Here is a 72,089-nt window from a genome sequence, read left to right on the forward strand (position 1 = left end):
TTTCCTGGTTGAGTCAATCCATTAAATTTAATCCCAACGAACAAGGAAAATCCCATTTATGTTCAAAAGGTGAAATCCACGAATTCTTATCCCCACAAAATTGCCGTTTGGGCCAAAACCACGAAATTTCATGCCCACGAAATTAAAAGATTTTACAGTACTTACACCGTGCTGACCAGTCCTAGTCTATTGCATCATTTTAATGCCGAACGCCAAACGAGGAAAGTATTTGTACTAGTTTTCATGTCTTGATATGATGCGACCACGGAGGCGGTCAAACTTGGGTTAACTTAATTAGAAAGGAATTCGCGACAAATAATGATCCGAACTTTAAAATCTGTAATTTGAAACAAAAACTGTCTCAATCGTTATATTCTTCACAATCTGTCTAAAGATAATTAATTATATGTTAGTTGTTACGATTTCATGCTCCTTTGACATATGTTGAATAAGTATTCAAAATAAATTGTTGTTGTTGTTTTTTTACAGTTTTACAGTATCACCTTTCGACTTAGGTTCTGTCTTACAAAACCTTTATTAGCTTTGTAATATTAAGTTATTACATTTAACTTTTGTTTCGTCTTGAGATCAAACTAATTAGTGACCATAACTCTTACCCGGTATTCTGCTCATATTGTATCTCTGACATTCTATTTAGGTCATAACGAAATTGTCACTAAAATCGTCGGAAAACTCGTAACTATCTTTAATTGCTTCAAATGAGAGAAAACGCGGTAATTTAGAACTAGTATGCAAAATATATAAGAGAAACAATAATTGTAGGATTAAAAGCGAATGTGAGCTGAAAAGTGTGAAATCTCCATTTTTCCTCCAATTATTATTAAACATCTTTAATGAGTCACACATTTCAAACGAGGCCATGTTCAACAATTACACAAACGAAAACAAACCAAAAATTTAAAGGCCGCCTTGGAAACGCACGTGGTTTCATTAAAACAAAAATAAAGTATGCACCTTCAATTTTTACATCATGTTCCTAGTAAGCCTTAGGACAGTGCAAATACAGCTTATCCCACGATTATGTAATAAAGGTAAATTGCGCTATTATTATTCAGCCTTATATTGCAATTAATTAAAGAATTCTTCACATGTTAGATTAATTCCTCTATTACTTACATGTATTGTTCGTGAAACTCTACTTAAACTTCTTAACGATATTCAATAATCGTTAGTGAAACTCTTTTTCAGCGACATTAAGAAAATGAGCCTTTTCAGCAATTTAACGATCTCTGGGCCTATTTATAACTCCCTAAATGTTCACAGAAGCGAGTAATTTTTATATTTTTACGTAGTTCTAAATCAACAAAATACTATTTAAAGAATCATCGACGTCTTTTACGACCGTACGGACTATGAATTGTTTTAAATTACTTTAGTTGACAATTTTCAGGGAAACTTTGTAGTTTATGCAAATGTCACTGGTTGATGATTTAAATTTGCTGAGCTTTCAAATAGAGCACCCTTCCTTAAGAGGCTTATGAGACATAAACATCTATTAACAGCTATATTATCATTTTAAACGTTAATGTTTCCATTTGGTTAAAATGTGAAAACTGTCTATTATAAGACAGAAATCTTTTCACAGACCATACGCAATTATGCTTGTGCATGCCGATATTGACTACGCTTGTTTGACAATAAAAAGTTAAACCAGTTCACTATAATTATACATTCGATTCAGATAGCAATATTAACTACGTTTATTTATTGCATACATGTTAGTCTCCACTGCTTTCAAAAACCACATTGCATACTGCATAATGCAAACCTGAAACATTTACATATACGTATATGGTAAAATAATATCTTGCAGGTAATGTCTGACAATTTCAATTCTAACCATATAATTTTCGTGGTAATGGAATATTTACACACAGGAAGATAAGTGTCTAATATAGAGCCACCATAATTTATTACACTGAGACGTTGTATTCCATTTTAGTCCACATTTCTGGTTTAGAAAAGATCTGATATACTTCAGACTTTTACCGTTATTACTGTTTATCGGTATTTGCAGCATTTCTCCCTTGAAATTAACATATACTCACTATTTTAGTCCGTATGTTACTTCCATTTCGTCATTAATTCATATTTCTCAAATTTTGTTCAATTTATTCAAACTAAGATTTACCGTAGTACGTGTAATATACTTGCAGTGATCAATATATATTACGTGCCTGCTCAGTTTCAGCTTCAACAAGTTCGGGTTGCTTATTTCATAATCTTAAGATTCGAGCAAAGAAGAACAAAAGTAACATTATTATAACAAGTATGAATATGATAGGTGCAGCGATACTAAATATAGCCAAAGCAATGGTGTATGTCTGTGAAACACCAGGTGGCTCTTCCGTCAAATTCATTGTAACGTGAAAACATATATTTACATTTGTCACAAATTCAATGCTGTTCCAATATATCGTTTATCTAACATTGTATACTGGTTCATATTTACGTTTAAACCAGTAATGTGTTGAGATAAAGAATAAAACTTCGGGCAAATACAGAAGCCACCGGTACTTTAATCAAGTGCGCTCCTGACTTTCTTACGTTTGATCAATAATCGGTAGCTTAATCCAGTGCGCCTCTAACTTTCTTACGTTTGATCAATAATCGGTAGCTTAATGCAATGCGCTCCTGACTTTCTTACGTTTGATAAATAATCAGTAGCTTAATCCAGTGCGCCTCTGACTTTCTTACGTTTGATCTATAATCAGTAGCTTAATCCAGTGCGCTCCTGACTTTCTTACGTTTGATAAATAATCAGTAGCTTAATCCAGTGCGCTCCTGACTTTCTTACGTTTGATAAATAATCAGTAGCTTAATCAAGTGCACTTCTGACTTTCTTACGTTTGATCAATAATCGATAGCTTTATCCAGTGCGCTCCTGACTTTCTAATGTTTTATCAATAAGCAGTAGCTTAACCTTCTCATGTTTCAACAATCACCTGTAGCATTATCCAGTATGTAATCTCCTGACTTGCTTATATTTAAAAAATCATCTCAAGGATTATCCAGCATACTCTTGAATTACTTACGTTTGTACACTTATCTGTAGCATCTTACCCATCAAACGCTTGACTTTATTATCTTGAACAATCATCGGTAGCATAATTCAGTAAACTCATGACTGCCTTAAGCTAGGAATGTCAGTCATTTTTTGCAATTTTTGCAAGAAATGCTAGTCATTTTGTTAAATTACTGAATTAATTGCGATAAAGAAACAAATTTACATTTCGCTGAAATGCGATTGTAAACCCTTAAATTAACTCATCAAAATGCGTAAACCTTACATTAGGAAACGTTTATGGCTTTTAAACTGCGCTGTCGTCAGATGATTTCTACCTAACTGAATTTTCATTACATGCCATAAGAATTACGCCGAACGATTTTACTTTGTGCAATATCCTGTCTGGCAAGCGGTATGAAAAAAAGTTTCGTCTCAGCTAACACATCGCACAATCTCATATAACTATTAATAACATTTTCATATTGAAATAGATTGCTTTTCATATTATTTTACAAATCAACGAAGAATTTCATTGAACCCACCAATAGTGCACTATTCTCTTAGGTATCAAAATTCTCATGCGTAGTTCAAAGCGATTTAACAGAAAATTCTTTGAAACACAATTGGCTCCAGATTCTTGAAGTGGTGTCACGATCGGACATTAAAGTTGAGGAGTATTATTGATGTTTTTTTCACAAAACTTATCAATGGAAAAATGTCGCAAAATTAATCCAAGCTTATGGAATTATTTACGTCGCATCTCATTTTTGTACACGTCGAATGCCTGATTTCAATATAAATTTCTGTAAGATGGTAGAACAATGATATAATAATTGACAGAGTATGAAACTTGTATTGTAAATGTGCAAAATGCTGGCAAACAAAAATAATAGACGTGGGATAAATGCTTATCACATTGAAGATACAGAAATCCACACGAAGAAAATCAGGGTTGCTTTTAGTGAAACGCATTATTTTGCTAGACATTACTAAACCCATACGGTGCTTAATCCATTGTTTCCACAGCATAGATATGGCATTCTTCTCCATCTCAACAAAATTACTTCTAGTACCTAGAAAGTATTCTGATGTAGTTCATCTTGTCAATAATATTGTAATTAAGGAATTAAGAAAAAGTTTATATTGAACCTTTTGCAAATTAAAACAGACTGCGCCATTAGTTACATCATGCTCCACACGTGTCAATGTACGGCCATTGTTGTTGTTGAAACTAAAATAACAGAACATACATCCTGACAGTCACAGGCATTTTTATCGAATTTTACGACTTTCTCCACATGACATGATGCAGTTTTCATAACACAAACAATGCATTAAAATTTAAATGGGAAAGCATGACCAAAAGTAATGAGAGAGCTACGCATGGTTGTGACTGCAGTATTGAAAGAATCTATTGCAAAAGCTGGAACTGACATTGAGAGATTTCAGTCAAATTTACCTAAGACAGACCCATATGGGTCGCTTTTGGATAGATTGCCTTGTGACACCAGTTTTGATTGCTCTACTATTCTAACGTGCCGAGAAAGAGGCAAATTGGTTACTGCACTTGTATTGTGTTCATCATATGATTCCGTACATTTTTGCGGCTGCACATTTTAATTACGCAAAGTACTCAGTATGGTATTTGACAGAAATGAAGGCATGTCAGCTAGACAAAGTCCGCGAGATTTTCCATAAAGGCGATCATGTTTGTCGGCATGTTGAAGACCCTTGAAATGCATTTTTTTAGACCAGTTTGGAGAACAAGCATATAGCAGGTATGAAAAAGGACTATGTGGCTATTTCGGTATCACCCTGTCTTCAGATCAAGTTTCACGATGGATTTTATCGTATACTCTGTAACAGTGTTTCAAAATAATTGGATTCAATGTTCTGTAGCGAAGAAGATTCTGAGAATGGATCATCCTCTAGAAGGCATAAAGAGGAAGGAACTAAGAGAATATCTCTAGATACAGAAGATAGAAAGAAGATACAACACGAATTACAGAAATACAGAACACCTGGTGATAACCTTATAACTGTCGTAAATGGCCAAATCTCAAATGATAAAGACAATGTCAAAGATGCAGAAGCAATTGGCGATCATATGGCTGCAAACTTCAAGAACAAACTTCCAAAAGGTTTTTATGATCCACTTAAGAAAGAAATTATTACAATGGAAAGAATGAAAAAGGCGATCAGAGTAGGAGAAAAGACTGTTTATGACATCCAAAAATTATATGCTCGAATGTTAGTGACAAGCGCACATAGAAATTTTGATCTGCATGAAATACTCTGCTTTGAGTTAGCTCCACTACCATTTAGCTTGTTTGACGAGTATGGAGATCTAAGGAAAGGAAATAAATCATCAACCTTAAATAAGTTAGCAGTATTTACATCTCAGACAGATTCAGATAATAAACCTGATGTGGAAATAATTAATGGAAACGCAATGCTTTACCATGTATCATGGCCAAAGTCAGCAACAGTTAATGTCATTGCCACAAATGTTATAAAGACTGTAACGAGAGATCACAGTGTTTATATTGTGATTGACCGGTATTTCAAATGATCTATCAAATCTCATGAACGCACAATACAAGCATCTGGAACTGTCACATGTGATACGTAAATGTTATTTAATACACATTTGCCTTCAAGAAATATCATCATGAGAAACATCAGCAACAAGACGAAGTTCATACGATTATTGTGCACTGCTCAGCATGATGCATCTCTTATAATGATTGACGATAAGGATAAGGAATTTGAACATGAAGAAGCAGATATCAATATGATAAGCTACACTCTTCTTCTTTCAAACAAGTTTTAAGTGACGATACTGATATATTTGTCTTGCTAAGTGCACATTACATGGAAGCAACAACTCAAGAAGAAAATAACAATAAAAAAACTTGCATGTAGCTACAGGTTGTGACACTGTATCTTACCCTTTTAGCAAAGGAAAGATATCTGCAATAAACCGGATACTGAAGGTAATAGGTAAGGGTAGATTTCCCGGAAACACAGATCACCAAAAACACAGCACCAGACCCACGCATTTATATAGTAGGCCCACAACAAAAAGAAGCTGTAAAGGAAAACTATTTGAGACGGGTTTCTTATGGTTGTAAAGGTGAAGAAACAACAACCGAAGTTGAACTACAACAATATGATAACAAACTGTTTTGTTTACTATATGGTTCAAATACCACTTTAAGGAAGAATGAACTCTGTTTCCTGGTGTTTACCACAAAGAAGGACAACTGCTTTAACCTAAAGTCTTACTGATGACGCACTGACATGTCACATAACAAGGGCACATCTTCAAGCCATGCTGTGGAAAGCAGCTTATAAGAAAAGGTACCACTGGTGAATGTCGAAAAGCTTGAATGGTCTTTGAAGGATGGAGTTCCACACCCTAATACGACAGAAAAAAAACGCAGCTCCAACAAATCTTCTTAAATTTATAGCTTGTAGTTGTGCTCCGGAGCAGCCGTGTGATAGAAAACAATGTAGTTGCATAAGTGAAAAACTTTCGTGCGCATCATTTTGTAAATGTCACGCAGACATGTGCAAAACTGAATACAATGTAAGAGTAAAAGAAGACGATGATGAAATCATGAGTGATGAACACACTGAAAGTGATAGTGAAAATGAAGAAAGTGGTATTTAACTGCTGAATGCAAAAGCAATAAAAATAAAATTTGTAGGACACTGCAAAATATATTCTATAAAAGGCCGGTTCGTGAGTCGCGAGCTAGTTAAATGAATGGTTACCGACTTCTATCCGCCTGGCGCCTGGCATAGTGGTAGGAGTTAGGAGGTAATTGGTACGCTGAATAAAGGTGTCTGAAAATAGTGAATATAAAATGCAGAAAAGGAAAATAAAAAACAAAAATGTTTAGTAGCATTACCAACTTTTAGTAACATCTCTAAACCAATAAAGCGGGGCAGATCTACCTATCATAAAAATCAATAAAACCAATAATTCAATATCATCGCTACCGGACGGATTCGTTGATTTCCGTACTAATTGTTGTTGTTACAGTAACACGGGGGCAAAAATCGATAATTATCAGCTTTGGTCATTATCTGATGCATTTACAGGCGGGTGGTTTTCTATATGATATACCTGAATGAAGTTTTAATAATTATTAAAGTGAAAATCGGAACAAATCGAAAAATTATATAATACTTTATTAATTGTCAAATAAAAGTAATATTTAAGAATATGAATATGTTATCTGAAATATTTAGAAATGGTTACATTTTATACATCGAACACATAGATTTACTTTCTTTTTAATACATGAAACATCATGCTAACATATCTATTTACAGAAAAGAAATATTTACGCACAAGAAACTGTCTGTAAATAAAATAAATATTCATGAATATGTATATGTTATCTAAAATATTTAGAAAGCGTATATACTTCCTCTATACGCGCTTTCTTTCACATATTATGAACATTAGAGTAGGAGCTTTTGTTTCTAAAATATTTTCTAAATTCTAAATCACTAACGCTTTTCGATTTTTATCGTAAAAGGTAGTAAAACAGCAAATTCTCATGTATTTCCGTAACATAAAGTTTGTCAGTAATTAAGTTTTGAAGCCTTCATAAGAAATATGGGTTTTTTTTCAAGATATCAGCACTTTTGAACGTTTATTTTATAGATGAAAAGAGCGCTATAAAAATCTGGTAAATAATAATAATTTAAAGAAAAAGAAGTATAGAAATAAGACTTATACTTTTAAAAGGAAATACTTAACCCTTACCATGCTGGACACGATTTGTTCTTCCTTTGCGATCGGTGTAGATCATTATCAGTCTGCACGGATGTGCAGACTGATCATCATCTGCACTGTCTGCCATTCAGCCAGTAACTTTTTGGTATGCACCCTTTTCATAGTACTGTCCAAATTGAAAGATTGACAAGTTTATTATTTTAATTTAGCATGGTAAGGATTAAGCTTCTTATATCGTGCCTAAATAGAAATATCATATTTGCGTGACTTGAATAGGTACTGCTGACAAATACTGCTACCATAGTATACTTTAACTATAAATATATCGTTACAGGAAAAAATCAACATTAAACAACAATAACTTAATCAATATCTCAATTTTAGAATAGCAGACTTAACTAAATTATAATTTTAGAATAAATAAGTTTTTTCGTGAAATTTGGGCCAAGATCTTTACTCAGTAAATATTTACGGAACAACTCTATTAACGACGTGAATCCTAAATTTGTACTGTCATACGATTTATGAAATAAGTGTAAAAATCGTAAAAACAAAGTTGCTGAAAGAAAGGGAAAAGACTATATAAAGACAGAAGAAAGTGAAATAAATATATTAAAACGCAAAAACCATAAAACCATAAAAATACCTATCACTTGTAGTAAGTGGGGTAACATAATTTTATGACCCGGCCTGAAACAACACTGAACGGATACTGTTTAGCCTTAGGCAATATTGTAATACACAATAAAAGTCAAAGGGTAATTTTAAGATATTTGTTACAATTAAATTATTTCATGCTTGATGTGCACAATCTTGGGACTAAAACAAATAATAGATATCGCAATTTTTTAAACGAATGATTTAAGAATGTACCAAAAACATGCATTAATTTAAGAATACAGAATAATATATACAAAGGAGATTGGGAAAGAAGCACAAAATTATCAGTTCATCAAGGCTATCTTCCAAATTAAAGTTTGGTCATATTATGAATAATAGAAAATGATTTTTTTTTGTTTCAAAATTATTTGAAAAATCCCATATGAAGAAAAAAAGATGACCGCGTTGGAGATCGGACCCGGACCGCCGCGGTAATAAAAAAAGTCACCAGCGGCAAAAAATAATATAGGTAATATAGGTATCTGGAAATTAATTATCGCTATATTTCTTAAGAATGCTTTGAAACTCAATTACTGACATTATATTTTACGGAAACACATGAGAATTAGTTGCTTTAAGTATCTTTTTTGCGATGAAAATTAAAAGCATTTGTATACTTTATAAATGCGAATTGAACACTTAATCATCCATAGCGTTATTTTAAACGACAGCAGATCTAGGTTTCGGCGTTTCTGAGTTCAACAATTAATTTGTTTTAATTTGTCTTATTACAATCTCTTTTTTGTCAATGTGAAGTTGCCTACAATTCATAGGCTTGTATAACAACTTGAACCGACAAATTCAGGCTAGCAGACGACAATATTTTCCGTAACAGCTTCCGAGTACTTACGGATAACGGCGGAAAAAGCCGGATTTTTTAAGAAATGTTCACTGTACACACTAAAATGCAAAAAGGACCAAACAAACCATTATTAAATTTAAAACAAATTACACATAACGAAAATTGAATATTTTTTCTACATTTTTAGGGTTATCGAATTTTTGATTATTTGCGGAAAATATCTCATTTTATCTGTTATATTTGAAAAAGTCAATTTTTTAACTCGTTTCCTACAGAGTCTATATTAACTAAAGTGGGTCTATTTAAAGTAAAACAGGACCAACCAAATATTAAAATATTTTTTAAAATAAATATTCATAATATCCGGAATAAATTAAACTTTAATTTGTGGGGTATCGAATTTTTGATTTCCAAATAGAACTTTTTCTATTTAAGTTTTAGTGATTTTTCCCTTCTTTGTTTATATAGACAAATTTATCGTTTTCCGATAGATCGATGTTACTAAAAGTTGGTAATGGTGAAATTACGTTTATTTTACGTGTTTACACATCAATATGTATGCTAAGAGACAATAAAATAATGGACAATCTTCTTAGTTTATTGATACCTGTCAGAGAGACAGCATTGAATTTTGACGATGGAGGGCATTCATATGTTTTCCCAAAGATGACAAGATGTTATCCGCCAGATTTTCATTGACTGATCCCTAAAGAACAGGAAACTTAAAAAAACTCGTATATACCCAATTGCAAGGTTCAGCTTAGGTTCTACTGGACTAATTGTTTAAAGCGCTTTTGCAAGTTCCTATAACATCAGGCTAGTAAGATAATCTCGTGAAAATGATCGACCAAACTGAATATTACACTAATTATGATGTTTCAACCTTTCTATAATGATTAAGAAATAATAAGTTCCCAAACGTGGTTTATCGTAGAATAACCCGAGTTTTGAATTCTTATGCGTAAGAATATATCACGAAGGCCGTAGGCCTGAGTGATATATTGTTTCGCATAAGAACGAAAAACTCGGGTTATTCTACGATAAATAACACTTCGGAACCTATTATTTCAATTCTAACACGAAATACTAGTATCAACAATGTTAGAAAAAATGGTAACTACTTTTTACGACCGTGCTACGGACCTGGATCGGATGACGTCATTGCACGCGAGTGGTTTATTGCAGAATAACCCGAGATAGATTTTTCTCTACATGTATGTAGGTTATTTGCTGGTCTTGATAGAATTAATAATAAACTTCTGTTACAGTGTTTGGTAACAGGATTCAATTTGTAAAAAGAAAAAAACTAAAACTTAGGGCCCGTGCTTTAAATCTATATACAGTAATCTCTGTCTGATGAATAATCAATAAATTGCATTTTTTGTGTACATACTTAAGTATAATATGAAATAAGGCAAAGCCTCAAAGCGAGCTCAGAGAAATCGGATTTAGCTAAAAATATTATGCATCATTTATTTGTCACAAAGAAACTATTCACTAGTCACAAGAATTCGGGAGAACCTATTCACTTGAAAAAGTCTACATTTAGTGTCACCATACCTGTAACAGTGAATATCATACGTTGCAAAATTAATGGGAAGCCGGTGTTACGGTGACGTCATTACCGCGTTCCCGTTTCTTTCTGCTTATTAATGACATTTTTTCCATTTTCTGGCCGATGCTTGATCTTTTAAATGAAAAGAATATTTTTTTTCAAATAATTGGAAATCATTCTTTCATTATTGTTGAGTGATGAATATTTTTTAGCAACTGAATAAAGTTCTGTATTCACTCCGGAAAGAAGTACTTCCTGTGAGCACCTATCCGCTAGGGTGCGCTTTTTAAAAACTTCCGACTAAACTTTTCAAATCCATCACCAAGTGTGCAAGTATACTTGCGTTACCGTAAAGCTCGATTCTCGAGCAGGCCCTTCGGGCCTGCTCTTCGAGCTCGCTATAAAATTGAAAAAAATGTAAATAGTATACATAATTATGTCAGTGAAAAGAACATGAAAAATAACAAAAGGGTTATGAGAAAATATATTTTCAAACATTGTCAAAGTTCTAACATAATTCCGAGAAGTTCCTGCTTTTTAAACTTATCCTTTTAAAGGGTAACATAAAATTAAGACATTAATGGTGTATTTCTACCAATATACTTTAATATAGAAATGCTTCCCCTATCATATGTTTCTTACCTGCTGAATAGTGATTTATTATATGTCTAAGCCAATACAATATATTCATTCCATGCAGACATAATAAATTGGAAAATATATTAATGGAGATACGTATGAAGGTAATTACAATGTATTTATCAGTGAAGAAAAACTGTAGATCCATTTATCTTAATAGCGAGCATAAAACGATTTAATAAAGGAATGCACGTTAAGACCAATAAAATTGAAATAGAAGAAAAAATGTAGTATTAGTTTAGCAGACCATCATCATCATTTGCAATTCCCTTACTGTCTTATAACTTAATATTATTTTATACAACGATATAAATTTCTAAGGAGCTTATCATGTTTACAAAGTTTAATTTTCTTATTCTTGTTTTGTCAAAGTATTTTCCAATATAAAACTTCCACAATCCTTTTTGACGTACGCTATATGTCAAATATTACTCGCATATGAAACGTAATATTAATAATTTATTAAATTGTGTCTCAGATGAATACTGTCATTAAAAACATTTTTGGTCGCAATTAAACTAAATTTCGTAAGCGAAAGTGGAAACATAATCTATATTTTCTATTTTCTTACTGAGTACCATCCGATCTGATATTCCGGCGTAATCACGGGTGGACAAGTGAACAGGGCCATCGGCAGCCTGTAAGCCATCTTGAAGGCATTCTCACAGGAAACATTTGTAAACACTCATAGAGGGCAGGGGCAAGTGATTCTAAATCAATGAACTTAATCACTCTGCCTTAAGGGGCCACTTTCCGCTCTCTGTTCTATTTGCTACGCATTTAAAGACTAATCTGATTACAGTTGTAATAAAACGTTATTCTATCCAAATCTGCTTGATATAATTATCTAGATTTCTACTAATATATTCCCTCAGATCTATGAAATCTTGAAATCCCATTACGATCCGTGTTAAACATAGCCAGGAATGTTTTGCTGTTCAATGGTTTATAAAACGTTCACTTTATATACTTTACAGATATATTTGTTAAATGGTTTAGCAAAATAACTTTTTTTTTTCAGATGATTATATTGCCAAGAACTTTACATAATCTTGATGTAAAGAAACAAGGCCCATACGCGTTGAATATTATAACCAATGTTTAACAAAATAACAGAATATCTGTGGTATAATTCTGTTTTTAATGAGTGGGTCAATGTGGCGTCCTGCCCAGAGACAAAACAGATTTTGCATGGCTTTTTAACCGTACACCATGCATTGAAGTAAAAATTAAATTGTTATCTATAATACCGAATACAAACTTTAAATACTACGTTTTTTAATATACTCAGATATAAGATATTGATGCAAACACAAAAAAAAACAGATGCTATTTCAGTAGTTGTTGCAGCATTAAATCAAGTAATCGTGTTTTGTTTCGTCTGGAGAAGCCATAGATAGGAATCAATTCAATAACCACAACAACCGAACGCATACTTTTGAATTATGCTTTATTCCGATTTTCGTCAATGCTAAACTGACGCACTTACTTAATTTGATTTTTATAACAGACAACAATCCAATGTCCAGCAGAGAGATTAATGATTAAGATTCTGAAAAGTGATACAAATAGAATACATTTTTTAATCAAAATATAAGTATTATTAGGTCTCTCTGGTAATCGTTAATAAAGAAGCCTGGGTATTTTCCTTAAAGAGATTCATTCTTTACGAGTATATTACTCAGGAATATGGAACTTGTTGAACTGAATAAAATTTATTGACTATATCAATTATGACTCATTTCTTTTCTTCTAAAAATCTTTATTTTTGTCCGGTTTTAATATATATTCATTTGATGTAAAATCTGAAGCTTAAAACGCTGATATCTTTCTGCCTATAAACACATATGTTTGACTCCTAACTTCTGCAGACATAGCATTTTGTTCGATTTGTGCTGCGAACAGCAGTGCATGAAGGTACTGGCGTATTAGCGACATGATTTCTTTTGAAACTAGCCCAATCAATATATACAAAATTATAGAAGAGACAATGCAGTTAGATAGAAAGTCCAAATACAAATGCGCATCCAGCCACTTGACATATAGCGATAACTTAAAATAACAATAAGAATGGTAATTGAATAGAAATATACAAAACTAAATGCAAAGAAACTCCAGAGGTCTCCCAACACGACGAATATAAAAATGGTGCATGCTCTGCTTGACTGAGCCTGTCCACGGATGGTAGGTGATATTGCTGCTAACGTCCACGCATTCTAGCCTCGGGTTAAGCAGAACAACATTTAAACATTTTTGAGACAATAAGCTGTAAAGATTTCAAAATCGAGAGAATCTATATCAAAATTATATCTTTAGACAACAAAGTTTGTTTTAGATAATAATGATGGAGTCACAATACGCTATTCTATTTTCTTTATTCAGCTGAAGGAAATTGCTCTCTGTCCGTGATATACATGTAACTGCAAGACGTTGTAATCACGGCAAATGGGTTTTCTATGCACTTCTTTAATCAGGGTTAAAAGCTGCACATTTATCTTATTTCTCAGACAGCTCTCCACTGACATTAATCTGCATTTGATGGTAATTAACGTGATCCGTATTTATTTTGTTTTCCATTCCTCAATGCGCACAATGGGAGTAGATGTTACAGACTGTATAACTCAATTTTCACATCACTTTAATTACGCAGTTTGAGGAAGAAAAGAAAGCCGTATTCCAGCTTTGTAGCTTTTCAGACTCAAATAACGTTATTTCATTATATATATTATTTTAATGTTTTTATTTATATCTGTAATTAAAACACCGACATCCATAGTCTCTGAAGGCTATGATGGCTGATCTATGTCAGTCTATTAATATAATTATGTTCTGACGTGTTTGCACGTTTGAAAATCTACAACACGCCAACAGGCCAGAACGATAAACTAGCGTACAGGAAACTACAAAATAATGTTTCTTTAATAGCGGATAAAATACATGTATAGTCATATATGAGAAGTTTGTGCCGACTTTGTGCAACTTATGCACAATGCTGACAAATACAAAGAACAGAAAGTCTAAATATTTATTTCAAAAACCACGAGACGATGCCTTTGTTGAATTGTTCAGTGAAAGCAGAAGGACAAGTTTTGTTTCACAATGTAAGCATCTCGTCACCAAGATAGGCCGATAATTTAGCAGTAAAAGTACATAGATAAATGGAAGGTCAAACGAGAAAAAACATCGTTCGTAGTGTTTACTTACCTTCTTTCACTGTAAAACTGAATATAGATATTCGTTATATATTTGAACACGGCAGTAGTGTTCGTATGTTGCTTTCAATTTATTAGCATACCAACACACCTCCACATAACATTTGTTTTATAACCATGCTAAATTGTAATGATAAGCATTGTGTCAAAAGTATTATTATATGTCACTTTATAGTGCTGTCGGTAATATAACAGTTGACCATTTTGAAGTTAATTTAATGTACTAAGTTAACGTCTTTTTAGCTAGCAATTAAATAAACTTTAAATAAACATCATTTTTATTTCATGCCAAAAGGCAATAGCTACCAAATACATAAATTGTTTACAAACTTGCCAACGTGACGAAAGAAAAGATAAATATATAGCAAATGAGAAACGCAATAAATCCAGAAACAGCAAAGATTTTGCTGCCTATTTGTATTCGACTAGATTATACATACAAATGAAAATGAGTAGAGACCAATTTGTTTTCAACTTCATCTGTAGTTAATGATCACAGTCAAACCTGTGTTAAAGACCACCTCTGAACAGAGACCATCTGCTTCTAGAGACCACATGTTTTGTTTCCCATTTTAGCATTTTGCTTCCCATTTTTACATTTAAATGTATTTTAACCTGTGATTAAAGACCATCTCCCAACAAAGACCAAAATTTGGGTTTCCCAATGGTGGTCTTTATAGGCAGGTTGACTGTATACCATTTGATACATAGGCAAGTAAGACTTTCGAGGATTTACGTAATTGTGACGCAAAAGTATTCGTTCTTAAACATACTCGAATAAAACAACGTAAAACTTTACTTAGTTTCTTGAAAAACAACAAGATAAGAAATGTCAAACTCTGTCTGGTATATCCGTCTGGCATGTATCTAAGTTGACTGATATGTCAAGAAATCATTATTATCTACCACCTGCACATTTTGCATGGAGAGAACTCTGCTGCACAATACATTGATTTTGTGAAGATATTGTCTACGGTCTGTGCATTTCCTGAATGTTTACAGTAAACAGTTGTCAATGATAAGTTTACATCATGTGGTGCAATCAACTTAAAAACAATCAATCGGAAGCAGACATATTCTCGTATAATAGCAAATAGTTTGTTACTCTATTAAAGACATGTACCGTTTTACATTGTGTAAATATGGTGATAATCAAGTGTCATATGGTCTTGAGAGAATCAATTCAGCTCAAAAGTCTGGTATCAGCATAGTCCTGTCAAAGAGCGTGTACCTTCGTAGTTCGTTCTTGACAGGTTATAACGAATTCTTTACTAAATCCTGTCCTAATTGCTTCTTTTATGCATAAATATTTTTAAATTATGTAAAACATGCAGGAGGGAGGGGTTGGTCAAATGTTGTTTGAAATATTTTTGATATGTTCATTGCAAAACACAACTTAGAGTGTCTTTGGGGAGGCTGCGTTTTTTGAACGTGACTTTCCCTGTTGGATATTCTTCCTTGTTTTTTTAGATGCGTTCAGAGATTATTATGTTTGTGACGTACCCTCTGTCTCATCCCTATCCCAACCCAAACCCTACCCCACACCCCCTAAAACTGAAGCGTAATATTCCCAAAAACAATCGTGTTATACGTTCTATTTGGTTTGTTATATGTATCTAGGAACTACCCATATGAATGCAACGCAAATAACGATGATGAACAAACAACAGACACATTTCAGAAATCAAAGCTCTACAATAATGTATTCATAGATTTGTACATAATGAACAGGTACATAAAAATAAAAGTACAATGTCAAGAAAGAAAACACCAAACTTATTTAAGGAATTTAGATGGGAACGGTCAATGGCAAAACGTGGATAGTCGAAACCATTTTATTGTGCACAAATCCTATCGTTTAATCTTAATGTTTCAAAATTTCAGGAAAGTGGAAATAAATCCTATCACTGCCGCAACCAGTATGATATGATAGAGACATCCCAAAAACATGAGATCTGATAAATGACAAATTGATCAACGTTTACAAGTATTCGTTTAAAACAAGAAATATTTCATTTGTGAATAAATCATTGTAAGAAACCTAGTTTCTATTTTGTTGAATAGACAGTGACACTGTATTGCTTTACAGTACAGTTTTATTTAGCATCTAATTAAAGAATTCGTTTGTATGTTTTCTAATCGTGAAATCCATCAAATGTGAAAGAATTATATGTGACAATAATTTACTCTCATCTGACTGTCAAGTATACTAATTGTAAAAAAAAATGATTAGATATTCGATCAATGACCTTTTACAGTATGAAAGTAAAGCCCCTTTATAAAATGTTCTGCAACATGTCTTGCTAGATTCCTAGCTATACTATATGATGTCCTATACCGAATGAGGACAACTTCGGCCGGCGACCTAGTATATGTGGCATGATAAAGTGACAGGTTTCGTATTGAGGCTCTGGTACGTTTTATGAATAAAACAGGTAGATGTATTTAAAGCGCATTATATTTAACTGGTTATTTTTGTTGGATTCCTGCGGACGAGTGATCGTTTTGTAAAATAAGTAAATGCTTAAGGTAGCAGGGTGCATTTCGAATTTTGGCCCTGTCAATATTTGTAATTACAACTTCGTGATTTTCGATGTCTGTAAATCACATTGTGAGAAAGATTGTTAAACTAAGTTCTTTAGAAAATTTAAACAACTGATACATGTAAACTTCTGAAGTCAGTTGTAATACTAACTGCTGCTAGCTTTGTATGAATCTATGAGTCATCTTCCGTGCGGGTAATTCAAATTATTGAAAAGTTCCATGCTTTTTTATTGAAACTCAGGTACATTTTTGCTATTGTGTGAAAAAAAAACGTGATGGCTAGGCCGACATTCCATTATTATCCTGTAGCTCAGGATAAATGTAAAACAACTGGAGATCGTGACCTTTGCAGGCTGTTCAGAAAGTGCAAAATTTTGGTGTGTTTTTTTATGGGTGGGGTACAACTTTCGTTTTGATAACTTTCTGTATTCTTGTATGAGAGTCCTGATTTTGTCATTAAATAAAAGCACAAAACATGCACGCAATTTTTAAAACTGGCACCCTGATTCAGCACATAAGGGGTGTACAATATTACGACTCGCTACATGTAAGCCTGGTCGTGCCAAAAAATGTTCGAATCCAAGTATACCTGCTACCTTGAATCGATTTTCCTAGCTACGTGTAGACGGACGTGTCTAATAACTTAGCTGATGTAACGGAAGTCAGACGAAATGGAAACGGTCATCTACCCATCTAGATTTAGCTCAAATATGCGGAAAAAGTAAACGGTTATGAGACATTTTTCCTACTACCATTATTTCGTCTGGTCACATGTTTTAAAAATATACATATATTTAGGGTCCTTATGTTAGTCATTTGCAGATAATACGGTACAGGTCGAGCAAAGTGTGTATTTAGGGCCATTTTGCCTCAAAATCTAGTGTCCTGAAACCTTTTTCGTAGAAACAATGCAATTGACAGGCCGAAAATGTCACATGATGAAGTGCTAAATATAAGCAATACACTCGTCCTACCTTCCCTGCCATTTCTCACAATTGGATTTTTATGATTTTTTTCGCACTGGTATCAACGCAGACTTGTGGAATTTTCAAATTTGCTTAAGTTAAAGATGGAGTCGAATTAAGTTAATTTATTTTCAGTATTCTTTCCCTTGCAAAATAGCATATCACATTTTAAGACGTAATAATTACGGAAGATGATCTTTCTTTAACAATATATCACAGGCACTATGTTAATCAGAAAACATTTAATTTCTCATTAGTACGAAATGTTGTGACGTTATCTAATTTCTCAGGCAACGCTCCATTGACACTAATCAGCCGCTGATTCTAATGTGATCTATTTGCCTCCTCTGTGCCTCTGAATTGGAGTTACTATAGACTTACCCATCTGTTTGATAACGCAATTTGATAACAGTCGGCCAAAATCTAGTTTCTTATTTGTTTATCCAATACTGCGTATATACGTACCAAAGTTGTAAAACAGTTGGTAAGAACGCATGATATGTTTGCATCAGATATAATGATTAACATTTTGCAAAATCTGTTGGAAATGAATAAAGATTATTTAATTCCCTTATTTTCTTGTTAACGTAGTGTAATGACAACCAGTAGTTTCTGTGCGATTATTATATATATTGTTGTTGGGCAATCTCGCATTCGTCTGTTGTAATCAAAATCGGATAATGCCAAAATTGCATACGGGTCCCCTACATTAAAGCTTACCAGTATTATAACATACATTGCAAAACTTTTGTGCTGAAAGACATTTGCTACACGAAATTTGACTTTGAATACATTATAAAACCAATGATCATTTGCCGATACCAACTTTATCAAAATCGACTATTACTCGTTCAGAAGACACAATCTTCTCGGTGACCCAGCATTAAGTCTGCTAATCTACTTAACGAAAACGATCAGCTTATAACCCATCTTCAGAGCAAGTACGAAAGTCAAATGTTTCCTATGTGCCTTTATGCGTTATGGTCCCGTTTGTTTAATTGAGGACAAATTTAGAATAAAAAACGTAAATTGCTCTTCATCTTTTTTATAATGTGGTTTGAAAGCATACTGGAATAAAGGAATTATCGTTAAAACAGCGGAGTTTTCATTCAATTTCTGTAGTCGATCGGGAAAACCAAATTAAATCATGAAATAAAATGTTTTGTTTCTAAGAAAGAAACGCAAGAGAGGAATAAATTCAATTTAGTTTACTGGCTTCGTGTTGAATTATCTGAGCTTACTACGTTTTTATTATTATTCCTTGCTTCTTATTCCTTAACGAGGTCTTTTCTCTGTATGTGTTTTAGAGTAAGTCGGTATGTAAAAAGAAAACAAATTCAACAAGAAATAGATCGCCCTTTAAGCACGCCTCCCCCTCTCAACTCCACTTCCCACCCATCTCCCTCGCACACACTAATCAACACAAGTTCTTAATAATTATAATCTTTCCTTGGATACTGTTATGTAGGAAGCTTAATTTTTATTCCCTAAATATACCATACCTGTTTCAAATTGCTCAGTTAACTGACATTATAGATAACAGCAATTGGCTTTTATAATATATATTTGCTAAAGATATTGACCATAAATTCTGCGATGTAATTTTTATTCCCTGAATATACCATACCTGTTTCAAATTGCGATGGCAAAAACATATTTATATAACTTAAATATAGATATAAAAGTGAACTGTCGAGTTTCGAACTTGCTTATTTCAAAATGCCGATCGATTTTTGTGAAGAAAATTTAAAGAAAGTCCAGTTGAAATTCCTACTTGAAGAACGCTATTTACTTCTTTAATTTCAAATTCGACATACCGCGACTTTGGTTGTATCAAAGTGAATCTGAAGTCCCGTGACTCAGATTCCTAGTATACATTAATGTCTCGCTGTACCGCAGAACACTTGTGTTGCCTGCTTGCAGACCTGGTGTAAGCGTAATCACCTGAAATCAATTAAATTGGCTCTAGTTATCACATGTAACCAGGAATCAGACACATTTCAATTTCAGGCTATCGTTATGGTTAGAAACAGACATTTCTTTGCAGCTGAATAAAATAATTACGTCGTTTTTAAAATAGTTAATTCTGCATATTTTCTTTTTAAATTTTCAGGTAAGTTTCAACCATAAAAAGGACAAAGAAAATTGTTACTTTCCGATAATAGCGCGCGTACATGAATATTTTGATCAGCTACTCTATTACACGTATATGATTTTCTAGTCTAGGCCATTTTTATTTTGAAATTCTAAAACAAAAAAAAAAAAAAAAATGAAACCAGTAATTTTGAGTATCAAAACGTTTGCAGCTGTTTTATTTCTTATAAGTATTGCTTTACTGTTTCAAACTTCATCTTTACCTACGAATCTTTGATTACATTATAATATGTCTCAGTTCTATTTTCCTATTATGATATATATCCTTCAATTTTTACATAAACACATAAGGCCAGGCACAGCTTTGTTAGGTCTGACATGTAAAAAGTTGTGTTTTATCTGATCTTTATGAAACATTGATGCTTCATTGTATACTTGCCAATCAAATGATATAAGAATACAAACATATTGAATCTGGACAAATCGAGCTTTATTAACATAATTATTCGTTGAGACTACAAACATTGACTTGACATGACATCGATTGCATCATTTTCGAAATGGTCATCCTGCTACAGCACGGTCTGTAAAAAGAACATGCCATACATCCTTTTTATTTTGAAAACCAGCGTGTCTTTGAATAACCATTTTCATGACCCATTGATACGTTCAATCAAAAGGAGCGGACAAAGTGCAGACTGAGGTATTTTTCATTAGCAAATGATATTAGTTTATGTTAAGCTATCGAGACATAGAAATAGACATAGCTATTATAGAGCTTTGACTGAGTCACCGAATATTTGTCTCGAACAGATAAGTAATATTGATCTTAAGCAATGGCTATATATACTGGGACAGTTAAAAAACAAAGGCAAATATCAAACAGGGAATGCCACCAACCAAAAACACAGCCTCCCCAAAACGAACCCACAGCACGCAGACGCGCACACCACAAACACACACACACACATACACATATACGCACACAAACACAAAGCCAACACATTAGGACAAAACGAACAAACAAAGGAACACAGTGGGGCACCGCCTTGGAACGGTCAGTGGCTCAGTGGCAAAAACACCACTGGGGAGCTTAAACCGGTTTATGGTGCGCACCCAACCTCACTCTTACCCATACAGGCCCGTGTCCAGGATTATTTTGCTAGGGGGGGGGGGGGGGGGGCAACCTGGGGTGGGTTCGGGAGTGTTATCCCGATGTCGAAAATTTTTAATATGGCACATGAAAAGATGCATTTTCCTGCTACCTGAAACACTTGAAATACCTTTAAGGATGCATGAATGTATCATATATTTAAGGAAAAGTCTATTTTTAATCATTTCATCAAGCCTTTTCAATGTATGATTGTGCAGTCACAGTTTATTGGCTCTGATATCTACCAATCCGATGTATAACCAGCTACCAGTAATAAAGAAGCTAGTGGTTTGAAAATCAATTTTATTTATCATAATAAAACAAACTACATGATTGTCAGCAATAATTATACTACATTTTAATGAAATGAATAAAATTTCATTCATTCTACCCTTTTCTTTCAATCATAATATAAAAAACTTTTTTCTAATTAAAAAAAATAATATGTTAATTTCACTAAAAAGAAAGTTATCAAAAACTGCTCATAATTGATGTACAAAATGACATAATTTGTAGAAAAATGATTTACTAAGTTCACAAATAAATATTAATAATAAAATAAATAAAAACACAAAAATATTTTTTGAACTTTTTCTGCATTTCATGTGTTCTATGCAAATATAATGAAAAAAAGAAAGAAAAATTGTTGAAGTTTTAAGATGATTGATTTATTTGCAAAATGGCCAACTGTTTTTAGATTTCAAACAAAACAAAGTATTATGACAATTACTATTTACATCATAGATTTCAAATGACAATGAACTCTTAACTGTACAAACTATAACATCACAGCACATATTTTATGTATAAAACCCCTGATAAGTAACGAGCTATCCAATCAAGTACCGCGTTTTAAAAGCAAGCGGTCAACGAAGCATGTACAGTTAAACTTTTACCCGTAACATTCCTGGGGCTAATTTTCACTACCGGACACAAATTTATGGCTCTTTAGCCTGTGTGTTGCTGTCAAATCATGCCAATTGCGCTGGTGTATAAATTTGTTAATTGAGGGGCCCATAGTAATAAAATTCGTAACTAGCCAGCCAGCATGGCATACGTTCTTTTTAAAGACATACATCATATTGAGTGGTATCCAACAGTGTCATATTTTTGTCAGAAGAATGTGTATAATAGTGAGCAAATCCACAATGATGCTATGATGGCTTTTTAAATTTGTTTTGAGATTTGCTTTTCCAGTTGAGTCTTGGTGTTATATTTTTGGTCCTTTGAGATCATGGAGGACATTTAGTTTTCCTATTAAAAAAAACCGCTTAAGCAGGTGCTCCTTGGGCGTGAGGAATGTGGCACATTTCATTAAGCCTCTTGAACAGACTCAATAAAACCTAGTCTACAACTGTGTTGATTGGTTGCATTCTATGCTTCGAAACAGGTTTTTAATTATTTTATTTAATTCATCTACAGTATTTTAATTAGCCCATTTATTGTACAAACAAAAAAGTGAATATGTTTTCATCTGGACTAGAATATCAAGTTAAAGAAAGAAATATTCGACAATGATATTTCACTTTTTGGACATCCCATACATATAACTATACATATTTTTCTGATGAGTAATTCTATTAACATTCATTTTACTATTTTTAGATGAAATTATTAATGACTATACGCCTGAAGCTATCTAGTTGGTATCTTTTGGCTGTACGTCAACATAAGGCTTCTTTGATAGTGTACAAACATATCAAATACAAATAAAGTATCTTGTGTTACGCAAATATGATTTAAAGTTGCATATCTGTCTTTCTAGCTTCACTATTGCCCTATAGATTTAAAGTGGTTATTTATCACTGCGTCTGTCTGTCTGATTTTCATGCTAATTTCGTAGTTGTATGACTTTCAAATGAAATGATTGATGTTAAATTCTCTATCTGACAAAAGCAATATCCCCAGGTTCTGATATGTATTAATCACTAGGATATCTCGACGTAATAGATAAAATGCTAGTTTATGTGCTAGTTGATTTCAAAAATCCTCTATAAATCCGGCACTGTAACGATTTTTCTGCTCCTTCTTATCTTGTACATAATTCAATGAGATTGTTCGATCAGTTTTTCGATTTTAACCGAAATTTCTACATTTCGTGTATCAATACAGAGGCTTATCCCGGAGCAAATATCATATATATTTAAATCAATATATGTAATCTTCTAAATTATATAAAATACAATATACTTCTGCAAGAAACATAATTATGTTAACTTACTTTTACTTTTACTAGATACACAGTAGATTTGCGATTTTACCGCAATCTTGGACTCTGTTGTAGTTTGAAGTTTCAGTGTCCGACAAATTTATAATCTTGCTGGTAGCCCACTGGGCTACCAGATTTTTTTTGTAGTTGCCAAGAAATTTAAACCCCGAAAGTATAAACTTGCTCTATCCGAACCCGACTTACTGAGATGTGAGAATCAAAGGGGTCTGTAACAATGTTTGGTTAATAAATTTAAAAACATCAAAATAAACCTGTGTGTTATAGTTCCTTCGTACGGTAAGCAGATATTAGATGAACGGGTATGGATAGCCTTTTCGATTCACTGGTTATCTACATGTTAACTTACTATGAGTTATTCTGTAATATTGACTTCAAACGACTTCGTTAAGCACATATAGCTCAACCATTTTTACTGTGTCTTAAGATTATACTGGATTCATTTCCGATGCATTTGCATAATATAATGAAAAGGGATTTATTATTTCCAGATCTTTGCATGAAACCACCAGGATTTGGAAATGTCCTAATTATTGCATTCGCTACTTTTTTCAACCAGAGAGCGATGTCTGCTGGAAATATGATGACGATTTTCAGAAGGTGTGGCGTGTATCGGAGTTGGAGGTAAAACAGCACAAATGTAAACAAATATTTTATTAGAGTCTGGCTAAATAAACCAAGAAATCCGACTTAAATACTGATTTTCATCAGTTCCTGAGCAAAATGCATAGTTTGCTGTTGTAACATTAAGAACTATGTCCATCCCCCCACTCCACGTTTGTACGTGACGCCGTTTTGTAATTATTTTGACGTTACATATTCTCCTTTTATATATAAGTTTAACCTTTCAGGGTTTATAAAGTAAAGTGTTATTACTTTTTTTTTAATTATTTATTATTTTATGTATTTGAATAATGTTGACGGGCATCATGCTTTCACCATTCCATCAGATTCCTGTGAACAAGCTTGCTGCAAAAATGAATTATTCTTTGTTGTTTATGAGAGTAGTTTATTTAATATGTAATATCATCACATTTTTTAGCGAGCTAATACATATAGCCGATACAGTATTAATATAATGCCTCCATTGCAAACATATCACAATGCAAATTTTAACTGCATTTGCACGTGCACTTTAAATTATTCATTCAATTTGTACACACGCAATAAATCTGTCCAGGTTTAATGAAAAAGTTTGTCTTAAAAACAGGAAGTTATAAACATTCGTCTGTTTTACAAGCCGGATTTGAGTTGTTGGAGTGCATGCTTGAAGTCATGTAGTTGCACTGAGCAGTTAAACTGTTGAATGTACGGAAAGCGTAAAGTAGATTTCGTTCATACTACATAATCCCTCGTTTCCAAAAAAAATAATTAACTCGTTTCTATGACACAATATCTCGATCCAACGGCATAATGATCCAGAATCAATCTGTTTTACAAACCATAGTATTAATGTGTGCACCGTGAGGCGGTTAAGTCAGAACTCAGTCATGTATGAAGCTATGCCAACCGTAAAAGCCAATTCCAGTTAACTCATTATGAGCAAGTCTTAACAGTAGCTTTTACATGAGACAAAACTGTGTAGGAAAGACTTTGTTTTGAAATTGAATTAATAGATATTATCAAAATATTAAGCGTCAAGAAAATTGCAAAGCATGCGCATTTTACATTTTTCTTTTGTGAAGTCTTTGCTTGCCACCCGTCTAAGAGTTTTGCTTTTCACAGGCGGACACGTTCTTGCATTATTATAGCGGATATTGAACTATGCAGGATGTAAAAAATGGCTGTATTAACAGCTTACATTTTAACACATGAACTTCGGGAATATCTTCAACACGAACAGCTAATTTACCAGGAAATATTCAACCGTTTTGTGAAGTATACAGACATCGTATATGCAAGTGACACATATCTCACGTTGCCGTTTTTAGAAATTGGTGTTAACTTTTACCTAGAATGTTGAACTAAGCAGTGCTTACAGATAAGCAAACTTAGTACAGGGGGAAAAGACAACTATGTGTGCCCTGACCGGGTCGGTGAAGTAAGATTATTAAGAGGCATGCATGCAATACACCTTGCAATTCAGAAGCCAAATATATCAGCATAGTTAATTCTGACTGGATTAGTGTAACGGTGTCAATGTTATTTGGATTTTCTCATACATCTGTTACTAGCATCCTTTATATCAGTTCAGCTTGACGTTTAAATCGCAAAGCGCTTCTTCAAATATTAGCATAATTTTATTTGTATAACTGTAGATATTGAACAACTTCCCATTCAGTGCGCATATAAAGATTATTTAAAACACCAATAAAATATTGTGATTACAAAACGGCATAACATGTATAGCGCCTCCAGATGATCAGAGATATAAAAGAGCATTAGCCTTATATAAAATGTTATTTCAATTTGTTTTTATTTTAGCACAGAATATCGATACAATACAGAGATAAATATCTAAACGTTCAACACTGTTGTATCAATGCAACAAAAATTCAATCTGCACATCCCATCCGTTTACAAACAAAAGTTACGTCATGGATATCCGTTCGAAGAGATCACTCATAACCGATTAAAATGTCTAAGATACATCGGCTTTGATTTAATTTAGAAAATAATTGTAGAAATAGAAGATGGTTTTGTAGAAAAGCGCATGTCTCCCCCAATACATAGTAATAATAGGCAAGAAGTCAATACGGGACAGGAGCAAAAGTCCAAGAGACACCGATGGTTGGCTGCAATAGGGATCGTTTACTTGGTATGTCCAATCTAACGGTTCTCAAGTTATAGACTGAAAACGGTTTTCCATGCTCTGACCCCTGTGATCTTGACCTTTGACTGAGTGAGTCAAAAATAAATAGGGGTCATTTTATCTGCATGCCCAATCATTCTATGAAGTTTCAACATTCTAGGCTAAGTGGTTCTCAAATTACTGTTAGGAAAGTGTTTTCCATATTCAGTCCCCTTTGACCTTGACCTTTACTCTAGTTACCCCAATATCAATAGGGGTTATTTACACTGTAAGTTTTATCACCCTTGAAGTTTGAAGGTTCTGGGTCAAATGATTCTCAATTTATTTAACAGAAACGGTTTTTCAATTTATGTCCCCTGTGACCTTGAACTTTGATCAAGTGACCCACAAATCAATAGACACCTTCTACGTTGTAAGCGCTATCACCCAACGAAGTTTGAAGGGTTGAAAGATTCTAGGTCAAATGGTTCTCCAGTTATTGACCGAAAATGAAGTGTGACAGACAGATTGCCCTTGTGACCGTGACCATTGAAGGAGTAGCTCAAAAAAATAACAGGGGTTATCTCCTCTGTAAATCATATCGTTTGAAAGTTCTAGGTCAAATAGTTCTCAAGTTATTGACCGGAAATGCGTTTCCATATTCTGGTCCCTGTGATCTTAACCTTGAATAGAGTGACACCAAAATCAAACCTAAATCATCTACTTTGCAAGTCCAATCATCTTATGAAGTTTCAATATTCTGGGTCAAGTGGTTCTCAAGTTATTGATCGGAAATAGTTTTCCATTTTCAGGCCCCTGTGACCTTGACCTTTAAGAGAGTGACCCCAAAATCAATAGGTGTCATCTACTCTGCATGTTCAATCATCCAATGAAGTTTCAACATTCTGGGTCAAGCGGTTCTCAAGTTATTGTTCGAAAATGGTTTTCCATGTCCAGACCTCTTGATGGAATGACCTAAATACTGTAGGGGTCGTCTTTTTCATAAGCCCTGATTTGAAGTTTCTTGGTCAAATGGTTCTCCAGTAATTGATCGGAAATGAAGAGTGACGAATGGACGAACGGACGGACGGACAGTGCAAAAACAATATGTCTCCCCCGGGGATGGGGGAATACATAAATATATTCCAGTACATTTTTCTATTTGACTGTTTTTGCAGACTGTCTTTAATTTCTAGTCAGTTTGAATAAATTGCAAAGAAATATGGCAAGTAAAATTATATGTGGTGAATATGAATGCATATCTCAACAAACACAAAAGGGCAGAACATTTCATTTTCTGTTAATGATTAATCACTTTCGTGCACTAGATTGTTATCGAAATGCATTTATTAACAAAACCTTGCTTTCACGTCATTTTGGTGCGGAATACGTGATTTGCAGAAATTCAAATTGATGAGTTATAGTGACATTTAAATATACAATGCGAATGCGTAGGAACTGAAATTTATACGTAAGCATGCAGCTTAAAGACATTCTCACTTGATTATTTTTTCTGGTACTATCAGGTCGTTCCAATAGTCATCGAGTACATTTATTTTGTCGAAATAATATAGCAAGTAGGGCTTTATAACAATCTTAATATTTCAAATGAGTCTAGATAATTATAATGATGTATTCCTAACAGTATTATATATTTATAAAGGGTTATGAAAAGTGTGGTGATACATTTTAAACAAAAAAAGCAGGAAATACTTTCTACATAAATATTTACAAAATATACATAAATGTGCACATATACTTCCGGGTAAACTGCCTATTTTGAACAGCTCATTAAAATTCCTGTCCAAATGTATATTTCACCGTGTATAAAATTAATAACTATGGATCTTGCATACTGTGCACCTACAGTACATTACAGTACACTTACAATGATTGCAAAATGATTTTCAAAAGTAGTGCTGTTAAGAGTACAACATGCTGATAGCACTCAAAATGAATACAATTTTATCATTTACATTTACCTCTTTTCTTACATAAACCATGCAAAAATAAGCCACGGATAAATGATTTCATATTGGGTGAAATTTAACTTCCATTAAACACACGCATAGTATCGTTATGGCCTTTAGAAACAGATCCTTACATGTACTTCACAACTAGAGAAGTTTAGTTAAACTGAGTTTTAAATATTTGATCCTATAAATTGCGTACATTATCCAACAAATGCAAAAATACTCAAACATTCCGTTCTGTGATGTTATCTGCTTTATCTCAGAATAGGCTGTATTTACTTTCAGGTAATAGGCACGTAGAATGGGTTCCGGCATACCTGATCAAGTATTATCTGGAGAAGATAAAGTTAGGCAAATACGATTACACCCAAACGATTTTCGGCTTGATTTGAAAAGTTCAAAAGGAAAACAACAGTGAAAACATACTGTTTTAGTTCATACATGTAAAAAGGTTTCTTAACCTACGAAATGCAAACTTTTATTGATATATCTGCTGTTTTAAGTTTTATCCAAGTGAAGATATTTCGATCATCCTTTCTTTATTTAAACTGTTTTTCGAACGCATAAAACATTATTCTTGAAATGAAATAATATAGTTTGCATTTTAACTTTGTACATGACTGATAATTCAGCCATCTTTTTTCAATCTACAGATTAAATATCAAACAAAAATACCCTTTCGTAAAAACTTGTCACCGATCCGTTCATAACGCCAGTGTTCAGCATAACTGGGACTGAAAGATCTGTGAACTATATAAACCGGTATACCATCGACCTGTTACGCGAAAAGGAACTTCCAACATTTTCCATTTAGAAAAATTCTCTTTCGGATTATATATTGCAGTAGATGGTTCTCAGTATGCCAATGCATTCCAGTTGTTAGCACAGACAACAAAGCAAGAAAAAAGGCTCAATAGGTTTCGAAATGTTGGTCTGAAACAAAAATCTTGTACATTGTAAGTTTTACATGAGATATAAAAATGTATTGAGAAATCTAAAGACCTAGTCCCTTTTGAAACAGTATGTCATATCGCAAGAGATGTGCATTCAACCTTCAACACACTGGCAAATTGGTGTATGTTCAGGACATGCATTTTTTTTAATTAAACTATTTCGAATGCACGACATCTTATCTCGAGCGCTCGCTGCGCACGACATCTTATCTCGAGCGATCGACATCTTATTTCGTGCGCACGACATTTTACCTCGGACGCTCGACATCTTATCTCGTACGCACGACGTCTTATCTCTAGCTGCCTGTTTTTATCAGTATGTGTTTTTAAATTACTAACCCTAGCTTTACGAGTTAGTAATTTAAAAACACATACTGATAATTACTAACCCTAGTTTTACGAGTAAGTAATTTAAAAACACATACTGTTGTGGCATAAAACTGCCACCACTTAATTATCAGGTTTCATGAAAACTTTCACGAAAATGATTTAGGTTTTCACGTTAATAATGGAGGATTAAGTGGCATAAAACTGCCACCACTTAATTATCTGGTTTCATGAAAACTTTCACGAAAATGATTTAGGTTTTCACGTTAATAATGGAGGATTTCATGAAAACAGTAAATTATCACAAAGGCCACTTAAATATCTTAACACGAAATTATGCTAGTTAGTGCTTTGAACTGACACCACTTAAAGAAAATTTTCATGAACAGTTTCGCGAAAGCAAATAATTTTTCACGAAAGCAGATAAGTTTTCGTGAAACCAGATAATTTTTCACGAAACCACAAAACATTTCAAGAAAAGTTTTCATGAAAAGTTTCCCGAAACCAGATAATTTTTCACGAAACCAGATAATTTTTCATGAAACCAGATAATTTTAACGCAACCAGATAATTTTCACGAAAACAGATATCTAAAAATAGATAATATCCCATTCGGCGAGCATTACTGTTTATCGTTTGGGACACAACTGGGAGGAGTATCGTACATAGTATACATATCTTTTATGCTGTAGCAGTTTAAAGCAGTAACGAGCAAATTTTCATTTTAAGATATTTATCTTGCATTCATGAAATGTTTATCTGTTTTCGTGATATTTTTTACTTTTCGTGAAAACCTAAATTATTTTCGTGAAAGTTTTCATGAAACCTGATAATTAAGTGGTGGCAGTTTTATGCCACCATAACATACTGATAAAAACAGGCAGTAAAAATTCAGTGATGACACAAAGGAATAAATATAAGTCCCTTGAGCTTATATCAAAGAATGTCCCCGTTTCCCTTTAATGCATGCATGCAATTCTGTAACTTTTCCGACTATGTGCGAATTGGTACTATCAGTCGAACTGCAATTTGTTGCTATTCTAACATTATTTATGCGTGTAGGATGACCAATTATGTAAAGGCCTTTTCAAAGCATGTGATAAACTTGTACTTATAGTAAGTTTAAATAACATCTGATTAGACGGGACCCTAACTATCTACGTGTCCGTATGTTTTTATTGATGACCTTAGAAAATAGAAAGGGCCCTATATATATATATATCCCTTACCCATTTATATATGTTCGCTCAACAAATACAGACAAAGTTTAGGCTGTGTTACATTTGCATCTAACTAACGATATCATCTTAGGGTTACTACAGATATGGTGTTATAAAAGTAAATCATTTTTGTCAGCAACAACAGGTTCATAGTGGCTATCTGACCTATTACACAGCGGCTTAGTAAATAACATTTAATACAATCTGTAGAAAGATCCTTTGGAAGCAAAGAATGCAACCAAGAATAATAATAGCAGACTCGGTTTGATTGAGTCTGTTCATGAGAGATAATGGAATGTGCAACACCCCTCGCACCCCCTAGCACCGGTTTAAGCGGAATTCTATTACACATACGTTGAATGGACTCCATGATCCCAAAGGACCAGAAAATAAAACAACAAACCGATGATTTATAGCTCTTTGAACATATTTTCTTCTGAAATGGGCACATACACTATCATAAGAGCATATAAATCATTTTAATTGATTTTGTCAAATGAAGAAAACAATAATGTATAATGATTAATGCTGCTTCAATGTGTTATACTGTCAAAAAGACTGTAAGGAAGATAAGCCATATGTTTATTTGAAACCACTACTTTAATTACTTTATTTTGAAGTATTTGTTTCAATCATTTATGACAGAAAGTTCTTTAGTTGCGGAAACATCATACCACAGGAAGATGAAATTCTATCAATAATTATACCAACTCAAGTGTATATAAAAAGACAACCCCCCCACCCCATCCCTCCCATAACCCCACTGATTGCAAGATACAACCCTGAACAGCCCTGTTTTTTCTTCATACATTTTTTTCAAATTTTTGATGAATTTGTTTTAAAACCAAGACAAAAAAACTTCAGAAAGCACACACGCAATGACAGCACAAATCAATTCTGTTTTATTTTCTTTTACGTTATTTTTTTATTAAAACTTATTTGATATCATAGTCATATTTGTAATACTCTATCCTTACAATAATGGGTACAAATGGAAAAAAATATTGTTTCATATTTACTTTCGTGAACTTTTTTCAATGAAAAATACCCATAGTGAAGAATATATTTTTAAATTTTGAAAATTTCATAGAATTTTTTCTTGTTTTTCTTGTGTATAAATAATTGTATTGTGAGCATAAAAATGGCTAAAAATGTATAGGTCACCAGGCTAAATTTTATGTTAAGACCGCTAGAATACAACACCTGTTAGGACGGAAATGGCGCGAACCTGGCCAAATTGATTACATGTATGTCTGCTAAAAGTTAAAAAAAATGTTTTAAAAATTCTTAATTCTTTCTATAATTGAACACTAAATAATCTGAAAGGTGATATTGTCTTATCAGTACTAAGTCAATTATCTTACATTATATGAACAACACTGTCTTTGTACTAAAATGCGATGTGAAAACACAGCCACAAAAATAGCAAGACACCTGTCAGGCATGATACTTGTCAATACAACATAAACCAGTATCAACATTTGATTACTGATATAACTTATCAATAATGTTATTTCATTCAGGATTCCTCATATTTAAGATTGTCTGTAACATGTTTCAACAAATGTTAACTTCCATAGAAAGTGTCGGCTGCGCAGAAAGATGCGCATAAAAAAACTATAGGAATTCCCTTTAAAAAAAATAAAAATAAAAAATCAGAAGAGCGAGTGTGATTTGGTGGTTTCGTTATCTAAAGGCATATCCCAAAAACTGTGCTTACTTGTTGACTAACACAAAATCAACGGCCTTTACAACGTTTCGTTTGTCGCCGAAGGCATTGTGTGACGTCACTGGTTAATGGATAGGTTGAAGGTCAGTAATTCAAATCCGTCTTTGTTTCATATAAAAAAACGACTACTTCAGGTCGTCTTTACGTATCTTTATAGAACATCACTTTTTCTTACACCTATTTTTCACGAAAGTTCTATCAAAAATTAACGAAAAATGAAAAGAAAACAGGAGGTTGAATAGTTCTTTGTGAAATGCCAGTCAGTTGAGGTCTGCACCGCATGATAAAGACCTACTTCCGGTTTCGATCTGCAAAACTTTCCATGTCGGAAATATAAAAATGAAAACCGTCTCATTTCATGCAGAATGAATTCTAGCAATGAACAGAATGTGATTTAAGCACTCGTTCTACAAGATTTTGCGCAAAAAAATGGGATAATTAGGATCTATTTATTTTGGACTTCCTTCACCACGGAAGCACATTTTCGACCGAATTACTGACCTTATTTCTGTCGTTGGTTTATAATTGTTGTGTAGATGCCTGTATCCGGTAATACGGTAAAGAACGTATACGGGATAAAGTACAATATTATGAATGCGTAACTATGTATTTTGCCATAGCAGGATTGTCATTTACAACACAAATAACATTTGATATCACAAAACTCATACCGTAACGCTAGACATAGCTGACTGTCCATGAAAAAATGAAATATTCATTACTCACTGATTGTGTCAGTGGTCGAGTTATTTCCCTGTTTTTGGGAATGCTCGAGTTTGTTCCCATATTTGGGTTTTTCCAACATGATTTGTCTAATTAGTTTTTTTTATTTAATTGGTAAATAAATTGAAAGCTGTAACATTATTTGAAAGAAATATTAATGAAAAATAATAACGTATATAGATATTTTTATCTGACTCTTAAAACTATTTTGTATTATCTCTCAGGCAAAACTTGCATGTGACGTCACGCAATGGCTTCGACGACAAACGAAATGTTGTTAAACAGTTGATTTTGTGAAAATAAAAACAGTGATAGGCTGATAGCGACAAGTAAGCACAGTTTGGTGTATAGCTTTGTTTCCTTTAGATGACGACACAAACCAATCACACTCGCACTTCTATTGTTTTCTTAAATTTTCTTGTTTTCTTGTGTTTTATATAGAGGGTGGGGCGGGTGGTCTTGTGTTGACTTAATAATTGATAGAGTTTCAGATTCCTGTGACCGTATATAGATATTTCATACTTATTAATGACAGAAACAAAATCTCTACCGTAAACTTAAATTTCAACATTAAATATTGTTTTGTGGATGAAAACAAAACACACCGTCAATATACAAATTACATATATTCTAACGTTTCGGCAACATATCTTCTTCTTTGTTAACATAAAATATTAAAATGTTACATTAATGTATTGTATACACAACCACATATAACAATAATATTAGAATAACAATGATAAAAATGAGCGGTGTTATCGCAGTGTAAATGCCGTACATAATGCTCGAGACAGCTGTTGTCGTAATGTTCGTTATATTTTTATTGTAACGTTTCTTAAGAACACATGAACGAACCAAATTCCAAATTCCATCTTATGCAGTGTTCAAACTGTATACATTTTAAAATGGACTGTTTTCGCATCCGCCCGTTATAAATCGGCCGCATATCACATTTTATCTGAATACCTTATTGTTTTCTGTGCCCACAGTGTTAACTATATTATGCTTGATATGTATATTGTACTCTTTTTTTCCCTTGTTATCGAAATGCGAATTTGTTGTAACGTTGATCACACATTGCACTTGAATTATCATTTCGCATTTTATTTTTGAGTCCGTCAAATATTCATATCATTAATGCCGAATATTTTAGGCATTCCGTCGAATTATAGTTTGCAAAATATCATCATCGCAACAACACGTGTTGTTTTCGTCATGTTCTTTTATGATATTTTGAATGTAACAAACATTTTTCATGCTAAGTTTTCGTTCAATATACGTTCATTATTCCTATTTATTATGCGTAGTTACATTTAACAAATGTTTAACTTCAAAGTGATTAAACACGTATCCATTATCATGATGATAGTCACAACACATTTATTGCATCCGCTTATCTAGGGTTTATTTATCTATTAAACTCAACTCTTCACGTTTACATATTATTTGAAACTTAAATGCCATTATCCACTTTGAAATATCCCAAAGTTCTGAATTTTGTAGAGTATATGCTTTCATCTCTGTGGTATATCGCGGCGGAAGATAGAACGATATTTTTATTCCACTGAATTTCAGACATCCACTACAAATCTGGCATTGTGACAATAATTCTGAGTGTTCTTTCTGTACCATGCATACTATTTTCCGATTCTTTACTTTTAAATTAGTTTTCAAGTCGGGTGTCTTCAAAATTGTAGATACTAAATATCTTAAGATACAGTTTAGATATTTAATAATTTTTTGCATGTTTTCGGTAACATCATATATACTTTTCTTTCACAACTTGCGTTTACGAAAAGACAAATTTAATATGAATTTGTATGTAGATTTTTTCAAATTGTTGCCGTTGCGTTTATATTTACAGTAATGTAATTACCTATGGCATCTTTTGATAAATGTTGCAATCAGTGAAATTTCAATTTATAGATAGACTATGAATATATGAGTACTCCATTTCATAGGTATCCACCTGATATCAAAATAGGTTTGTTTCATCAAAGATTATAAATGTTATTCAGCTCTGCTCAGTCCTTCATAACACGACAAGTATGTGTCCGAAAAACACATACATAAAATACTCTGTTTCTTATGAAAGTTTTTCTGACATTCATTGTCTAATTTATTGTGTTTTACCGAATGTTTGCGGAGTTTGGTATAACTTCCGTGTTTCATAAGGTTTCATCGATGTTTAGGATACGTTGTAGAAACACAGCCTAGGGTTTAGTAAGTATGCCACTTGATCCTATCATGCAATCTCTTTTATACAAGATCTAGATTAAAGTTTCAAGTTTTCAAATGTGTGAATAACTACTGCGCAGTTTAAGACCCAGAGAATGAAAAAAACTTGTAATATCATGTACATTTAAATTTTGTAGTTACTGTGTCACTGTACTCCTTTCAGTATTGATAGTTAGAAAACAATTAAATTTACGAACGGTACTGCAATGTTGTTAATAATATATGATTTTAATGATAGGTGCATGTGATTTGACAGTTAAAAGTATTCTATTAACACTGACAGTATGAAGAGGGGATGAATGGAGCCGGACATTTGTATTCGGAGTTGGCAATGCGTCGAACAATGTTAACGAAACTCATCTACATGCTATTTACACTGCACGAGAATAGTCTTAAATGTACGTTAACTTTGCAGTTTACAACTGTTCTACAACAAAGATCTAAGAACTGAAAAATTAGAGATTGAGCCTGTTCATGGACGGTAGTGGAAAAGCAAGCTACTGCCCATGTCTTTAAGTCCCAGTTTGAGCAGAACTCAACATTTACAAATGTTATCAGTACCAAAATATAACTTAAAGATACTCGCAGATGTGTTAATATGGCGGTGCACATGGAAACCCAGTTTCCTATTTGCGCTTTTATCTATCTCTTGGCCACGAAATACTGTGTCTTTTCCACGAGATACCGTTACAAATAAGAGAGTAAAGTCGTTGTTACGATTCAATAACTCCTTCCGTAGAGGTACATTGTATTAGTTGATTAACTCGTGGCAACGAGATAACACTGCGTTTACAAGACTGTTAATTCATGGTCACATGATAATATCTCGTGGTAATGTCATAGTGTCAAGAATGTCAGTTAAATCAATTAGTACTCCTCACAGAGAGGTATCATTATACTTTATACTATGTGCTTTTTTACTTATTTAGTTTTCTGCGCAACAAATACTGATAATCCCTAACAGTTTGTTCGCCGAGTTGTCAATCACACATAGAGATTGCTATATTGCATGGCCGATATAACTTCGGATAATCGGAGATATAACTGTATGCGTCTGCACTTTTGTACTGTTTCTCGCTAGTAAGTTACAGAATAAATGTTATTTTCAAACTTATCCTCTTCTTTAGCAGCGAAAATCGATTCATGCTTAGTCATTTTCAGATCTTGAAGGAGTCAACATCAGTACAAAATCAAACACAGATTTTATTACAGCGGAAATAAATTTAGGAGTACGTGCAGAAAAAAAAAACTAAAGTCCCTGACTATATGGCTAATGAATTCTGTTTAACCCCGATAGTATTGCAGATCTTGTTTTGAAATATGTTATAAATGTGTACATTTAAAATAATTTGCAGTCATATACGGGTACTAGTATGTATTTTCTGTTTATATTTGCCATTACCTTTATTACAATACTGCTGCTGCGTAATGTCTTATTCAGATAATTAATCCATTTAAAATCATACATTTGTCAGTTGTTTTTATCAATTATAAGTAAGTATTAATACTGACCTATAGTTAAAATGTTTCTGTTTCGAAAATATCAGAATGTAGATGCGTAAGTATAGCGAAATTTTAAATATATCGGTAACTGTGAACGGAATATGAATACATAGTATATGAACTCGTGTTAATAACCATTCGACGAAGCATACAGCAAAACTTGATTAAACTAAACCACTCTTGGATTATAGCACTTGTAATTCAGTTGTGGTGGAAATTGATACCTAAATTCATTTATTTGTGCGTAACTGCTTTTGATGAGATAGTTGCATCTGTTTAAGGATAACAAAAGAGTTTTACATATTTTATAATTACCTTAACAGAATTCTGATGTAGAACATCTTATTTACATAGTACCATGTATGGCTTAGTCTTTCTCCTTCATTTTGGAATGCTCCTTGGCAAGTTGTTATTTGGAAATGTGGAGACAAATCATATAAAAGCAAGGAGGCACCTAACCATTGCTTGTTTTGCTAAGATATTCATTTTTAGGTACACGAATGTTTGAGTATCCTTAAGTAAGTTATCTTACAAAGCGTATGTGGTAATTTACACTTACATACGATGTTATCTTACTTATTTAAAGAGACAATGCTGGCATTTAGAGCTTTTACATTGTCTGAAACAGTCCGTTTTGCCCAGAACAAAAACATTATACTGGCTTCCTTTTCAATTAAATAACAGCTATCTCAATGTTTATGCCGCATTTTTATAGGTATATAACACCTCGTTCATATATATATTACTAAATATATATGTGAAAACGGAGCTGTGTGCAAAGTTTGAAATGATACGCATCTTATACATGTATAATAGCTAACCATGGTATTTCCGGTAACAAAGGAATTTCGTACATAGCTTGGTTTTTTGGGTTTTTTTTTTAGTTTTGCTCTACAACTACAGCCTGTTTCATAGAGAATAACAGGCTACTGTCTTTTGATATCAATGTTATCAGGTCGAGGTTGATATGGGCTGGAAGGGGTGAGGGAACCGAATCCCTTCCGCCCATATCAGCCGAGACCTGATAGCATTGATATCAAAAGACAGTAGCCTGTTATTCTATTTATCATGAAACCCACACAAACTGCTTAGAACAACATATGTTTTCATCTCTTATTTAGTAAAAGATGTCTACTGAAGCAAAAAATTAAATTTATATTTTATGGATTTGAAAATTCATCCGCCCCTGAAACATCTGAACGAAACAATACGACAGCCATATCGAATTCATTTCCGACAATTTTTTTTTAACTCTCTGATATTCTTGTAAAAAAGTAACAATGAAATACACTCTTACCTGCATAAAAAATCAAAAATCATCCTCTTGAATAAACCAGAACATGCTTTATTTCCATTATGAAACATTTGACACAGACAACTACATGTCCAAACCAAAGCGCTGAAAATTTCACTTCCAGTTCCAGACTCACATCAGAGTCTCTGAGATACTTTAAAGTTTTTAAAATCACAAAATTTACACCGATTCAAGAATAATAATTAACACAAATAGTTTTGCTAATACTTAATAAAATGTGCATGCCTTAAATTAGGCATAAACCGAGAATAAGTACTGGTACTGATGATAAACCCGGACAGATGATAAAGTCGAACACCTTGGAAATATTCGATTGCAATCGGTTATTTATAAAATTGAACACACCATCTAATAGTTTCCACTTACAACACCAACTGGTGTAAACAAAAACAAAATTGATAAATATTCTGTATAAATAAATGACTTACATAAATTTGTATAAAAAATATTTATCCAAAATTACTGGGGAAGAGGGTGTTTTCTTGCGCATGCTCACTGTCAAAACATGAAGACCTGACATTTGTTAACTTTTCATTACTTGATCAGGAATGACTGTTGTAGCTTTTTGGGGAAATTTCAATATAATAATACCAAGAAAATTTTGTAACTGACAAAGGGTTCGAAATTATCATCAGTCAGCATTCATAAAGTCCCCTTTTTACATACCCCTTTCAGGCCCTCACTTCGTGTGAGTTTGCTTACTAAATATAAATTTGAATTATGTAAAGTTTTCAGCAAAGGTTAAGCTTTATTTTGATACCGACCATTGATTTCAGTTTGCAGAAATAAAAAAGTTACAGGTAAAAAACCTCATTTTCTGTTCGGGTTTATCATCAGTACCAGTATATCTTACATTGTCAAGTGCATTGTAAACCTTTCCAAGAATCGATCCATGTAAACATTGTGATGTCATGATGAACGGTTCACAATGACGTCATTCAGTGCTATTGTCTGTGTGATAAAATTAGAGACAACCATATTCCAGGAAATTTGTTGAGATTACAGAATCTATTTAGAAAAAAATGTTGTGCAACATCGAGACTGGACTCTGTAATAAAATTCAATCTGGAATGATGTAAAAACTAGTCCGTCAATATGGGAGGGGCTTAATTTTGATATCAGGTCAATGACCTGATAACAAAATAAAATATCAGGCAAGTGAGATCAGGCACTTTGCATAGTTATTGCATGATAATATATATAAACACGTTACGCAATCTGTTGAGTATTTTTAACAATTTAAGCTGGTACCGAAGAATAAACTGTTTTTTGAGAGATACGCGTTGAATATCTTTAACATATGTTATTGTGATATTGGGACATGCAATAGTTTAGTGTCAATGTCATTTTTATTTGGTATTAAATTTAAGAAATAATATATCTCATTAAGTGATTTGGCGCTGAATAAGTCATTGTTTGGAGTTCAGATATCACGAGGGCGCAGCCCGAGTGATATAATTAATACGCATCTGAACGACAAACACTGATTTTATCCAAGAGCAAATCACTAAATGAGATATATTATTTCGATTCTAACACGTTACCAAGGACTTTAAAGTATATCCTTGACGGTATTCATTAAATATTTGCCCGTTTTCTATCGGTTTCTTTTCCAGCGCGCCTCTATGTCGTTTGACGCTATGACGTAATAATTGTGACGTCAGAACAGCGATTTGTTGTACAATAATTCACTGTTTTCAGCCTTCTTTGTTAATAGGAACATGAATCGGATCGTGTTAGAATAATGTGTACAATTAAACTAATCCACATCGTTTCAATATTTCAATGTCATTTGTTGTTCCTACTATAATAAATATGTTTGAACATGTACATGTACTTCTTTTCATCAACATAAAGTTAGATTTATTTATTGAAACATTATATAACATGTTGATACGCTCTTGTTACAAGTAAAAAATAAGAAAAGCGTTTCGAAAATGGTACGTCATTTTCGGACATCACAAACATAAAAAATGTATATAAAGTATTAATCACTTTAATGATAAGCATGTCTTCTATGAGGCTGCATGACACCAGTTAAAATGAACAATGAACTAACTTTGTTATCATATACTGGGTGATATAATCTAATGCAAAAATCAATTTTCAGTTTGCTTCGTTTGGTACATATTAATTTGTATTACTAATATGTTGTACATGACATTGACAATATACTTAATATAAGCTTAGATAGGTAATCATTTTATTGGACATTTTCTAATTTCTTTCAATATGCATGTATTTTAGAAAAACAAAATCTTCCAACAATAACCCAATTAAAATATGTGATTTCACATTTTCTGTAGTATGACAGTTTGGTTGGCAAGGAGACTTGACATAGATTAGATAGATCTGAAAGTTTACACATCGTGCTTACAAAATATAAAATCAAGATGTGCGTATTTCATTTAAATTATGTATATCAACAGTTCACCTTTAAGTACTTTTAATGTTTTTTTATAATTTAAAAATTTATGTCAACAATAGGTTTTGATGTGACAAATCAACTGCATACATGTACTGTTATAAAAATACATTGTTTGATAAAGTTTTGAATACTTCAAACTGTTACAGATTGTATCCCCATCAGCATGTCGCTACTTTGTCGTTGCACAAATATGTAAAATACGAATGAAATAACTATATACCTCTACTCAAATGTGTGTTACATGCAACATATTGCTCAAAGATCCGAAATGCAAATAGTGTTTTGTCATTCTAGTAGTCTCCCTTTGCTTTTATCACATGTATTTTAAATGCTCCGGTTTTAACTAACAAAGAAGTTCCTTCTCCATCTGAAAGGAAAATGTTGCTATAAACTATTAAGTACAGTTCATTGGCACACAAAATCGAAGACGCTGAAACCAGTCTTAAAGACAGAGTTTGTTGTGAATTGAAAAATATAGCCATTATCTTTAAATCTCTAGTACTTTCGTTAAGACCTTATTTATTTACTCTAAAACCATATCATAGTGCATCAGTCCATGTAATTTGGGTAAACATTCCATCATAATAGGACAGATATGTCTTATTTGCACAAACATTGAATACAGCGATTTCTTCATATTGTAAAAATGAATATAATATATAATGTACGCTTTACCTTCCAAATAATATACTGCTATGTAACGCAAACAACCACATACACCAACAGGATGATAATAACAATGACAAAAATAACCGGTGTTATCACAGTGTAGAAGCCATACATAAAACTCATGAATCCAGACTGTACGCTCGGAACAGCTGTTGTCGTAATGTTCATTATGCAAACGATAACAGCAATCTTTGCTTTGATATAATCACTGATAATCTTTCGATATTATTTTATATCGCAGAATCAAACACTGTATTCCATCTCCTTTTCATATAACAAAAGTATTAATTTCAAAAAGGGGTGTTTTCGTTTTAAGTCTGTGATTTTGTTCTTTATAAAATCGGTCACATGTTGAATTTGAAATATTACATTTTATGGTGTCTTCAATGTAATTACAATATTCTGGTATGTATTAATTCCTTTCTGTTTTAAAGTAGTTTGAATCTGTTGTAACTTTGAATATTGCGATAAGATGTTTATTATCTTTTGTCGGTTTCTACCTATCACGGGTTGACGTAACTTATTGCAATTATAAAGTACTTTCATTCCAAGTATTTCTTATAATATATCACCACTGAACCTTTTCCTCTTGTTATTAGTCACTGATTTGTTTTCCATTTTATTGTGGCATTTTCTTTTTATGAATATTTATTATGATACATTTTTGACATTCGTCTGTCTTTTATTCATTTTTTTTATAATTCTGGTTTTGACGTACGTAGACGCATCTCACAAGCTTATACAAACGTTAACTTATACTCATGATCTGAATAGGATATTAACATTTTTTTCAAGATAAAATAATTTAAACTAAAATTCACATACATGGCAGTATTTTACAAATCCGTACAGTCAATTGAATCTAAAGTCTGATTTAGTTTGCTACTATTTTAAAACTTTATTGCTCTCCTCGCAACATGTTCACTTTGAAAGTTTCCAAAAGTTTGAAAATTTGAAAGAATATAATTTAATCTCCGAGATATTGCAGCTTGATAGATAGATAGCTTGGTATTTTTCATGCCACTTATTTTCAGAAACTCTCCGACTATCTGGCATTGTGACAATAATTCTACTCTTTTGTGCACTTTGTAAACCATTTCTCGAAATTCTGCGATCTGTTTTCCAATTCTTTACTGCATTTTTCACACGTCATGTCTTGATTAAAAGGGTTGTATTGAACATGAATCAGCATATTTTAATCACTACCTTATCAGCGCTAAAACACTAGATAAAAAACATTTTACAAGAAGCCAAATTACATTTACTATACAATGCTATGGAGTTTCTTAATCTCGATAAATATCACGCCCAAAAAATGTTAAAGAACTGATGATTTTATAAAAAGGGATTTGACAAAAAAATCCCTGTTTGGGGGTAGTATACGCCATTTTGGGTGTCCTTATTTTGACTAAATAACGGAGGACTATTTAGGAAATGGTCGAATTTGTAAATAAATGCTAAGATTATGACATGGATTAATCCATGCATTGACAAACAAACGAATAAAATACGTAAGCTATTATTTCAATTTCATTCCAAGTGCATTATATAAACATGGATTAATCCATCTGCAAATATAACATCCATTGCTGATAATGCCTTTACAATAAAACTCCAATATTTATCATAGATCTTCAGGTAACAGTGCATGGATTAATCCATCATTCAGTCCCAGTCATTTTCAAATAATTTCTACAAAATATAGAAACAAATACAATCTAAAGCATGGAATAATCCATCATGCAATCAGCAAAACTCTAATAAGCAAAGGCAATCGACTGAAATCAAGAATTGTTCCAACTTTATCTCATTTTAGTTTGATCAAATACATGATCAGTCCACTTCAAGTGTAATATAAAACATGGATTAATCCATCCTTTCATCTTGGATTGTTATTACAATGCCATTACTGACTGTGAAATGCACACTGTCGGTTTATCTAAAATGTAAAATCAAAAACATGGATTAATCCATGGATTAATCCATGCATTGATTTTATAAGAAAATCAATACTTTTACCGAACAGTGCTAGCATTAATTATAGAAAAAGATGGATTAATCCATCCATATTTTATTTTTGTGGGAAAATGTTCCAACTCTATCTCATTTTAGTTTGAACAAATACATGATCAATCCACTTCATGTGTAGTATAAAACATGGATTAATCCATCCTTTCATCTTGGACTGTTATTACAATGTCATTACCGACTGTGAAATACACACTGTCGGTTAATCTAAAATGTAAAATAATAACATGGATTAATCCATGCACTCAGTCTTTAAGGAAACCAATATTTCTACTTAACAGGGCTAACATTAATTATAAAAAGATGGATTAATCCATCCCTATTTTATTTGGTGAAAAAATATTGTTCCGACTTTATCTCATTTTAGTTTGAACAAATATATTATCAGTCTACTTCATGTTTAATATAAACATGGATTAATCCATCCTTTCATTTGGACTGTTTACTGATTGTGAAATATACGCAATGTCGGTTTATCTAAAATGTTAAACCAAAAACATGGATTAATCCATGCGTTCATTTTATTAGAAGAAAATCAATACTTATACTTAGCAGTGCTAACATTTATTATAGAAAAGGATGGATTAATCCATCTCTATTTTGTGTAGTGGAAAGATATTGTACGACCGACTAAAATGTTAAGTAAAAGGCATATATTGATCAGTCCATTTCAACTTGTAAAAACAAATGCTAATATTGACAGAAAAAGATGGATTAATCCATTCCAGTTTTATGTGAAACGTCTAACAAGTAAAATCAAACACAAACATTAATTCATCTTTTTTCTATCATGTTTCCAAAATTGCTACATACATTGTTGATATCGATAGAAAAAAGATGGATTAATCCATCCCTGTTGCATGTATTTATTACCTAAATCATGGGCGTTTATACGTCAGGCGTAATGATTTTTACGACGTATTATCGCCCGAATGTATAAACAGTGTTACAACTAGGTTTTGTTATAAATTATTTTGATTCTAATATGCCCTTAATCTAAAACAGTAAATACAATATAGTAGCGCTTTTTCTTGGTCGCAACCTAAACGTTGAAGTTACCGCACGTTAACATGACGTCATTGTAGCGTTAGAGTGTTTCAACAAGAAAAGTATATTAGAATTCAATATAAAAATAAGGGATGGATTAATTCATAATTTTCTATATTAATACACTGAATGTAAAAAAGTTTGGTAACTTGGAAGTAGAAAAGATGGATTAATCCAGGTCTTCTATGATTTTACATAAATTCGAAACGTTTCATACGGTTTGCTTATATGTTTTTCAATACATGCAACAGGGATGGATTAATCCATCTTTTTTCTATCGATATCAACAATGTATGTAGCAATTTTGGAAACATGATAGAAAAAAGATGAATTAATCTTTGTGTTTGATTTTACTTGTTAGACGTTTCACATAAAACTGGAATGGATTAATCCATCTTTTTCTGTCAATATTAGCATTTGTTTTTACAAGTTGAAATGGACTGATCAATATATGCCTTTTACTTAACATTTTAGTCGGTCGTACAATATCTTTCCACTACACAAAATAGAGATGGATTAATCCATCCTTTTCTATAATAAATGTTAGCACTGCTAAGTATAAGTATTGATTTTCTTCTAATAAAATGAACGCATGGATTAATCCATGTTTTTGGTTTAACATTTTAGATAAACCGACATTGCGTATATTTCACAATCAGTAAACAGTCCAAATGAAAGGATGGATTAATCCATGTTTATATTAAACATGAAGTAGACTGATAATATATTTGTTCAAACTAAAATGAGATAAAGTCGGAACAATATTTTTTCACCAAATAAAATAGGGATGGATTAATCCATCTTTTTATAATTAATGTTAGCCCTGTTAAGTAGAAATATTGGTTTCCTTAAAGACTGAGTGCATGGATTAATCCATGTTATTATTTTACATTTTAGATTAACCGACAGTGTGTATTTCACAGTCGGTAATGACATTGTAATAACAGTCCAAGATGAAAGGATGGATTAATCCATGTTTTATATTACACATGAAGTGGATTGATCATGTATTTGTTCAAACTAAAATGAGATAGAGTTGGAACATTTTCCCACAAAAATAAAATATGGATGGATTAATCCATCTTTTTCTATAATTAATGCTAGCACTGTTCGGTAAAAGTATTGATTTTCTTATAAAATCAATGCATGGATTAATCCATGGATTAATCCATGTTTTTGATTTTACATTTTAGATAAACCGACAGTGTGCATTTCACAGTCAGTAATGGCATTGTAATAACAATCCAAGATGAAAGGATGGATTAATCCATGTTTTATATTACACTTGAAGTGGACTGATCATGTATTTGATCAAACTAAAATGAGATAAAGTTGGAACAATTCTTGATTTCAGCCGATTGCCTTTGCTTATTAGAGTTTTGCTGATTGCATGATGGATTATTCCATGCTTTAGATTGTATTTGTTTCTATATTTTGTAGAAATTATTTGAAAATGACTGGGACTGAATGATGGATTAATCCATGCACTGTTACCTGAAGATCTATGATAAATATTGGAGTTTTATTGTAAAGGCATTATCAGCAATGGATGTTATATTTGCAGATGGATTAATCCATGTTTATATAATGCACTTGGAATGAAATTGAAATAATAGCTTACGTATTTTATTCGTTTGTTTGTCAATGCATGGATTAATCCATGTCATAATCTTAGCATTTATTTACAAATTCGACCATTTCCTAAATAGTCCTCCGTTATTTAGTCAAAATAAGGACACCCAAAATGGCGTATACTACCCCCAAACAGGGATTTTTTTGTCAAATCCCTTTTTATAAAATCATCAGTTAAAAGTTTTATTTGCCTCATTGTCTCATGTGAATAGCACTATCGTCATCTTTAGGCCTCATTGTCTCATGTGATTAGTGTTTCGAAAAAAATATTTCATACCAAACAATACTGTTTTCCTCTCTGAGATAAAAAAATAACAGTGACATTTTGATATGACCCCATCACCAGAAAATGGCCTCTTTTGGACACTCGTTATTAGATGCAATCAGAAATTTTCGATTTGATTATTTTCGTATTTGAGGTAAAGTTGTGTGACGAGGGAACATTTTGCTTCTAAGAGAATATAAGAACCTTATTCTACTTATTGTAATATGTGACAGAAATACGTGATAAAGTGCTGCATTTAAAGCACGGTACAAGAGGTTTGTTTCTTAAAGACATCAATTAAAGAAGTCAAAATTAAAGAAATAGAGCATATTACGTAACTTTCTTATTTAAATGTATAAAAAATTAGAAGAAAACGTTATACAAGTGGAGACTTGCACTTTTTCGTAGAAGAATATTATTAAATTTAAATTTGTAGTTACAGTTACCTAATATTACATTTACAATTTGAAATTAAATTTACCCGCCAACATGGTATGTATTTTCCTTAAAGATAATTGAAAGCAATACGCCGCTGAAATAGGTTGCCACTGACTGTATTTAGAAAATTGAATTGAAATAGCCCTCCAAATTTCCTGACATTATAAGACAAATGAGGAATTATGGATTCTAGCCTTACGTTTTGTACCTATCTTTTATACTGTTAAACATAATTAAATTTGCTCCAAATAAAATTTTACCGGAAGTTCTAATTCAAGCCGGACAGCCATCCGAGAAAACGTAAGGCGCAGGTTGAATATATACGGCCATTACACTACTTGATTTATAGAAATAGAAAATCGTTTTCCCGACGATCTAATCTCATCACTTCTTGAGCGATAACGTAATAAAATCTGCCTGTGATAAGTGCAATAACATAAATATGGTGGTCTCACATACCTGATAAAACTCTTTTATCAAAAGGTCGTTGCAAAATATATAGAGTAGCTTTCCTTTTTAAAACAAGATGACGCTGTTTCTTGAAAAACAACGCTCGCAAGCAAAATGTTATTTTGTCAAGACCTAATAAAGCAAGATTTACTCTTTAGTTATAGTATTCATTTCGCATGAAGGTAGGACAAAAGGCTGTCTATTTAAAGGAATTACGCAGTATGTGGATACTTTAGTCTTTTAGTATTTATACTCGTCATTTTCTACAAATCCGCCATATTCTACATATTCATATAAAGTTTAAATGTTTATGTAATTATACTTGATACTTGATATTTTGTAGTACAAGGCCGCAAAGAATTGTAGTGAAAAAAGGTGTCTCATAACGGTTTACTTATTCAGCTAGTTTAACCTGCATGGACTGCTGTCTCTCTGGCATGCATTCATCAGCTTTACACAAAAATACACTTTCACTTGAACCCTGTCAAATATAACAATAATAAATAATCAGTTTGATATAAATGCATACAACATCAATCCATTTTAGTCAGAAAACTAACCGGGTAAAAATAATACGAAAGTATCCATTGCCACTTAATGCAGTTAGTATTAATGTGTAGAATTTCTCAACGTTTTGGTAAATATCGCCGACCTGGATAAATATAAATGCATGTTAATCAAAACTGACAACAATCCCAAAATGTTTCATTATAGTATACATGTATTTCTTTAAAACCTTAGAATATTTGAAAGCCCACTGCGTGAATCGTTTTAATCTTGTGAACGATTTTTTATGTCATTCTTACGAAATAATAGCGCGTCGCCAGTGCATAATTGACTCTTTGCCAATTCCAAGGAACATGTTAATTCATGGTCACAAGATAATAGTTCGTTCTTACGAGATTGTCGACTATATACACATTTTACAAGATCTAAACATAATGAAGCTTAGCTACGACATGATATATATGATAAGACAAAATAATATGTTTCCAGCATTGTAATGATATTGATTATTGCTACATAAGCCTAATGATGAACACTTTAAATGGTATTTGTTTTATATCGGTTATATTACTAAACTGATTCTCCCTTAATCTCTGCGTGTTGTTCTTACCAATATAGATAATTACAAGAAAAAATTCCAAGCCCACTTACTATGAGACCAGTAAATAGCAAAACAAACACGTTGATATTGTAATGAGATGTCGCACTAACTAGTGGGTTCAACTCCGTCTGATAAACATCTGTCTTATTAAATGTCATATCACACATAAAACAGTCATACTGACGTCATTGACCTCATACAACAAGGCTATTTAGAAAGAAATCAACGACATCTAATCAATTTGAAATAACAGAAATCTATCGGTATTACAACATAATATAAGTATCTAAGACTAAGAATGTAAAGATTCGCAATATTGCTGTTGTGGTAGTTGACCTTTATTTTACCCTTTTCCTAGTAATATATACAGTTCTTATAGTGTAGCATAAAATATACATGATCAGATGTCATTCTGTATCCAGATTTGAGGCTACTAAAATGAATTCTGGGATTCAAGTGGTGAAAAGTACTTAATAAAATGAAACACAATTTTACGAATGTTAGAAAATGTACTGTTAAGTGCAATTCTTGCAAGAAATATTAATTTGTGTCTGGTATAAACATATTGATGAAATGATACATGATGTAAAAACACAAGAAATGCTTATTGCCTTCCAAACTTATTTACATGCTAGATTAATAGTTTAATTAAAAAAAACATAAGGAAAAACACCAAACAGGGAATGCCATGTTCCAAAAACACAGCCTCCCCAAAACGAAACCCACAGCACGCAGACGTGCACACACACACACACACACGCACGCACGCACGCACGCACGCACGCACACACACACACACACACACACAAAGCAAACACACGAAGACAAAACGAACAAATAAAGAAACACAGTGGGGCACCGCTGTGGAACGGTCAGTTGCAAAAACACCACTGGGGAGCTTAAACCGGTTTATGGTGTGCACCCAACCTCACTCTTATCCCCACCATGTTCCAAAGACAAGGGACAGTGTAAATAAAAGTTATTCCCTCCATGTGAATCTCTAACACACGTAATGGAAACAAAAGGGCATGGCATGTAAAACAGAAAAAATGTTCCTGTATAAATATATAAAAAGCAAACCTTAAGAACCAAAAACGTATGTACTCAAAGCCTTTGCAGAAGACAGAGCAATAAGAGAAACACCTTTAAGGGCCCGACGAAACAGGCCAGAAGACAGACGTCAAAACAATTCAGTCCTGGTGGGATTTAAAATACTGCTTATCATAGAGTCCTCCCCCTCTTCCGTCAGGCACAATCACAGTGGGAAGCGTAGTGTCAAACTGTAAACGGGTTGAACACTGAACATGCAGTATGTCTAAAAACAGTTGGGTCGTAACCTCCTTTAATAAAACGTTTTACCATATGCAGTTGGAAAATTACCATGACCCAAGATCCTACGAAGTTTGTAAACCACATCCCCATAAAAAAGACTGATTTGTCTACATGTATTCACAATGTAAATGAAATATATACACAGGTAGTGGATACTGTACGAACATGTACGTTCATAATCTATAAATATTCAAAAATGAGATGTAAATTATATATTAGAAATAATAAATAAATACATAAATTAATTCCATACTTTGTAAAGGACACTTCAGGACCAGTCTAAGGTATTGAATTATGTCAACCTCCAAAAATCAGTACAAATGCAAAAACGAAAATGATAAATTCCCACATTATAACATGCCAATCGATGTCTGACTTAATCAATGGTTGGCTGCTGACAAATACCAAAACGCTATAGATGCCTTCAAGTAATTAGTGATAATTGAAAATATTCTAATGAACGACAGTTAAGCCATGAACCTTTGAACTGAATCTACGTTCATCTGATTTATTCTTATTATCAAAAACAACAACAGAGGGATGAATATCTAGAAGACTCGTTAAGTTTGAAATAACTACCGCGTGTGCGATAGTCTATTATAGTCGTTATTTTTTTATAAAACGAAGTGCTAGTTACTACTTCGTTAGTTTATATCATTGACATGCGTTGTAAAGCCGTTATGTTTGTGTATAACTGACTTACACAAAACAGATAAAATAGCAAAACTAAGGAAGACAAGGCGACAAAATACATATCAGCACTGAAACATATTTTCAAAGTCCATATGTAGCCACTTTCCATGCATATTTCAGCACCAATCAAGTCTGTCATAAACAACAGGCAGCATAAAATTTTCTCCACTTACCACTGATATTTTTCTATTTTTGTAGAACTAGTGTCTTCTTAAGACATTAAGCAAAATTGCGAAAATTCATGTTTTATTATGTCTGGCATGCGATTAAGCCATATATGTACTCGAGTGTGGTTGACATTGGCACAACATGATTAAATATAATGCAGATATAATTCATGACCGTTTGAAATTGAAACAATTGGGGAAATAATACCGTATTGTGTACAGAGCTAACAATGAGCACTTGTATAGGAACATTATAAAATTCAAGTCTCTAACTCACAATAACTGTTTTGCAATTGTTCAATATTTGCAAATTCACATCAATATCAAGCAAATCCTGACAGCATATCAGTCTCTGGAATTATTATACGTTAAATGTACTAAAACGTTTTTGAGTATTTTGATTGACCATTTCGTAAGTAAAAAAAACGAAGGTATTTTGTATGAATTTGCATAACAAGCAGTCAAGCACAATAACAATTACAATGGCCAAAGCTGACTCAAATGTATATTTGAAAGATATTATTCAAATTATTAGTTAAAATAAAAAGGCTATAACCGACATTTGATTTCTTCGAACTGACATGTAATATAAAAATAGTTCTGGAATCTGGCGAAATATTTACATTAATTTCACGGTTTACTCAACATATAGATCTTTAATCACTAAAAATGTCGTTTAGGATCATTATGTTTTTTTCTTATAAATATCAAACTGTAGACGTTTTGTTGAAATATTAAAAAAACAAGCACGTAAACACGTTTGGTTAAAGATATTAATTCGTGCTAAAATATTCAAATAAAAATATTTTATCAAATTCACAAAGCACATAAATGGAATGACAACATATCTGTAATTACATAATTATATAAAATAATGTTAAACAACTGCTTTTTGCTCGTAATAGTTATTCACTTTTTAAAGGTATGTTTAACGGCATATGTTGGTAAAAATGCACATTTGGGGACATACGTTGCATACATTGCTGCTGATATCATTATATATAGCATCAAATATATCGTTTTCTTTGTCTTGTTATGTTCAAAATCGCTTCTGTTACAGCAGTAGTCTTAATTTCTCTGTTAATTTACAGCATATGTCACGTTATTTTCAATTCCTCAAAAGACGTGTTTGAGCCACTGGATAAATTGCATGTCTCCTAGAGATTTAAAACTTTGCATCCGTCAGAGAAATTGGCGACGGTTTGGCGCATGCAAGTGATTAGTGAGAAACAAAAGGTTGTAAAATTCACTGCTTTTGCGTGCTTAAAGAATGAATTAAGAGCTCCCGCAATCAATATTTCTGTACCTTGTAGCATGTATAACTTATAATACTGATATTTTTAAAAACAGTTAGACACACAAACAAATATTATAATAACCAATTCTGATAATTTCATAAGTGTAAATATACCTTATTGTTTTATTGCTGCAATCTACACAACAATTTGAAAGAGATGTTGATCTTATTATTTCGATTAGCTTTTATGAAAACGGTTTCATAGCGATAAAATATTTAGGGAAATTGTATTAGTATAGTGATGCGATGTTTATATTAATAGGTATAGACTTAGAAAGACTATATATAAATGATTCTCAATTCAGTTGAACGGTGAACATCTACAATAACTTTATGTCATATATTTCAATTGTTGCATGTTTTGAGTAATAACGATAAAAAGGGAAAATATCATCAGTTTATGGCTGTAATTTTAAATCGCATCGTAACAACAGCATCCAGTAGACTGGAATGACTTCATGTGATGACGTTATGTATGTTAACAAGTCGAAGGAAGCTATTTTTTATTCATTTGCATGTTTTTTGTTTCTATTGAATATAGCGCACAAATACGTATTGAAAGGACACCATAGCGCACAAATGCGTGCTGATGTAGAAGAATAAAATATTAGGTAAGGTAAGGTAGAAATCGGATATGTTTGCAAACGTTTTTATAACGTGCTATGAAAAAGCAATTATGTTTTTTGCTGATTCATATTGTCTCAGAAACGTTTGTAACCAACCAGGTTTGATACAATTTGCAAGAGTGTATGAACGTTGCATTTCTGTTCGAATTTCTTTGGAATAACCCAGAAAACTGGTAAATATGAAAGTACAAGTAATTCACCTTGTCGACACTGAGCCTTTATGTGCGAAGAATTTAGTATGTAGTTCACGGTGTAATAATTTTTACAGAAGTATCTTTATAATACATACACCTGTTGCCAAGTTTGCAAATATTACATTATGCTTTTATTTGAAAGATTGATGGACAGTTAAGTATAATCCTAAACCGTTAAATGTGATTTCTCGGAAAACGATCAAGAACTGATTTACTATTATTTCAACTAAATGGTATTTAGTTCTGTTTTCAATATCACTGTAATATACGCTGTAATCCAGTGAGGTAAACATTATTATAACGATAGGTACACTACAAATTCAGAATGTCTAAACCCTATTCTAAATTTCATAATCAGTTTTGTAGACAATTTTCTTACCGATAGGCACCGCCCACCTTCTCTTTCGATTTTTATCAAGACTCAACAGGCCTGCAACTTTTGCTCCGCAACATCTCTAACGGGTACGCAAGTATTATGTAAGAAAGAACTGGATTAATTTACATTTAGATTGTGACATCTTAGTAACGTCTTTTATTGTGTTGCATTCTTGGAAAATGTGAAGTAAAAATTTACATTGGTTACAATTCTTATAGTTAAGTGTTTGTTTCAACTAATCTGTTATTTCGCGAGGTACTAGGAGGTATAAATAGTAAGCATTATTTACTGTAGCATTATTTATAACTGCCTGTAGAACTTGTAGACGTATGCAAAACCGAGCAAGTTTGACGTTGATTCAAGTGGTAGTATGGTCAATATGTTTTGTATCTACCTTAGACGTGATTCTGTATGCTTTGTTTTGGAGTAGTCGCTTAATCTTCTTTTTCTAAAGTAGAGATATAATTATTGATCTGAAAACTCTGATATGCTATAAAATGTGTGGATTCTATAAGAAATAAAGAACAGTCTGATTTAGTTGTGTATGACCAATATTGAAAATTATACCGTCACACATTTGAAAAAAAAAACAGATGCCAATGAAATTGCATGTTACAAACAGTGTTCGTTACGATACCTTTACACATACCTAAACTCTCTTGGATTGATACTGAAAAACAACTGAATAATATTTTACGAGCAATAAACGTATTAAGGTAGTTCTACACGTTTGGATCGAAATTTTTCCTACATTGTAGAATTTGATTAAACCCTGATTTTTCAAAACTTTGGACTATACTAAGAAAATACAGCAAATAAAAAGATAGGGTCGTGTGCTTGATCTTTTGCTAGACTGATTTGAAAAAATTTGACCTCACACAATATTTCATAATGGGAGTCTAGGAGAAAATCGCAACTTTCATCACATTTTCGCGAATAGGATTTTTTCAACAATGTAGATTTTGATGAAACTCCTCATTCTCGTAAATAAATATATAGACTATGATATGGTTAAATAAAATGTATAGGTCCGTGTGTTTGTTTTTGAGATATTTGGCCATAATTAAAGTGTACCGCCTATTTAAAGCTAATTTTAAGACATTATGATTTTGAATTATTTAACGTGTCAGATGTTTTAATATCATATTCTAACTTTAGAAAGATAGTAACAGTGCTATTTCAATAAATTTACTCACGGGTTACAATTAATTCATAAACTGATTTTCATTCCCGTACGCCAAATCCAGGCTTTATTCTACGTTTTCCGGATAAATCACGTAACGCTATCACTTCCGGTTTATCAAACGTGCAGAACTGCCTTAACGCCTTAAACTTTTTATTCCCGTAAATAAATGTTAGCAGTTAATATGATAGGGATCCAGACAATTTGCATAAATTTCATGATTTTGCTTCCTAATCATAATAAAAATAAAACTGCCATTATTGAAATCAACCCAAACAAATTAATCGTAGGCACATTCTATTTTGAACGTTACATTCTTGTATATGTAAGGGTGTTTAGCACAAAATGTAACAAAAGAGAAACAAAATGACTAAAGTGTTTTATTTTTAAAGAAAAAAAAAAGTAATTATCGCCAACGGTTGATAATAGTGTACACTTTTAGAGACGTCTTTCAATCAGCCAATAAATTATTGATGCCAGTGGAATATATTCATGATTTGCATGTACCATCCGTTAACGCACTAATCTTGAAGAATCTTGGAAAATCCTGACAGAAAACAGATGCAATATACATTTGTTGAATTTCATTTGCAGTCTTTTGAGAATTAGCACAATTTACAATCTATTAGGTGAAAATAACAGAACCAAATGGCCTGTGATATGATAAATCTGTTTCAAGACAATGCCTCGGGCATCGCAGATAATTTTCAATATGTTTAGGCATCGCATTGTTTGTAATGATAATCCGAAAAAAAATCATTCTTATATTGTATATTTAGGAAAACATCATATATGATAAGGCAGAAAGATATTTGTTACTTCGTTTTGTTGAAATGTTATTATCAGATTTTGATGGATGTTACTAATGTGTAGCAACAAGGGTATTTCCTCATTTTACCAGTACGTGTACCATGTATAAAGTAATCATTATTACAAGATTCAAGATTCTTTATTAAGTACTGTAAACATATAAACGTTTCTTGTTACATAATACAATAATTGCTAAACGTAACATACAAACATGACAAATATGTACAAGGACATGGAAAACTACATACAACATCTATCTTAGTTTTAGATATAAACATGCACATGAGGATGGACTGCGTACATCACATTTATTATCATATGAAAAGGAACAACAGTATAATATAATCCTAAGGTGACATGCTATTATTGCTTATAATGATAAAATTTATGCTTAACAATGTAGTCTTAAAACCGTTTAAATCTTTGCACATTTTTGCCATAAATGTCAATTAAATCCAGAGTGCTGACATCATTTAGAAGTGTACAACATTTGATTTTATTAATGGAGTAATTAACGCCTTCAAGAGTTATGGTAATTGACATTACTGCTGAACATCTGCGTTTTCCCATAAAGTGCATACATTTATATTTGGATAACCGTTAGACATTTTAATGACAACTAATGTCTGCACTTTTCTCGGCAAAGATGTTTATTCCTTCCATTACAGAGATTACTACATTTCATTGGCAGTTTAGATGTGACCTCCGTGGCCGAGTGGTTAAGGTCGCTGACATCGTATCACTTCCCCTACACTTGGGGTGTAAATTTCTTCATATTAGGAAGTCATACAGCTGGCTCACGGGTCTATGATTCTACTCAAGTGTCCGCCCAAAAAGAAACACTGCCCGAAGAAGCATCCTCCATCTTCTTAAATAGGAAAAGTCGTAATTACGTCAGTGTGACTCAAATCCATCAAAACTCGCATACTTAAGAGGAACTTTGTCGTCTTTCGCAACGGAAATGTTGAGTTCCTCACGTAAATTGATACCCAAAGGTAATTATGTTTATTGTTCTTTTATAATATCAAATGCTTCAGTACCAAAAACATCAATGCGTTTACAAAGAAACAGTCTGAGCTTATAGTTAAAAAGTTTTTTTCGTAAAACTTTATCTTAATATGATAGTAACTGGTGGGGAATAACGGCAGGTTACCACTTATAATTTGAGTAATAGCTTGACGCTTATTATCCTCACATCTAAAGTATGCGCATGATGGTAGTCATAAAAATGATCTTCAACGAAAGTATTTATTTTGGCATAATATTTAACATGGCTTTGCTTTCCTAAAACATGTTTATCCTATTCTGGTGAAAATAGTTGTAAGGTTTATAATTATTCCATTGGTAAAATAAATACTTTTGATAAGGAAAGGATTAAATAATTATATATGCTTGATATTCATGGGGGCATATTTTATCAGTGCCCTCATATATAAAATGACATCGGATAAATCTATGATTCAAATAACACGAGTTGTGAAAAAAACGAAATCTGATATCACTGTAAATGGTAGAATTTTGTTAAAAATAATAAAAGTAAAAATGAAAAGGCATAATAATTAATGAAGTAAGACTAACATGAAACATAAGTTAGAGTAAGTATAGTCTACTTTTTACTGCTCTGTTTAATGAGTGAAGCAATTTCAACCGATATGAAACATAATGGAAAAATAATTAAGAATATTCCGTTTCAAACGAAAAGCAAACATTACTGGAATTTGATTAATCTAGATACACTTCAATCATGGATGCCGTTTTATGAATAGCATGCACCGCCAAACATCCCGAGAGGCAATCATCTTTATGTATATTCAGGGAATAATAAGAAAAAACCAGATCGGAACGAAAAAATGTTGAGTTGTTTCTAGATTTGTTTGAGTAAAATAGTAATTAGCTACAGAATCAAATATTTAGTGTTTTACCTAATTAAAAGATAACTGTGTTTCTAGACAGTGCCTAAGGCGTCTGAAGATGATATATCATTAGCGCGTCCTATCTAACACTCAGACACTTCAAAAACGGACAATAACATAGTATTGGTTGTTTACCTTTGAAATATGTGTACCTAGTGATGTAGATTTATATGTTGTTTAGTAATTTTAAATAGTAATTTTCAAACATCGTTGTATTTATACCTCCATAAACAGTCCTATAGACGTGGTTCATATCTTCTCTGAAACAGTTGTACCTGGCAGACATATTGCAAGATATACAGGCCGAACAGTTGTACCTGGCAGACATATTGCAAGATATACAGGCCAAACAGTTGTACCTGGCAGACATATTGCAAGGTATACAGGCCAAACGCGGAACGTCTTTTGTTTTGTTCACTTACTTTCTACACTTATATATATATTCGATTCACTACCAGAGTATCTGCACTCTATTAAATGCGTTTGTTCTCGTTTTTTTTCTTGTTATTTGGAGGGGGTTTATGCAGAGATACTGTCATTATTAGAGGTGGCATATTTCCTGCTTTTGATTGTAGAGGAAATCCGCATAATCCCATCAGAGCATTATGTCAGGCACGCAAGGGCACCTGAGTAAATCCGCCGACCTTCCTACTGCCAGCTGGATGGCTTCCTTACGATTATATACCTACTCCAAGTGAGGGTTTGAACCTTTATCACTGAAGGGTGTTTGTTTGTTTGTTTGGGTTTAACGCCGTTTTTCATCAGTATTTCAGTCATGTAACGACAGGCAGTTAACCTAACCAGTGTTCCTGGATTCTGTACCAGTACAAACCTGTTCTCCGCAAGTAACTGCCAACTTCCCCACATTAATAAGAGGTGGAGGAAAATGATTTCAGACACAAGTTCGTTCATCAAATAGTCACGGAGAACATACGCCCCGCCCAAGGATCGAACTCGCGACCCCGCGATCCGTAGACCAACGCTCTTACCTACTGAGCTAAGCGGGCGGGCTCATTGAAGGGTGAGTGACAAGCAAAATGGAGAACAGTATGATTTATATTTTTGCATAGAAGTTAATTTACATAGGCTTGTGATTTAATCAATTTAAATGATACCTTAACAGACACCAATCCGTATTTTAAAACCGTAACAAGTCAACAACGCAGAAACTTACAATTTAAATCTTAGAATAGGAGTTATTGTACGTAGTCTTGTAGCTTAATCAAATTTAAATGCACCTAGATTTTAAATGCTGAAAATAGCGGTTAGTGCCAAATGAACACTTTTATGTTAGCTAGCAATGTTCTTTATGGCGTGATTAGCACCTCAAAAGCATTTATTATAATATAAATCACTGTTGAAAATTTGAAGTTCCACTCAAAATGCTTACTTTAAGATACAAATTAAGAAATAATATATCTCATCCAGTGATCTGTCGTTGAATAAATCATTGTTTGGAGTTCAGATGCGAAGGAATTATATCACGAGGGCGCAGCCCGATTGATATAATAATACGCATCTGAACGACAAACAATGATTTATTCAAGAGCAAATCACTAAATGAGATATATTATTTCGATTCTAACACGTTACCAAGGATTTTTAAGTACATCCTTGACGACATTCATTAAATATTTGCCCGTTTTCAATCGGTTTCTTTTCCAGCGCGCCGCTATGCCGTTTGACGCCATGACGTTATAATTGTGACGTCAGAACAGTGATTTGTTGTAAAATAATTCACTGTTTTCTGCCTTTTTTGTTTAATAGGAAAATGAATCGGATCGTGTTAGAATAACTGTTAGATACATTGATGACATTGATTTTCAGCATTTCCCTAAAACATTTACAGTTTATTTGTATTATTTACTACGCTCACTCGTAGTTTAGCAAAAATGTTGACATGAAGCACATGCAACAAAATGCTTTGATTCCGTACATGATAGGAACGCGACGTTTACGATTTCAGTTCTTTCATTTCATTTGGTTTTAATATGTTTAATGTATGTAATATTAAACAGTTGAAGCCAGCCTAGTATTATTTCTTATGAATATGTGCATGTTATTGGTGTTAAGGAATCATAAATCACCCGGCTACAGTTTACTATTTCTTGCATACCAGACGGGGATTTCCGGTATTTTTACCGGTGCTGGAAAACTCCATCTTACACCCCGGGGTGTAAGATGACTCTCGTGCTGTAAATGACGTATTACGAACTACATATATGTAGAAGATTTATGTAGTAATTTATATTTTATTTAAAAAACGGAATAAAAATTCAATACCTTGACTGTTCCTATTAGTTCCTGATAGTATATTTCCCGATTCAAATCACGTTATTTTATCAAAAATACATAACGTTACGCTGCAGCTGATAAAACAAAACCGGAACTAAACATTGTTATTTGTTTTGAAACGTCATGACGTCTTTCCTGTTTACGGACGTTGGTTTCCCGCGCTTTGTTTAAATACACTGCTATAAGAAATAGTTCTAAAAGGAAAGCCGTTCGATTGATTTTATTTTTATTATTATTTCTTGAAATCGGTATGCAAGAAAAAGAATCAATCACTGGTCGCGGGTAAAGATGGGAATATCCGGCACTCGGGTAACTGTTTAGGTGGTAACTCGGCTGGAAGCCTCGTTACCGCCTAAACAGTTACCCTCGTGCCGGATATTCCCATCTTTACCCGCGACCAGTGAAAGATTCTTATAATCTTCCTTCATATCTAAAGTTTGTTGATGATAGAAGAAATAAAGTAGAAGGCTGCAGTGCAATAGTAAAATGTGGTGGAATACACAAATAGAGATTTAATCGAAACTTTTTATCGAACGTACAATAACACCTTAATATGGTCATAACAATACATATCATCCTGTTGAATATAATGCGTAAACTTTGATGCTTTGATAAGGTGGTCTTTGAGAGCTTTACACGATTATAATTATTCAAAACATCCTTGGTTACGAATCTATTTAATGTCATGTATGAAATTTTGAAATGTTGTAGACCTGTTCATTATTTTCTGCATATTAGTCCATATGAGTTTCTGATAAATTTTATGAACACTCGAATCAACAGTCTTTTAGTGTCATGTGGTATATATACATCTGCTATTGGACTTGGTGTTGTTATATTTTTCTAGTTATTTGGGATCTTAAAGTCCATTCAATATTTATGTAGTTTTGTGAAAAAGTACCGCTAATGTAAGTGCTAAGAGGCACATTGAATTACCACTCTGGAACAAAATCAATCAAAGTGAGTGTAACATCATTTTAGTACGTTCTATTTGTCCATTTCGTTCTGAAGAATTGTTCTATAGATTTTTCGCTAATGTTATAAACTAAGTTTATTGTTGTAGTAACATAGCTTCAGGCATTCTCCATAAAACATCAAAATTTTATCTTTATTGTATTTTGTAAATGTTTGTTACAGGTACAGCACATGCTGATAGTTACCTTCTTTAACTACCACAATTTATATCTTGGCAGATATATGACTTTCTAAAATATTGATTTTATTTGCACGTGCGAATTCAAAAAAGGTTTCTAGTGATTTCCCTGTTCTTCTGAACGAAATACTTTAGTAACTGGATGGATACACACACAAATATTACAATAAAACTTTCATCGTGTCTACTAGGTATTTCGACTAACTGTAAATATATTTACACAATACAAGCTTAAAATTCATACATTAAGATTTTAAGCTGCATATAAAACCCAATTGAATACCTGTCCATTTTATCATATGAGGCTATTTGTTTTCATGTCCGTGAGTTATACATCTACCCAGACATTGACGTGCACAATAAACCGGTTTAAGCTCCCCAGTGGTGGTTTTGCCACTGACCGTTCCAAGGCGGTGCCCCACTGTGCTCCTTTATTTGTTCGTTTTGTCCTAGTGTGTTTGTTTTGTGTGAGAGTGTGTTGGTGTATTTGCTTTCTGTGAGATTGTGTGTGCGTGAGTGCGTGTGCGCGCGCGTGTCTGCGTGAGTGTGTGTGTGTGTCTTGGTCGTGTGCACGTCCGCGTGCGGGTGGCTGCGGTTTTGGAACGTGGCTTTCTGTATTGGATATTTATCCCTTTATTGCGCAATAATCGTCATGTTTAAATCTGCAAAATATTTATAACGTACCTTATGTAATTATCTATATTTATATATGTTTGACACTTTTACATAGGAAAAACTGTTCTCCCACATCAAATTACACAAGACCATCTCAAAATCATAAAAATCCTAACTTTTACAAACCTGACACCGCTATCCTGTGGCTTGTAAGAACGACTTCTAAAACGAGGATTTATTCCTTAAGATAAAAGTTGTAACATATAATTAAAAGGTAATAATGGTCGGATGCTATCTCAGTTTGAAATTAACAGAAATAGTCTTCATGTAGGTATGGGTAGATGAGTATTGTGTTTACAATTAGACCTCAGCTCAGAATCTGCTTTTAATAAATATGGACTAAATGCTACCTAACGTCAATATTTGACCTATAAATGTTTCCAAGCGGCGTTAAACAAAAGAGGAAAAGAATGTCAATTAACATTCAATAGACAGGACACAACAATATTTAAAATGCTTGCCATGAGCTTCCAATGAGCTACTTTAATCAGTATGTTCATATAATTATACTTCTTCTAAACCGATGTTGTTATTTATATTGCAGAGGAGATTAGCCATCGGGTTAAATATATTGGTATCTGGTTTAAGGCAATCCTTTTTATCAAGACATGGCATGTGGAAAACACAGGAAATAATCGGAAATCAGATCGAAGAATCTCAGGAAATTGTGTGCATGGTACAGAAGGAGCAGAGTTATTGTCACAATGCCAGATTTCTAGAGGATTTCTGAAATCAAGTGGCATGCAAAAATACCTTACTATCTATCTCGACGAGATATCATAGAGATTTAACCATATTATCTTCAAATATCAGAACCTTGGAATGTTTCAACGTGAAAATATTGCGAGAGAAAAAAAACTTAGAGCAATTAAGTTTTAAATTATTTGCTAACATCAACATCAGCTCAGTCAAAGTATAGTTTTATATAAAACACCAGCGGGCCGTGGATGTAACAAAATTACGATGCGTCTGAATTTTAGACGTATGGATTTATCATTAATACGTGTTTAAGATCATGATGAAATATTAATATATCATTTAAAGATGTAAGTAATATGCTCGACAATAAATCGTTCCATAAAGGAATATTGCAAGAAAAAATATTACAAAAATACGTTGATTTTAGTGAAAAACGTAACATTAGCGTAACTAATGGAAACTCTTCGAACTCTGATGCATGGATTCTCAGAACTGTACTTGGAAAGGATGCACACAATCTTTTGCAATCATTATATTAATACTTGAGATGGAAAGTGTTACCATGGTGATACGACAATTTTTATGCTGATACTTGATGATGATAATATATCATCAACGACATTATATTTTCACAGTTTCCAGCGGGGGAATTGCAGAGTTTAATTCATATAGTTAGCGCCCAATTTTACGGCAAAAGGAAATTAATTCAATATGTGATGTGGAGCTCATTTTAGAAAGGTGAAATGACAGACGGAAAACAAAACATGTGTTTTGCAAAATAGGAAATCAAGCATTTGAATGACGAAATATTAGAACACAATAGAAATTGTTTTGCATAATGAACATTACGTCGACCGCTGTGCCGAGTGTACAGTCTGGATTCACGAGTATTATGTACGGCTTCTACACTGTGATAACACCGGTTATTTTTGTCATTGTTATAATCATGTTATTGTTATATGTGGTTGTGTATACAATACATTAGTGTAACATATCAATATTTAGTCATGTTGAAATTTAAAATCCTAGTGCAGATTATAGTAGGTCATTCAATATGAAAGAAACACTGCATACAACATGTGCATATTCAGATATGTCCGTCATAAAATGATGGACAAGTTGCATAGACGGAACATATATATCAAAGGAAACCACAAATGGATATAGTGTTAAATCAAATAAAGGCATACCAACAATTAAATGTGAACCATACTTTGTCTAAGTAACATCTCGTTGACATTCAGTCAAGGGACAAAATTTGGATATTTTCCATCTCACTGCAGTAGAGTATTTATTAATTATTAGATAAATTATCAAAGTATCTTTACCCGTATACAGAGATATATAACATATTAATCTCGTCACACATATTGTTCTGATAAAGAGTTAAATGTAAAATGAGATATCATTTTCAACATTGTTTTGCTTGATATTTTACTCCTGTTTATAATGTAAATGTATACAATTTATGTATTTAATACATATTATGCCTATAAAGTTAGACGACATATTTGAACTCTAGAATCATTATAGACTAGCAAAACGTATACTCTTGGCTGAAACAAAACAAACCATAAAGTTGATTTCCGCATACTAAAAATTGTATATGTTCAACATATCTTCAAACACTTCTAAGTTAGCTTTACAAAGCGATTACAGCAAAAATTGTCTCGTTCTTCACGACAAATCTCGAGCCATTTCAAAAACTCTATAAGAACTGTTTCACCTTGTTTCTTTAGATATGTCAGTAGTATAACATAAACTTATGTCGTTTGACTGTCCCTTTTGGCTGTAACAAACTCAGTTTATTCAACATTTGGTGTGTATCAAAACAGAAATGATGGAGGTTTATACATTTTAGTCATATAGTGATGCAGAAAGATAGCTATTTCTAAGATAGATGTGGAAATTGATATGTCATGTCATTGTCTGTAGTCTGAATGAAAATTCTTTCGATATGACAGTGACATGATGTTGTCTGACTGAATTGGTTTTTTCACGTGTTTTTGTTTCTGTTGGTAGGACGGTATTATCTTGCATTATCTTTTATATAAAATAAAAAATCTTCTGAGAGCTATCGCACATATCCTGTCCCATCTTAAAACAGAATTACTCACCTCAAGCTCATGAATGACCTTTAAGAGAACGAAGGGAGGCTTGTATCTTCTAAGGCAGGACATTTTGTTTGACATTACAACGTTAATAGCTGTAGCACATCTTCTAACTGACAGCTAAAATATCAGTAAGAACAGATATGTATTAAGGATTACTTAAGTTTCTAAAAATAAAAAAGGACACAATCTCTTTGAAAATGACACCAACGTCAAATATAGACCAACAATACAATAAAAACTACTACTGGTTTATAATTATGAAGCACGAAATGCCTGTTAATTAGGAAGAAAATGAGCATCTTGTCCTTCCATGATTGTCTGATTATCTCATCAGAATTGTTTGATAAGCCGTTCACAAAAGCGAAACATGTCAAAATTCCACTGCCCGTTTGGACATGTTATTGCGAATAAATCTACCTGAGTGTAGATTAAAGTATCAATGCTGCAAATATAAAGTTAGAATGCGTATTGTATTTTCTGTGTTAGAATTTATTACGTTATGTCTGTGTTACTTGACACGTTGAAGTAAGAAAGAAGGAACAATACATTTTATTATTGAATAAAACACTAAATTGAAGAAATTGCAGTCAAAGTTTCATATATAAAGGTCTTTCTAAGTACAGCGATTTTATCTGAAATAAAACAGAAGTACCTGTCTTAGAACAGTGCTTAATTTTTGACTTTCTTTTACGCTTTTTTTGTAGTCGAATTACCGGCGGCTATTTGATGAACGTAATTATATTTATACCTGAGTAAATTAACTGCATTCCGATGAAGTCAGATAACGTTGTTGGAAAATTTGCAAATGTTAAGATACAACTTCACTAGCAACTGATGGATCTGTTAAAAATCCCACGTAATACGAGATATAAAGCCCGTGTTTTATATGTTTTATATATCATATATATATATATATTCTATACATAAGATGAAATATTTCACCAAAAACGAATAATTGTATTAAAACGTTATTGAGAGTTGAGGATTCAAAATATAGTGTGTGCATTATTTAAGAAATAATATGTCCCCAAACGTGGTTTTTCGTAGAATAACCCGAGTTTTGAGTTCTTATGCGTAAGAATATATCACAAAGGCCTGAGTGATATATTGTTTCGCATAAGAACAAAAAAACTCGGGTTATTCTACGATAAATCACACCTGGGAACTTATTATTTCGATTCTAACACGACATACTAGTATCAACAATGTTAGAAAAAATAGTAACTACTTTTTACGACCGTGCTACGCACCTGGATCCGATGACGTCATTGCACGGGAATGGTTTATTGCAGAATAACCCGAGATAGATTTTGTTCTACATGTATGTAGGTTATTTGCTTGTCATGTTAGAATATTCATTAAATGCAGTTTTGACATTTTTGTACCAATCAATTTTTATGCCGCATCATTGCACTTTGACTGCGGTTTAAATATGTTTAAATCAATTTAAAGATAATTAACTATTTAACGTAATATAATTACACACACTCAGATTTATCTTAAAATTTTAACTTTCTGCTAAATATACTGATTATTTGCACATATCTGATCAGAAAAAATCTGAAAGCGTAACTATCGGCGACGTGAAGTACCAATAATGATACAAAATTATAAATGTTAACAGCTGCATTCACATCTTTAGTAGAAAGTGAGTGTAATTGATTGTTACCTTTGGCTAAAATTACTGTATTTTAATCAATTTTATTTTCTTTTATGAGTGAATGAAATATAACTGCTATATCCAATCCAACCAAAACACTTATCTGATAAGTAAAACATTTTCTATTTTTTCTTTCTTTGATTGATAGAAGGAATTTCTATAATTTCAGTTTATTTCATACCTATAAATATTCTTAAGATCTACGACTTGTTTTCCACGTATGTATTCGAATTGCATTTACTAGTCCGCATTTTGTCTGTGCCTAAACTATCTCATTAATATTCATTATCCAATTCCTTGTTTCAAAAGTTTGAAGTCATCTTTAGCTAAAACAGGAATAGGTGAAGGTATATAATAAAAACGCTCATCTAAGCAGTAGCTAAATCAAGAATAATTTCGGCTCTCTACACTGCGTTATGACCATGTCATGAAGCACGCAAAATCTAGTCCTGGCTAAATTCACTCGAGCCGAATAACTGTTATTATTACGATAGTTAACGATATTACGAATATCTATCCAAAATCAAGCCTCACATATTTAAGTCTATTAAATGTCAGTTCCAGTTTGTTGTTGTAAAACAACACACAAAGTAAGCTTTCTGGAAGCAAACAAAATTGTGTATGTATCAGGTAGATTTGCATGAGTAATAAGACATTTGGTGACTATCTGACGCATACGGTTGATCAGTGCTGTTGATGGGAAATCAAACCTTTGGCATACAGTTATGGATGCATATCCTTTATTTTTGTTCATACTACTACAAAGCAAACATATATTTCTCATTGTTCAAACAATTGTGCTGGTACTAAAAGAACAGTGTCGTAATGTTAATCAGTATTATTCTGAAATTTCTAAGAGCTCGTTGTCTTTTCCTATATCCGTATATAGCACTTAAATTTTATTCTCGTGCGTTTAACGGGTCTACTAACCACATTTGGACTTCGTGAAAATTATTATATCATCAGTGTGATCTTGCGAAAAGGGCCATCCGTGATATTATTTCAGTAAATTGAATGTTAATTCTACATAAAGAATTCCTTTTCTTTATACACACAACTTAAAGTGAATGTAAATATTGTATAGTTAGTCACACACGAAGTTTATACGCTATAGTTTCTATGCTATAATACAAAGTTAAGATCAGACATTGATATATCGTCGCGATATTAAATTTTAAGGACTTTTGCTAATATAGTCTTTGTTTGTGTATATTTAATTATGAGAGCATTTATTGTATTGACATTGTAACGGTGCTTTTTTTGCATTTTCTTTATGTACAACATCAAAATCGGCACTCTTCTGCTGTATTTGAATATTACTGTACATACAATGAAATCTTCTAGCTACCATTTCTAACATTACGTGATGGTATGCTACTATCATTGCAAATCATGTTTCACACAATTTACTGAAACGTGCACTGGGGGGGGGGGGGGGGGGGGTTAGAGTTCAGCCCGGAAAATCCTTAATACATAGAAAACGGATTCTAATCCATGCGAGATCATACTTTTGACAAGTTCTCTTCTATCCCTTAATAATGCGCATGCAGTATTTTAGAAGTCAAAATTGTGAAGTAAATCTGTTTAGTTGAAAGAAATTCTTGCACTCAATCTGATATATAAATAAGTCAATAAGTCAAATTAAACACCACCTGCAGAGCAATCATTTTCCATTTTCTAGGTTGAAAATGTAGTGGAATAACTTTCTACGATTACTTTCGAAAAGGAGCGTAAAACACAAATAACAAATACCGACAAAGTGACGATAAATGTCTATCTTTACGATATCTATATTTAACTATTATTAAGGATGCTAGTGAATGAGAAATATAATGTATAATGATTAAGGTATTAGGTCACTAATAGTAATGTTTACAAAATGGCCTTTGCTTGGTATATTCTGAAAGGTAACCGTGTTTTGCACTATTTTGCAATTTTAAAACAACTTTTACCGTGCCGTTTTTTATAAACCTTGTGTAACTTATGGTATCTCCTCAAACTCAAGTAGAGACAAATTTCAAAGTGATAGCCACTATCCAAACGTTTGCAGAGAACTCATTTTACCATTAGTTTTAATAAAAGAAACATCAGACTATTGGTAAACAGTTATAAAACACAACATAAAATGTCAATATCATTTTTTCTATGGTGCCGCAAGTAAACGGATTTAATGAGACAGAATTCATATTTCAACATTGAAAAAATAAGGTCGAATGCTGTGTTTCTGTTTTGAATTTTGCTTACTCCATTTAAAAATAACCTTAGGGCAGACGTAAAACCTACCTAAATTTCTTTCACAATATATAATCTAAGAGTGAAAGCAAAATAGAGAACTTTCACCACGTGTAACTCAATATTTTTAAAGATAGGTAACACTACCCCTTCTGTTTAAGCAGTAAATTCACTGTGAACAACAAGAAATCGCTTATAAGATTCATTTTTTCCATTTTTGTACAAGAAATCAACAACAAGTCTTGAAAGAAGTAAAAACTTACTAGAAAAAAAGGGAAATAAGGAAAAAAACATTTGGTCCCAGTAGAGCTTGAACCTACACCCACCTAAGAATTGCAAAAAAAAGAATTGTAAAAGTAGGTCTCTAAATTGTTTTTTGTACTTGTAACATGTGTAAATGTTGAGTTCTGCTCAACCCGGGGCTAGAGGGCGTGGACGGTAGCATGCATTTCCACTACCGTCCATGAACAGGCTCAATCAAACCGAGCCTGCAACATTTTCGTTTTTGTTGTGTTGAGCGACCTGTGGAGTTTCCATTTTTTTATTTACGGTAGGAATTAAATACTCTTCAAAAAGGAGGTTCTCTGTTAGTGATCTAATACCTTAATGAGCAAATCGAATTATCTACATATATAAACACACTCTTACGTACCACATGACAGACTTACTGAAATCAACTTAATTTGTATAGACTTTCTGCGCTTTAAATGTAAAAAATAACATTCTTTTTTCGCCTCGAAATAATTCAAAAGTGCCCCATTATACCTCTCATTATCCAATGCTTTTTTTGACATGCAATTTGATAATTGCTACGATTGATGTCGGAAAATGCAAACTTTAATTATTGTAATAACCGTTATTTAAGGCATTGAACATGATATTCTTTGAAATCCACATCTAAAATTAATTATTCATCTATTCGAATGAAACCCGTGTGATTAAGCCGGCACACATGCTTGAACAGGTACACATGACAGTTGATTCCTGTGAGAAAATTCAAATACATTTGGCGCCAACAAAACAATCAAATCAGAATCAAGTATCCTGATATTACTTTCTCTTGTAAATCTACATTGAGCTGCTAGATGTAATGTATGCCTCTTAAAATATTGACTGACCAGTTTGTTCAGGATCCACACGACCGATCATGCTGAGTTGTCATTTGTAGCTCTACTATTCAAAGAATAGTAGAGCTATTGGACTCGCCCTTGCATTGGCGTCCGCGTCCCGATTTGGTTAAGTTTTTGTATGTAAGCTGGTATCTCAGTAACCACTTGTGGAGATAGATTGAAACTTCACACACTTATTCACTGTGATAAACTGACTTACATTGCACAGGTTCCATAACTCTATTTTCCTGTTTTACAAAATTATGCCCCTTTTTCGACTTAGTTTTTGGATAAGGTTTTGTATGTAAGCTGGTATCTCAGTACCCACTAATGGAAATAGATTGAAACTTCACACACTTGTTCACTGTCACCATCTGACATGCACTAAGCAGGTTCCATAACTCTACCTTGATTTTTTAAAAATTTATGCCTCTTTTTTCACTTAGAAGGTTTGGGTTAAGTTTTTGTATGTAAGCTTGTATCCCAGTATTCACTATTGAGAATGGATTGAAACTTCACACACTTGTTCACTGTCATGAGCTGACATGCGCTGTGCAGCTCCCATAACTCTGCTTTGCATTTTGTTCAAAATTTTGCCCCTTTTTCGACTTAGCATTTTTTGATTAAGTTTTTGTATGTAAGCTGGTATCTCAGTATCCACTAATGGGAATGGATTGAAACTTCACACACTTGTCCACTGTCATGAGCTGATATAAAAAACACTATGCAGGTTCCATAACGCTGTTTCTCATTTGTACAACATTATGCCCATTTTTCGACTTTTGCATTCATTCAGTTGACAATGCTGTTGAATAGTCGAGCGTTGCTGTCCTCCGAAAGCTCTTGTTTCATATGCACTAAGTAAGTATTCACCTCTATAAATCCGAAAGCCTACTTTGTTCAAACCTACGTACAGTATTATGCATTTAATGTGGATTTTTTTAGGACTGGGACGATTACTCGGTTAATCGGATCTGATTCGATTACTAGGTGAAACCGGTTTCAATTTTGCAAAACCTATAATCGCTCTCAAGCAGTAAACATCACGAGTCCTACTTTACTTTATACATTTTCAGACAAGCACATAGATCCACAGTAATACTTCCGCTAAAACACATGAACTGAATATAATAGATAGTCTCGGATTTGCCTCTCGTGATATATCTAAAATAAAATACATCAAAATATGACTTGTCACATTGCTTGCAATCGATAAAGTCCGTAAGTTTCTGATGAAGTCAGCTACCAGAAGTACCTTGATGCGGTCGTTAGGAAAGAAAACAGCATTTTCAATATGGCGGCCAATTAACCGGTTCGATTCGATTTCAAACAGATGATTAACCGGTTTCAAAATTTTGAAATCGTCCCAGCCCTAATTTTTTTGAGAATCAAATATTAACCTTATTAAATGAAAATAGGTTTGTATAGACTGCGCTGAATAATTATGTGCTTTTTACGCCATGAAAATTACGTATACGTGTCATTTTGTGGTTTATAAGCTATTGACATCGACAATTTTGACGGATGTAGACCACATGTCGACCAAAACGTCTGAAACATGAGTGAAAAGGCAGATGAAGATCAACGTTGTCAAGGGATATATATAAATGAAAGCGCACATACGTCCTACATATACATTCCTGTATATTCGGTAACTGGAATTCGGTGCATCTTCTTGAATTTGCACATGCATGCCGACAAAAATCTTATCAATGATACAGGTGCAGAGCATGTTTATAACTGCCAGTTTTTACGACTGACTCCAACATTTAAACCTTGACAGATTTATTACATTTATACTATTTAAAAGATTAAATCAAAGTGCACGTGCGAAAGCCACAAAAGTGTATTCTGTAATTCTATGTTACATTCTGTTTGTAAAGGTGCATGTGTATTTACTTTCTATTAGCTGCAGCTATAGTTAAGAGATAGAACATACAATTTTTGAAAATAGAAAAACATTAAATAAAGTCTAGAAATTGAGTTTAAGTACTTCAGTTAATCAAAAATGAGTGTGTAGATGTGAGCTTTATGAACAATAACTGAAGTTTTAAGATAGAATTTAAAGCTGTGATCACAAAGAGTGACAACTCTTGCCTAAGCTTACTTAGGGTTGTATACCAACAAAATAAATTGTTCTTTGTTTCATATAAAATTCAGCTACCTCAGAAAATGTTGATACATTTTCTAGTTTTGCACGCCGTCGTAGACCTATTTTCCACATGATATCCATTTATTTGCTTAAAAGGAAATTTAAAGAAAATTGGGTGTTGAAAAGCATGCAGTTAAATGCAAGTAATCTGAAGTCAGGTACCCTCATATTGCCGCATTTCAGAAAGCAGTCCGCACATTAAACACCCTACTTAATATAAGCATGAAAAGTATCTTAGTTTATGTACCATACATTCTACGAGTAAAATCATGCCCATTTGGCCCCCGCTTTACGCGCAAATATGCGAAATATTGAAAATTAAGCATTTTAAGGACTTTTTAGACCACACCAAAGAAGTACATTTTTGACAGAAATACTGCTATATAACCTATAATGGGAACTATTTTATTCACTTTCTGGCAATTTTATATTTATTTCTCAAAAAAAAAAAACAAAAAAACATTCAGTGAAGACAAGCTGCGCAGTTCCATTTCGAAGACAGGTAAAAGTCGAGAAACTCGCGTTTCACTTAGTCATCCCATGTGCAGTTTTTGACGGAAAATGTCACGTCAAGTTCAAGATTAGCATTTTTCGAGTTCAGCAGATGTTTTGATGCACAGAGGGTAAGATAAGCACTACTTCATCTAAAATGCTATGAATTTGTAAAAATCCATTGTGATGTTATGTCTAAATGATATACATACGGGATCACCAGATTTTGCGAAATTTTCACCTCATATGCAAATATTTGGTTCAAAATAAAAAAAAAAAACAACTAAAAACACGTCTCGAAAAATGGAAAAATATGCTATTATAAGGGACCTTTTCGATAACACCACGAAAGCACATTTTTCACCGAATAACTGCTTTATAACCTTAGGCAAGTACTTCAAAGCAGAGATATCTATTAGTTTACTTCCTTTGCGATTAAACAATTGAGTGGAAAATGAAAAGCGTTTTGGACACACTATCTTAATTCGTGTGTAGGACAAAATCCCTT

General features: G+C 32.8%; 1 long non-coding RNA gene across 1 annotated transcript; it reads right to left on the bottom strand.

Moving 5' to 3' along the window:
- Positions 1 to 33,901: 33,901 nt before the first annotated feature.
- Positions 33,902 to 42,465, bottom strand: LOC128548350 (uncharacterized). The gene is made up of 2 exons (XR_008366964.1): positions 41,448 to 42,465; positions 33,902 to 41,139 (listed from the first exon to the last, which is right to left on the bottom strand). It is a non-coding gene; the product is annotated as an uncharacterized LOC128548350 (long non-coding RNA).
- Between the last annotated feature and the right edge of the window lie 29,624 nt (positions 42,466 to 72,089).

The sequence above is a fragment of the Mercenaria mercenaria genome, chromosome 14, assembly GCF_021730395.1.
Source record: "Mercenaria mercenaria strain notata chromosome 14, MADL_Memer_1, whole genome shotgun sequence".
Classification (NCBI taxonomy): domain Eukaryota; kingdom Metazoa; phylum Mollusca; class Bivalvia; order Venerida; family Veneridae; genus Mercenaria; species Mercenaria mercenaria.